The 72089-nt window shown below is 39.6% G+C and overlaps 1 protein-coding gene across 4 annotated transcripts; it reads left to right on the top strand.

Annotated features, from left to right (window-relative positions):
• Positions 1–30595: 30595 nt before the first annotated feature.
• Galk (N-acetylgalactosamine kinase) lies at positions 30596–67498 on the top strand. Of its 4 annotated transcripts, XR_012992423.1 has the most exons (12): positions 30596–30693; positions 35114–35276; positions 36045–36209; positions 42440–42647; positions 56140–56248; positions 56925–57082; positions 57837–57977; positions 58379–58493; positions 60302–60478; positions 61199–61246; positions 61327–61398; positions 61620–61685. XR_012992423.1 is itself a non-coding variant. In XM_076314140.1 (10 exons), exons 2-10 carry the CDS (start codon positions 35116–35118, stop codon positions 65253–65255), a joined length of 1428 nt encoding a protein of 475 aa, XP_076170255.1. In that variant the 5' UTR covers positions 30596–30693; positions 35114–35115; the 3' UTR covers positions 65256–67498. The 4 variants fall into 4 exon arrangements, 2 of the variants coding, with proteins under 2 accessions (XP_076170255.1, XP_076170256.1); XR_012992424.1 differs by lacking the exon at positions 60302–60478; XM_076314140.1 differs by lacking the exons at positions 60302–60478; positions 61199–61246; positions 61327–61398 and adding an exon at positions 65090–67498 and having other exon boundaries at positions 61620–61824.
• The last annotated feature ends 4591 nt before the right edge of the window (positions 67499–72089 follow it).

Genomic DNA, 72089 nt, shown 5'->3' with positions numbered 1-72089 from the left:
TAGAGGTGATCTGTAGCCAACAAACCAGCTCATATCGCGTACCTTTACGCCGATCTACCCCCTGCCAACCGATTCGAACGTAAACTTACTCTGGTAAACAACGACAAAACACCATCGACTCGTGCCATGTGGGTACAGTTAACACCGTAAACGGACCTGGACTCGTCAGATCGTTAAAACGACGAAACGAACCCTGAAATACCCTCGTTTGCGTGCGACTTGGTGACTACGATCCCTCGAATCGTCGACGAAGTAGCGACGGGACACCGAGGAGGACATCCATTTTGATAACGATTTACGAAGGAGTTTTCTCCTCCCACCCCCCTTCTACACCCCCACACCCCCGTCCAGAGCTCGTGGAACTTTCCGCGCCGGAGATGCTGGAAAATCGAGGCAATTCCAACGGGAGACGTCGGGTAAGCAATTTTCTTATCGGCCCGTCATTTCCGGTCGTTTATCTCATGGCTTGTAGTTAAGAAGGGACATTGATTAAAGGGCCATTTTAACTCCGGCTAAAATAACCCCGTGCTCGGTTCTCGGTCCACATCCCCACCCCTACCACCACTACTTCGCCACTCCGCTCATTTCGCTCCTTTTGATTCAATTTACGAGTAGGATGGCGTCGATAAAGGTACCTCCGACCTCCTGACCCGCTCCCCTCCCCCACTCGACGTCCACAACCACCACCCTCTCCCACCCTACTCTTTCGTTTCTTCGACCGCCGCCTCCTCTTTCGGTTCTGCATCGGAAATGTCCGTCGTCTCCTTTTCCAACCTCGCGAGTACCTGGGATCCACCGTCCCTCCCTCCCTCCCACCCTCCCACGACGAAGGTGATCGTGTTTTACCTTCCTACGTCCCCCGTCCGCCACGGTGCCCCGGTCGTTTCTCTCTCTCTCTCTCTCCTTCTCCTTTCACGGTATACCCGGTGCAGGCGCTCACCTTCGGGGCCTTTTATCGCGCCGAGATCAAATCATTCGATTCCTTTCCACGACTCGAACCGGCCATAATCGCCGAGCTGCTGCCTCCGCGCCCGAAGAAAAAGAGGGTCGCCGTTCCTATCTACGCGATTCCACCCCTCCTACTCCCTCCTCCCTCGCCTATACGCCCCCGGGGGAGGGGACGATGAATCGGATGGCTCTTTTAACTCGCGCCCGTAACGGCCGCTAGGAGATCTCGTGTTAGCCCAGACGATCGGTACCGCTGCCGGGTGAATAATAAGCTTGTACCACGTAAGTCCGTATTTGTCTCGTCGCGAGGAGAACTGGAGGAGGGAACCGGAGGGCTTGGATACCGAACGGGAGGGCTCGGATACGGAACGAGAGAAGCTGGAAACGAGAGACCACCGATCCCTTCGATCTAAGGAGAATTCGTTCTTGTAAAATTTAGATTTGGAGAATTTAGGGGGGAGGGGGAGGGGAGGTCCGGAAGGGAAAATTTCGATTCCGAGAAACGAGTGGACGACAAATATTATCGACAGGGGGAAGGTGGAACTGTGGAGGAGTTTCTTAGTTTCTTAGAATCTTACGGCAAACGAACACGAGATTTTTAGGTTAGGGTAGGAAGAAGCGAAAGAGGGTAACGCGGGTCAGGGTTTGTGATTAGTGTGAATATTTGTAAGATAGTTCTATTTATATTTGCAAGTCTTTCGTCGAAGTACCTTCAAAGTAACTAAATCGTCGCACTGGGTAACTATAGATACGTTATCTCGGATCTGTGAGTCATTATTTACTATTTTTACATTTTTATGAGGTCTAGATTCTCCCCTTTTTGCTCATTTAGCATCTACCTACGGATAGTAAAGATAGCGCAACGCAGGATGACGCATTAAGAAAGGGTGTACTGTGCACGACTGACAAGAAGTCCTGCGGGTCTAATTGGTCAGTGACACGCCTCGATTCGCACGACTGTGGCGCAATCTATGCTAATTGGGTCGAACGACGAAGAAAGTAAACGAAATCGACAGTCAGATATTGCTGTACCGTATTATACCCTTGTACCATTTCACAGGACATTTTCCAAGCCGTGAACAGTACATACAACTAACAAAGTGTCCCTCGTTAAATGTCTCGCAAACTAATACCCACACGAATAATAAAACATGAATATAACATTCTTCTATTGTTCACAAAGTTTCCTTGTCTTCCAAATTGTCTCTGTGTCCTTCGATCTAACCCTTCTCTAGCCTCCCTCGTAATTAACCACCTCCACCAAAATGAACATAACATTCTTCCATCGTCCACAAAGTTTCCTTGTCTTTCAAGTTGTCTCCGTGTCTTTCGACCTGACCCTTCTCTCGAGCCTCCCTTGTAATTAACCTACACTAAAATGAACATAACATTCTTCCATCGTCCACAAAGTTTCCTTGTCTTTCAAGTTGTCTCTGTGTCCTTCGACCTGACCCTCCTCTAGCCTCCCTTATAATTAACCACCTCCGCCAAAATAAACATAACATTCTTTCATCGTCCACAAAGTTTCCTTGTCTTCCAAATTGTCTCCGTGTCCTTCGATCTGACCCTTCTCTAGCCTCCCTTGTAATTAACCACCTCCACCAAAATGAACATAACATTCTTCCATCGTCCACAAAGTTTCCTTGTCTTTCAAGTTGTCTCTGTGTCCTTCGACCTGACCCTTCTCTCGTCTCCCTTGTAATTAACCACTAAATCGTCGCACTAGGTAGGTATAGATAGATTAACATTACATAACATTCTTCCATCGTCCAAAAAGTTCCCTTGTCCTTCAAGTTGTCTCCGTGTCCCTTGTGATCGACCAGCTCTCCTCGACGAAAACCTAAAAATTGCATCACGAAGCGCGAGGACGCCTAGTCCTCGGTTGGAAACGTTCGCCAGGTTGCCCGAAAACAAATATCCCGGTGAGATTTACATTTTAATAACAATCGCCGTGGCGAAGTGTCGTCGAGCCGCGAATGACGCGGAAGACTCGACCCAGGGGGTGGTGGAGACTGGCAACGACAAGACGCGAGCGAAGTTTGATATTTCGCCGAAAAGTCCTCGCATTGTCTAAAAGTTGATGGCGTCACCCCAAGGAGGAAGATAACATCTGGTGCTGCCTCCATCAACAACCCGCCCCTGACGCCGCGCAACCATCCCCCTATCCACGAACCGAAGGAAACTCGTCTTCAATTATTCTTGTACCCCCATCCCCCCGCGTCTTCTCTTCCCTCTTCGTCACTCTTTCGTTCTCTCTAACACGGCTTACCGCGTCGCCACCATCCGGTTCGCCCTTCCCACCGCCCCCCAAACCCCTCACCGACCACCCCAACACCCCCACCGACTCTCACCACTCGCGCCTCTTTCGCCGTCTTTCCGTCTGTCAGGCAGTTCAGACGAACAACGAATTTATGGAATTACGAAAGGCAAGGCGGAATTCATTTGCATGCCTTGAAAAACGCGACTGTATTGGTGTGTGTGTGTATATATATACATATATATGTATATATGTACACAGGGTGGGGCGGTAACTTTGATCGCTCCGGATATCTCCGTTATTTTTAGAGATACAGAGGAACTTTGTTAACGAAGGTTCCACAGAGGGGTACTCGATTTGATGGTAATTTCTTTTTACTGCAGCAAGATTTTCCGAGATTTCAAGGTCGTATACAGTTTCTCGAACAGGATACACTCTTTCAGTGAAATGGCGGGTGGTTTTTGGACGATCGAAACGATCTATCATACAGAATGTTAAACAACGAGACGTTATGGAGGATGATCGAAGCAGTGTCCAGTTTGCATCGATGCAATTTGGGAATCGTTAAATTAATCATACTTGTTACTTCCGAATTAACTCGTGGAGTATTTTGCAATTGATCTTCGTGCGACATCTTGCAGCGTTGTTGGTACCTGCCGGTACAAAATTGTTTAAAATTCTACAAAGAAAATACCGCATCGATGCAAAACGAACTTCGAGCATTCTTTAGAGGTCTCGTGTACCAGAATTACTTTACCAAGAGTGGAAAAGTACAGTGTGCTATATAAAAAAAAAATGTAGGTGACCTTTCGACTGGAAAAAAATTATTACTGTCGTATGACCTAAAGTTTCTCCATATTCAAGCTTCTCTTCAGTGTCGACTACCTCCTCCATATTTGAAATATATGCTCATTCGACCTCAGAATCCTTGACACTGTCTGATACCTAACCTCAACACCGATAACACCATAATTAATTACAGTTTAAACAAAACTGACTTACCAGGACACGAACTGCACAGATGCTCCACACTGTTTATTTCTAACAAGAAAACAGATCAAGAAACAAGAAAATGATATAATAATTTTCGTAACGAGTCAAATTTCGAATCGAAGAGCGTTCGTATCTCCAAGAGAAAGACCTTTCGGATCTGTGTTTACGCGATCTTTCTTTTTCACCTTTAAGGAGAGTAGATTATCATAGCAAAGTTCGGCACCTACTTCTCGGATACCCTGTATATAGTCCTTACTCGGAGTAACTCGGCGCGGATGACACTTTGCGGGGAGATCGCGGTAATTGGACCGTCGTTGGAGAGGGGGGGTTGGAGGAAGTCCTTGGCGAAATGGAGATAATGGGACGTGATTTGGAAGACTGGGGCGCAACGTATCGGTAATGGAACAATGATTTATTAATCGACGTTTGCTACGGATGGACACCGGCGAATCTTCGAATCTACGGTATTATCGAAGATCGAGTATTTTCCATAACATTGGCCGACGAGATGTCGAATCTCGCGAGTGATCGTTCGTTGGTACGTCTCGTAATTGTACGTTCAACATACCGGGACGGACGCCCTGGTTTACGAGGATATTATATCGCACGTCGTGGTTAAAGAAGAAAGATAACATAACGACGGTGTAGCTTTTTCAACGTCTGTGCTCGCGAAGAGAGCGACAAGTCGATGCAAGAGCATTTCTCAGCGAGCGCGATCCTTTCGATAAAAATTCACGCGCTGTGAATTATGGATAACCGTTCCAGCAACGCGTCTCAGATAGAAGTTTCAGATCTTTTCCATCGTTCGAACGTAGCTTATTTGCTTTCAAGTTCCAAGGCTCGTGGCGCCGGATTTATCGCCGGAGATTCGGCTACGGAACCGTGCTCGCTAACTGTTATAGATATTGGTAAAATTATGCGAGAAGAATTATTATTCATTGGGTGTATCAAAAGAGATGTTCCTACGTGTTGGAATAAAATAAAAATGCTAATTAATGATCGTTATCATTTTAACAGAGACTCTGATTTATGGAAGTTAAAGAAGACACTTCCATTTTAAGAATATCAAAATTTTCATTCACCGTTTGTGAGATAATTATTACTATTGTAAAAGAGACTATTTCAATTTGTTGAAGTGAAAGGGATTCCATTTTAAAAATACCAAGATTTCGAGTTCGTTAAATATTTTACGCGACGAAAAAAAAAACAAGTTTACCGAAGTCAAAAAGAAAAAAAACATTTGTATTTTACAAATACCAAAATTTCGATCCACCGTTCGTGAAATACCTTAGGCAATAATTATTAGAATTAAAAAGAAAAAAGACTATTTCAATTTATTAAAATAAAAATAACACCCCCATTTTAAAAGTACCAAGATTTCGATCTACCATTCGTGAGATATCTTACTCAGCAATTATTACTTTTGTAAAAAGGACTATTTCAATTTAGTGAAGTAAAAAAAAAACACCTCCATTTTACAAATACCAAAATTTCGATCCACCGTTCGTGAAATACCTTAGGCAATAATTATTACAATTAAAAAGAAAAAAGACTATTTCAAATGATTGAAATAAAGAGAAGAACACCCCCATTTTAAAAGTACCTTTCTCAACAATTATTATTATTGTAAAAAGGACTATTTCAATTTGTTGAAGTAAAAGGGACACCTCCATTTTAAAAATACAAAGATTTCGAGTTCGTTAAATATTTTACCCGACAAAAAAAAAATCAACAGTTTATCGAAGTTAAGAAGAAAAAAAACACCTCTATTTTAAAAGTATCGAGATTTCGATCCACCATTCGTAAGATACCTTACTCAACAATTATTACTATTGTAAAAAGGACTATTTCAATTTAGTAAAGTAAAAAAAAAAACACCTCCACTTTACAAATACCAAAATTTCGATCCACCGTTCGTGAAAAACCTTAGGTAATAATTATTACAATTAAAAAGAAAAAACACTATTTCAAATGATTGAAATAAAGAGAAGAACACCCCCATTTTAAAAGTACCTTTCTCAACAATTATTACTATTGTAAAAAGGACTATTTCAATGTATCGAAGTAAACAAAAGAACACCCCCATTTTAAAAGTACCTTACTCAACAATTATTACTATTCTAAAAAGGACTATTTCAATGTATCGAAGTACCCAAAAGAACACCTCCATTTAAAAAATACCAAAATTTCGAGTTCGGTAAATATTTCACGCGACGAGTATTGCACGAAAAGCAAAAAAGTAACAACAGCATTTCATCGAAGTCAAAAAGAAAAAATACCAAAGGATTGATAATTCGATTCGATACTGTCCCACGTCCCTTACAAGGGACCACTCTCACGGAAGAACCGTCGTCCCCGTTTCTTTCTCTTCCTTGGAACACAGTTTCCGAAGCGTCCTGCGTTAAGTGGCTGCTAATCCTATCAATCAAAATATATTAAAGCAGGGACCGCCTCTGGGGTGTCCGTTCCGTCCCGTTCCAACCCCGGAGCTTCACCCTTTTAATAAACTCCTGCCGGAGGCAGACGGTGGACGATTTAAAGAGTTTTCGCGGGAAAGAAGCAAGCTGCGAGCAACGGGTCCGACCAACCACCCTTTGAGGGCGGCGTAACTACTTAATTCCAGAGGACACCACGACGCCTTGCTCGCCTCACCGCTCGGATTTCCCTTGCCCCTTTCTCTCTCCTTTCCTTTGCATCACAAAAGAACCGCAGGAAATTCCAATTCTCGTCGAACGACGTCGCAGGATCACCGGGGACATTCGAGCCTTTTCTTATTAGCGAGAATCTTCATAAAAATCTCGGTGATATGCAGCCTCTAGCTTCCGGGTCACGCTTTTTTACGTCCGTTTGATATCTCTTCAATTTTTCATTGTTTGTGTTTCCTCGTTGAGAAATTGTACAATAGAAATGCGAATTAAATGAGATTGCGTGGATAGATAAAGGTTAGGTCCGACGATTATTTTAAAAAGCTGTGGTGCAACGTGTAGCTTTTTGGTTCTGAAATATGTTTCCCGTTCGATATCGTAATTTATGTTCTTCAGTTGTAAATTGTGTAGTAATTATGTGAATTAAATGAAATGAATATATATAACCCTGGATAATAATTTTTTAATATGATACATAGGTTTTCGCTCTTGGTGCATGTTAGATATTGTTCAATTTTTCGTTGTTTTTTTTTTTTTATCAAATTATCTTTTATTAAGAAAATGGCAAGCTACGAATTTTAAATTTCGAAGCTCCTAAGAAAAGATATTCCATGAATTATTATTCAGTACTAAAATTTTTTTAATTCAATTCATTTGTTTGTTAGGAAGTAAACGAAATAGTTACCTAGAAAAGAAAATAGCTACTGAAATAGGTACCTAGGAAAAAAACTAACTACCAAAGTAGCTATCTAGAAAAGAAACTAGTAGCTACCTAGAAAAGAAAATTGCTACTAAAGTAGCAACCTACAAAAGAAGATATCTACCTAGAAAAGAAAATATCTATCTAGAAAAGAAACTAGCTACCAGAAGAGCAATCTAGCAAAGAAAATAGCTACCTAGAAAAGAAACTAGCTACCAAGAGAGTAATCTAGAAAAGAAAATAGCTACCTAGAAAAGAAAGTAGCTACTGAAGTTGCAACCTACAAAAAAAAATATCTACCTAGAAAAGAAAGTACCTACTAAAGTAGCAACTTACAAAAGAAAATAGATACTAAAGTTGCAACCTACAAAAGAAAATATCTACCTAGAAAAGAAAGTATCTACTAAAGTTGCAACCTACAAAAGAGAATATCTACCTAGAAAAGAAAAAAGCTACTAAAATTGCAACCTACAACCTACAATATCTACTTAAACAAGGAAATAACTACTAAAGTTACAACCTACAAAAGAAAATATCTACCTAGAAAAGAAAATAGCTACTAAAGTTGCAACCTACAACCTACAATATCTACTTAAACAAGAAAATAGCCACTGAAGTAACAACCCACAAAAGAAAATACCTACCTAGAAAAGAAAGTATCTACTAAAGTTGCAACCTACAAAAGAAAATATCTACCTAGAAAAAAATAGCTACTAAAGTTGCAACCTACAACCTACAATATCTACTTAAACAAGAAACTAACTACTAAAGTAACAACCCACAAAAGAAAATACCTACCTAGAAAAGAAAAAAGCTACTAAAGTTGCAACCTACAACCTACAATATCTACTTAAACAAGAAACTAACTACTAAAGTAACAACCCACAAAAGAAAATATCTACCTAGAAAAGAAAATGGCAACCGAAGTAGCAACCTATTGAAGAAAATATCTACCCAGAAAACAATCTAACCGCTTCTGAGTAGCTCACCTGGCAGACCGATCGCGAAACCGAACGTCTGGGCTCGTACGCGGTCCGCACGATCCAATTGAGCGATTTCTTTCCCGTGTAAACTTCGGTTAAGTTTATACTTGCGAAATAGAGACTCGCTAGACCGGTTCTCTTAACAGAAGCGTTAACCCACATGGGGAGCTACTCCACATTTAGGAATTCACCCAGTCGACGGTCGCGGCGGAGACGCGCAAATGAAACACAAAGAAGGCAAGAAGCTCGTTTGCAGTCGTTAATTTCACCGCTTATCGGATCGAGGTTCTGGACCGGATCTCGATCACGGAAACGCGATGGACGGTGCACAGAAATGAGACACTCCTGGTCGAGAATCGTTTTCTGTTAATATTCTTTTCCAACGATTTCGATTGTACGAAATCGACGTCGTATGGAAAACGAATAATTTTCCATGGTAATGTCTATGTAACGTTAGTTTACCGATGCAAGTAAAAAATATAAAAATCGTCATGTTACACGTGCAATATGTAATCGATTCGTTTCTTTCGTCGAACGATGGGCAACGAACTACAACGAATAATTTTCCATGGTAATGTCTATGTAACGTTAGTTTACCGATGTAAGTAAAAAATATAAAAATCGTCATGTTACACGTGCAATATGTAATCGATTCGTTTCTTTCGTCGAACGATGGGCAACGAACTACAGTTAACCGTAATTTCGCCGGCCGTCACGGTGGGATGTCGGGGATCGCGATGAAATTGCCTCTTATAAATTTTCATTGCTCGCTGGAAGAGCGCACGAGGTGCGCTCCCGCGGGAGAAGCTATTAATTATCCGACAGATTTAATTATCTCCCAGTTCGACGGAATCGCGTGACTTCGGCCTCTCCGCGCACGGACTTCGAGCTCCTCGCGCGAATTCTCAGCCCACGCTGCACCACGATGAATACGATGAACGCTGGCTGCATCGAGAGATGCACCGGTGCAACGAGTGAGTCCTCGTTATTTGACAACCGAGAGACGCCAGTCGTTCGTTCGAAGCTCGAACTTCTTTTGTTTTCTTCCTTCTCAATTTCTTATTCTTCTTTTTTTGTAATTCTTTTTAGGGTAGACATCACGGTTACTTTGGGTTTGTTTAATTATTTCAGAAGATTACCTAAAAATCGTTCCACATTGGAGTATTGTAGGTTGTGTAAGGTATACTTTGGAAATAATAAATGGATTACCAATCGAGGGAAAATTATTTTTATATAACTGATAAAATTGTCACTCGAATGGAGATGAATGATAAAATTATTGCCTTTGTTGGATAATGACGATTTTCATACTTTTTGCTTACATTGGTTGCAATTTTTTATGCTCGAACGATACATTTACTTCTTAACATTTATTTGTAAGTATTAATAAATGGAAATAATAAATGGATTACCAATCGAGGGAAAAGTATTCCTATGTAAATGAAAAAATTGTCACTCGAATGGAGATGAATAATAAAATTATTGCCTTTGTTGGATAATGACGATTTTCATACTTTTTGCTTACATTGGTTGCAATTTTTTATGCTCAAACGATACATTCACCTCTTAACATTTATTTGTAAGCATTAAGCGTAAAGAAATATACAGTGTACATACATTGTTGAAAAGAAAAATCCAAATGAGAAGAAAAAGACAGAATATTGAAAAGAAAGAACAAGTGTAAATGATAATCGAGCAAGAGAATTAGATTCAAAGGTCTACAAAGCTGGTTAAAGAAGAAAACTCTGGAGAAACTCTAGAGAAACCAAAGTCAACGAGAACAAAATTGAGAATAAACAATCCAATTCCTAAACAGAAGATTGGATGTCCAGAAGAATAAGAAACTCGAGTGAAGGAAGCAATGTAAGATACACCTGAAAGAAGATCTGAAAAAATACCAGTGACAAGACCAAAAGAAAAGGATCTAAAATATTAAATAGAAAATAAACAAAGTTTCCAGGGTATAACACCGTTCAATCTACAATACCTCCAATTAGACACAAATGGGATTTTATGGTGTTCGAAGTATTTTCAAACGAGTTTGAAAACTTCAGCCCTTTTGACGTCGATTCCTCGATTATCATCACGATGTCACGTTTTCGGGATCGAAGAACGCGTTTTCCACATCTGGAAGTCCCTTTCGATATCGCCTAACCGTTGTTACGTTAGTAGCTAAAGCGTGACTCCAGCAGCTGGAATCTGGCCACGCAGCGATCACACATGTAACGATCACCCGGTCGCCCGTAAAGCAAACGCAATTTTCATAATTACACGTCGGACAAAACGCGAAAACGTGCGCCGTGTCGGCCGCTGGACACGCGAGATCGTTATTACGCGCGGTTAAATATCGTTCGGTAATTAGCGCCGCTGTCGGGAGACCGGTAGAGCAACGTGGACCAGCTCCGACTGTCACGGAGTACATAACACTCTGTTAATGGCGCTCCCGACGATATCGTACCCGATTATGTTATTCGAGATTATATTTTAACCTTCGCTCGCTACGGTGACGTTTCGTACCACGTGAGTTTATAACGCGGGGTCTTTGGTGACCCGTTCCAAGGGCGCGGATAGTACTTTTGGAATTGATTAGTTAGAAATTGATTAGTTAGGAATTAATTAATGGTTAGTATTGTTGATAGTATTGTGGATAATATCGTTGCCCTCGAGTGACGATAATAATTGTAGTAAACAATTTTTTCTTCTTCTTTTTCGTTGGGAAAATCATTGAAAGACTCCCCCGGTCTCTTGGGGAGGGTTTTTTGTTTTTAATTTTTGTAGTGAGTGTTAAAAAAGATAGAAAGAATTTTTGAGAGTACTATCGAGCGACAAACCTTAGTGAACAACCTATTGTATTAATTATACGGAAGGATACGAAATGGAGAGTTTAACGTGCTTGATATCGTAGGGTCTTTCGTGACCCGTTGCAAGGATGTGGAGAGTATTTTTGGAATTGATTAGTTAGGAATTAATTAATGGTTAGTATTGTTGATGGTATTGTGGATAATATCGTTGCCCTCGAGTGACGATAATAATTGTAGTAAACAATTTTTTCTTCTTCTTTTTCGTGGGGAAAACCTTTGAAAGACTGCCCCAGTCTCTTGGAGAGGGATTTTTGTTTTTAATTTTTGTAGTGAGCGTTAAAAAAGATAGAAAGAATTTTTGAGAGTACTATCGAGAGATAAACCTTAGTGAACAACCTATTGTATTAATTATACGGAAGAATACGAAATGGAGAGTTTAACGTGCTTGATATCATAGGGTCTTTTGTGACCCATTGCAAGGGTGCGGATAGTACTTTTGGAATTGATTAATGGTTAGGAATTAATGGTTAGTATTGTTGGTACTATTGTGGATAATATTGTTGCGAGTGTTTTTCTTTTTTTTTTTCGTGGAGGAAATCTTCGAAAAACTCTCCTGATCTCTTATGGAGGATCTTTTTGTTTTTCATTTTTATAATGAGCGTTAAAAAAGACACAAAGAATTTTTGAGTGTACATTAATCATACGAAGAATACGAAGACTTAATCAGACTTCTCCGTTTCAATTACACAAAAAAATTGCTCCAGTTCTCGATCCCTGCTCGTTGACTACTGACAAATAAGATAAGTGTTATTCAGGAAGGTAGCTACTAAAATAAGGTAAATACATCAATGAAAAAGAAATGTAGATCATTCGAACTGTCTCGAAAAGTTCATCATCCACCATCTGAACCACCTACTGACAAATAAATGAAGTGTGAAATTATTCGATAAGGTAGCTACTAAAATAGGATACTATAAACACATCGTTTAGAATTTTTCCAAAAAATTCACCATCCAAACCGACAATTACTCTCGATTCGATAGAACGTCCAAGAGACGAAGAAGATTAATAGAAAGTAAACTTAATAGAAAGTAAAAAAGTTGTAAAAGTAAAAATAAAAATTCGTCTAATTCGATCGGGGTACGTTGGCCGGGAAAATCGAAACGTGACCGCTTTGGGAAACGAAAATGTGAAAGTGAGACACCAGTGGATGACAAGAAGAGACACGAGAAACTACTTCCACGACAACTGTTCTTACGGGCGGCCGAGAAATTCCCATCTTCCAGCATCAGCAGCCGGTTCGTGCGAGCGTTTTCCTCGGAAACGCAAGACGACGTGCCGACGGTGATGCGCTTCCGCGAATCCGTGGATCAATTAAAAGGAACGCGCATCCTGGCCGCTCGTTGACAGATTGACGGTTTTGCCCGTGGAACGAGCACCTACCTGGCACGCAGATCAATCGCACGTGCAGAACTTTTTTCGACCGGCACCGAGGGACGAGTTGTAAAGACCGAGGAATTAATATGGCGTGGTTCTTGTTGCCTGTCGCTCGTATTAACAGTACCGCGAACCACTGCCGGAGTAATTCTCCTTTTTGCGATATCGTGTCGTGCTAGCAACTACCACGGAACTTTGGAGTCTCGATATTAGGTGTACCTGTTACGCGAGACGTCTTTCGACGTGGTGTTTCCTTCTCGAAAGATTTTTTTGGGGAAAGTAGAGGAAGATTGGTAAAAATAATTGAAAGTTATTGGACGTGTTATAATTGGTTAGTGAAACTTTGAATACTTGAAGTTAGAGGTGAGATATCTTTGGATATGGTGTTTCGTTCTTGAAAGATTTTTTGGGGAAAGTAGAGGAAGATTGGTAAAAGTAATTGTGAAAAAATAATTGAAATTTATTGGACGTGTTATAATTGGTTAGTGAAACTTTGAATACTTGAAGTTAGAGGTGAGATATCTTTGGATATGGTGTTTCGTTCTCGAGAGATTTTTAGGGGGAAAGTAGAGGAAGATTGGTAAAAGTAATTATGAAAAAATAATCGAAAGTTATTGGAAGAGTTACGATTGGTTACTCGAAGATTAGTAAACAATTGTTAAAGATTGCTGAAAGGTAATAAAATTTCTTCGTTCTAAAAATTGCCCGGAAAAACACCTAATTTCTCCCAATGCTTTTTCGCGCCATGTCACCCTTTCGTTCCACCAAACCCGGAAGAATCGTTCCACCGCCTCCCTAACGAAGCTTCTAAAAATCCAACCCTCGAGTCACATTTAATAACGGAGAATACATTTCAGAGTGAGTCCTTTTGTAACTCTTTTAAGAGAGTAATAAATTTGTTACTCGGAACGTGACGATAATAGTGCCCTTCGACGATTCCTTCGAAAGAATACATTTCGCACTGAGTCGCTTCGTGAGTCTTTTAAAGCGAAACAGCGTACGAAAGAACGACGATTATAATACTTATAAGTCTTTTTTCAATAAGTCACTTTTTCGATAATTCTCTCAAAAGAGAAATAAAGACACAAAAGGTGTTTTTTAGCGCCATGTCAGCCTTTCGTTCCACCAGATACGGAAGAGTCGTCCCCATCACCGCCTTAACGAAGCTTCTAAAAATCCTAACCCCCGACGCGTGACCGTTGCCGAGGTAAAAAAAAGAAGGAACAAATCATTCTCTCTGTCCGTCCGTCGCGAAACAGGTCGAACCTGGAAAACACGTCCCCGCAACACGAGAGAGCGTCGATCCCAAAAAGTAGCACAAGCCACGAAGCTCCCAGGAAGGACAAAGCGTAAGATCGCGCGGAGCGGGCTGGATGCCCGGAGGGCGCTTCTGATGGAACGCCTCGGCCCTCCGACCCCCTCCAAACCGCCAACCGCCTCCCCGCTCACCCCCTCGCGGAGGATGCGCTGCGAAAGCTGGTAAGGTGCAAGGTACAATGCTTGGTGGGCACAGTGTGTCCGACGTTTCTCCGGGGAGCGATCAATGATAGGCCGGGGGTACGAGTCACGTGACCTCGCCGCGGGGAGTTCGCGCAATGCATCACCAACCAACCACCCAGACCACCCTCTTCCACCTTCTTCCCGGCCACCCTCTCTTTTCGTCCCTCCCATCCAGTGCCTCCTGCGCCCCTCCGCTTCGACCGTCCCCTCGACACCCCGCAACACCACCGTAACCAGCCGTCCCGCATCCTGCCACCCCACTCTTCACCTTTCGAACCACCCTGCTTCGCCCTGTCTCGCTCGCACGCTCGCTATTCCTACCACTTACTCTCTCACTCTTACCCTCTCGCTCGGTCTCTTTACTTTCCCATTCTCTCGCTCTCTTACTCTCTTATTCTCTCACTCTCTCACTATCTCACTCTTACTCTATCACTCACTTATTCTTTCACTCTCTTATTCTCGCACTCTATCACTCTCTCACTATCTCACTCTTACTCTATCACTCACTTATTCTCTCACTCTCTTATTCTCTCACTCTATCACTATCTCACTATCTCACTCTTACTCTATCACTCTCTCACTATCTCACTCTTACTCTATCACTCTCTCACTATGTCACTCTTACTCTATCACTCTCTCACTATCTCACTCTTACTCTATCACTCTCTCACTATCTCACTCTTACTCTATCACTCTCTCACTATCTCACTCTTACTCTATCACTCTCTCACTATCTCACTCTTACTCTATCACTCTCTCACTATCGCACTCCTACTCTCTTACTCTATTTCTTTACTTTCCCATTCACTCGCTCGCTCACACATTCCCTCACTCTCTTACTCTCTTATTCTCTCACTCTCTCACTATCTCACTCTTACTCTATCACTCTCCTATTCTCTCACTCTATCTCAGTCTATCTCAGTCTTACTCTATCACTCTCCTATTCTCTCACTCTATCTCAGTCTATCTCAGTCTTACTCTATCACTCTCCTATTCTCTCACTCTATCTCAGTCCATCTCAGTCTTACTCTCTTACTCAATCTCTTTTCCATTTTTTCACTCACTCACTCATTCTCTTACTCTCTCACTCTCTTACTCACTCACTCGTTCGTTCTTATCCTCTTACTCTCTCACTCTCTGACTCTCTTACTCACTCACTCGTTCGTTCTTATCCTCTTACTCTCTCACTCTCTGACTCTCTTACTCACTCACTCGTTCGTTCTTATCCTCTTACTCTCTCACTCTCTGACTCTCTTACTCACTCACTCGTTCGTTCCTATCCTCTTACTCTCTCACTCTCTGACTCTCTTACTCACTCACTCGTTCTCCTTCCCTTACTCTCTCACTCTCTTACTCACGCACTCGTTCGTTCTTATCCTCTTACTCTCTCACTCTGTGACTCTCTTACTCACTCACTCGTTCGTTCTTATCCTCCTACTCTCTCACTCTCTAACTCTCTTACTCACTCGTTCGTTCTCCTTCCCTTACTCTCTTACTCTCTCACTCTCTTACTCGCTCACTCGTTCGTCCTCCTTCCCTTACTCTCTTACTCACTCGCTCGTTCTCTTATTCTCCCACTCTCTCCCTCGGTGGATCTCGTCCACCGCCGTCAGATCCCTATTCCTACCACCCACCGACAGCATCGTCGTCGTCGTCGTCGTCGTCGTCGTCGTCGTCGTCGTTACCATCTCGACGTCTCTGGTGCTCTCCACAGCGCAGACACGCCGAGAGTACTAAACGGGGTTGTTGCTACGTTGCTCTTGGCGACCAGCAAGTGTTCCATCGTCGTCGACGTTGTCGTTGTCGTCGTCGTCGTTGTCCTCGTGACGACGAAGACGACACTCCCCTGCGCTGGTCCACGTCCGAAGACGCGCGCGCACCTCTGCGCTAGACACAGCCTTTTATTTATCGAGGTTTCTGATCGACTCTACCTAGCCTCCGTCTCGGTGATCGGTTCTCGCACACGAGGGGTGAGAGTAGGTTTTTGTACAACGTGGTGTTGGCCCGAAAGTTTCGCGCAATACTTCGAACCGCGTGCATCGAAACGAACAAACAAGTTTTAATTAACACGAGCCTGAAAATCATTTGTTTCGAATTTTCGACACGATTTTCGTTACGTGGCTGGGGTTTGCGCTCGATGGCCCGCGGCGAATATACGCTTTCCTCTCGTTTCGACGCGCGTTCGAATCACGTTTCTTCGCGGAATAAACGTCGGGGATTTTTTTTTTTTCAGCGACGTTTCGAATTTATTTGGGATAAAAAAAACTTTACGAACGGGACATTTGCAATTACGACCACGTAATTTATCACGGAATTACGTTTGTTCGAATTTTGTTCATCTGGAGCGAAATTTTCGTCGATTTGTCAAATTTTGACCCGATTTAAGTTAACTATCGAGGATTGATCCAATCGTTGGAATATTTGTTGCGAACGAATACAAAAACGAACGGTATTCGCGATTCGTTGTCGAAATCAATCTTTCGATTAAATTTACCAACGATTGTATTTAATTATACTCCGGTGGAAGCGCAGACGTTTACCTTCGGCATTTGTTTGTTCGTTATGTCGTTAAATAATGCAACAGTTGCGAAGAACGACAAGTCGTTAGACTCCAGATAGAATGCTAATGCGTCACCGGTCTCTGAATATATTTACACCGCTGAAAAAGAACGATCCTCCGATTTGTGTTTATTAACCTTTTCAGAAACGAATTATTTTATACGATACGAAGAAAAATCTCACACCTATATCGACCCGTTGCTACATCTGTCAATCGTGCCGTACGAAATTCTATTATATTATTGGAGAATTAAATCACCGATATTTATTCGAGATTCCAGTAAATCGTTTCAATGTATCGAAAATAAAATGCCCGCGTACGCGATTCACGAATTAAAATTGCTTTTACGGCATTAATAAATAATACGCGGCCGTGATGTTTGCATCAACTTTTTCAACGACCCTTTCGAGACGGGGTTTCTTTCGGCGAGTTTGATTCGCTCGGTTGGATTAATTTTTCGATTCGTTGCGGAGATCGACAGTTAGACGCGGTGGTTTTTTTTTTTTCCAGACCCAGCTTTCAGGAAAATGAAATTTCAACGTTCGAGTAAACTGTCCGGTCCCCTCTGCTGCTTTTTGCGATTCTTTTTCCAACTCTACCAACGTATCGCAATTTGTACACTTTATTCGCGCGACTTGCGTTTGCTGTACAGTTTGCACACCCTCGACTCGTATTACCTACGAGTTGTTTCAAATTTTCGATGGTTGAATTTCTGAAATGTATTAAAGCATCGAAAAATTTCCGTAAACATAGTCGTGAGCACACGTTTCCAAAATATTGTTACAAATCAAACGATGGTACACTATGATTGAACCAAATTTATTCACCAAAATTCCCTGTCTGCTTTCAAAATCCACGACGACTCATTTTCTTTAGATTTTTAATTTATCTACACCCACAAAATCTACATTCACCTGTTTTTTAAAAATCTACGCTACTATCCACTCACCTCTTTTGGATTTCTAATCAATCTACACTTACAGTTACAAATAACCTCCTCTCACAGTATCTTGAAACCGACGTAACTCCTAACTTACTATTTTTTATATACTAGAATTTTCTCTGTACTTTAAAAATCTACACCCACCTGTTCTTTAAATGGCTAAGCTACTATCCACTCACTTTGTTTCAATTTCTAATCAATCTATACTTACATTTACAAATAAGCTTCTCTCACAGTATCTTCAAACCGACGTAACTCCATCTTGCTATTTTTTATATACTAGAATTTTCTCTGTACTTTACAAATCTGCACTCATCTATTCTTTAAAAATCTATGCTACTATCCACTCACCTTTTTTCTATTTCTAATCGATCTACACTTACAGTTACAAATAACCTCTTCTCACAGTATCTTCAAACCGATGTAACTCCTAATTTACTATTTTTTATATACTAGAATTTTCTCTGTATTTTAAAAATCTACCCTCACCTGTTCTCTAAAAATCTACGCTACTATCCACTCACATTTTTTCAATTTTTAATCAATCTACACCCACAATTACAATTAACCTTCTCTCACAGTATCTTCAAACCGACATAACTCCATCTTGCTACCTTTCATATACTAGAATTTTTCTGTACTTTAAAAATCTACACTCACCTATTCTCTAAAAATCTACGCTAGTATCCACTCACCTTCTTTCAATTTCTAATCAATCTACACCCACAATTACAATTAACCTTCTCTCACAGTATCTCGAAACCGAATTCTATCTTACTCTCGAGCGAACTTTATCGTTTACGAGCGAGTACACCCACACGCTTCTAAAAATCCCAAATACAAATTTGTACGAAAATTCTCGTAAAATCGCCCCGAAATGTTCCCGTTGTTTCCGTCCACGAGTGCAAAAAAGTATTCATAATGGCGTTTAAATTCCGTGGTCAGCTTCCTAGTTACATCGTTATATGACAGGAGGGTAGGCGTCCGCCACGCATTCGTATGAAAATATACGATAACCCCGTGACCCTTGGGAAATCATGGCATCCGTTACTCGCGTCGAGGCGACTCGAAAGGACCCGAGAAAAATTCTATGCATCTGTCAGCGGTAACACGCGCGTTTCCCGCGACGTTTCGCTCCGATAACGCGACGATAATGGCGACGGAAAAAATCTGCGTCCACGCGATTAATTCCTTCCTTCTCTCCGTCTTCGTCTTTCATCCAAATCTAAACTCTCTGTGGAGTGAAACAAATTCACCTGGTACTAATTAGGACCTTTTGTTACTCGTAATAAAGTGAAGGACAGATGCTTTGTAATATTCGAAATTGTTAATTGAATTAACTTACAGAGGGCGTAAGTTACCGGTCGATTTACTCTTTTTCCCGAATCGTTAGCGACAAAGACGATGTTTCTTCGTAATTCAATTGAATAATTTGCACGTGTTCTTTCACCGTGTACTTTTCCACGATTACTTTCCCATCTATCTAGACGACTTATGTCAAGTTTCAGGTTAATCGGTTTAACATTTTAAAAATAGCGCGAAATTCAAATCGACCGGTGACGACTGGGACACTCTGTAGTAAGGGACAGATGCTTTGTAACATTTCAAATTGTTATTTGATTTGACCTATAGTAAGGGACAGGTACTTTGTAACATTTTAAATTGTTATTCGTACCAAATCGATGAAATTATCTATACAGAGAAAAGAATAAATAAATTACCCTGATAGATTTTCACCGAAACAAATTTTGTAATACAGGACTTGCAATTTTTAATAAGTATAACCGAAAAATAAGGTTAATTTACATTTTATTACTTAGAAATTTAGTACGATATCACCCTTTCTCTCACATTTTTACATTACACATTTACACTCGTGTAAAAAATAAAAGGTACACTTCGATTAAAGGTAAATTTCGAATTAAAAATAAAAATTCTCTACTTTCCCTAACATCGATCTACATCGATAACCAACATTCCATTATAAAAGACGAATCATTTTCGATAAATTTTACACAGAACCTTTCGAAACGCTCTACAATAAACATAACCTATAAAATTATCCATAGTCGTAGTAATCGAATCCCACCCTCTCTGTAATATAAAAAAAATTTGAACGAGAAAAATATTCTGAACCCGAAGAGATTTACACGGTGCTGTACGTATTCGGAAAAACAATACATAATTTTCTCGCGATCACGTAGTCGTTGAAACGAGACGTAGGATGGGAAATAGTGTCGACGAATTGAAATTGCGGGCGTCGTAACTAACGCGATTTTATTTAAACGGCCGCGTGTAAAAGGCTCGCCGTGCCACCCATTCCACGACTACGTCCTCCTCCGCGACTTTCAACCCTTAACGTCGCTGTTATATTGCCCGGAGAACCGTCTGTTTGCATACTAAAAAGGTTTAAAACTCCCGGGACAGAAATAATATTCGCCCGGTTACGAGCGACGCCTATGGCATCCTCGATCGTTCCGGGCTGACGTATCAAGTATGGCTGCGCACAGTTTCGAACCACGCTTCGTACTAATACGCCGTCACAATGGCAACGTTGCTGAAAATTGAAATTATTTTCCAGCCGTGAACACCGTTCGCGTTTCGGTGTCCCGATTGCCGACAATTCCACGGCTACTAACTGTTCAACCCTTTCTTTATCGAATAAGCGTGGCGCGATTCTAACAGCGAGGTGTGTATTGCATTTTGACGTATGGAATGGAACAATGGATAGAGGTGGTTAAGCTTGGATTTTTTAAACGTTAATTTTATTTTAAAAGGATATTTGTTATATTTTTCGAAATGTGTTTGTAGTTGAAATTTTTCATTTCTGAATTTTTTACTCAGAGGGAAATTTTTATTTCGCTAGTTTGTAGTCGAAGTTTTATTCATTTCGAAACCTTTCGACTTTACTGTAGTAAAGTATCATACTTTAGTAGTACTGTGCTAACGATTTGTAGAACTCTGCTTCTGCCTAGATACTTCCAAGTGTATCGTTCTCTTTATTTATCTTTAGATTGTAACACTCGTTTCAGTAGCAGAGATTTTAACCATTTGACTCTTTCTCTCTCATGTCTTTCCACTTCTTTCGATTTACTTTGTTTTAAAATTTAATTGACGATTATTTATATTTTTTGTTACTGTGTACGAAAGTTTAGAACGTAATAATTATCATCGAACTTCTTTCCCCTCCTTCTTTGAAAAGCACTCTACATTCGTACATAACCTAAAATTTCTGTGAACGTTTCTCGAAGTAAGATCAAACGATGATTTCTCAAGTGCCATACTATCTGGTATGAATCACTTCTAACAAATTTCTTTTATATAATTTATTTGTTGCTACTACATACCAAAGTGTATCAGATAATAATTATCATCGAACACTCGAACCTTCTCCCCTTTCCTTCTTTGTAGTTAATTTCCCATCTATTTAGACGACATATGTCAAGTTTCAGGTTAATCGGTTTAACCTTATAAAAATAGCGCGAAATTCAAACGACCCCCTACATACGTCCATAACCTAAAAATTCCCGTAACAAATTTCTTTCATTCAATTTATTTGTTGCTACTATATACCAAAGTGTATAAGACAATAATTATCATCGAACACTCTACCCTGAAAAACCATCCTTCTCTCCCTTCTTTCATTGAAAATTTCTTACATACGTCCATAACCTAAAAATTCCCGTAACAATTCTTCCATTCAATTTATCTGTTGCTACTATATACCAAAGTGTACAAGACAATAATTGTCATCGAAATCTCGACCCTTCTCTCTCTTCTCTCATTGAAAACCCCCTACATACGTCCATAACCTAAAAATTCCCGTAACAATTCTTCCATTCAATTTATCTGTTGCTACTATATACCAAAGTGTACAAGACAATAATTGTCATCGAACTCTCGACCCTTTTCTCCCTTCCTTCATTGAAAACCCCCAACACGCGTCCATAACCTAAAAATTCTCGCGACACCGTTCGGTACCGTTTCTTAATTTGCACCTGTTGATGGCCGATCTCGGCGTCGCGAAATTAAAAAACGTCGCCGTCAAGTCCGAGGAGGCCCGTATATCCGGACGCGATCGCGTCGGTGTTATCACGGTGGACACAACGTCGGTGTAAACAAGCCTTAGTGGCCATAACAACGCGGCAGAATGCCGTCCCTTCGACCGGTAACCTGCATTCTACGCGGTGTGCTCGTTACGACCCTGTTGGCCGCGCGATAACTTTCAGGTTACTGCCACCACTTACACTCCGCCATGAACGACACCGTTCGGGCCACTGGCTACTGCCGCTGATTGCGAATGAAACACGGAACACGCTCGGCCGTGCCCGACGATAAAAGGGGGAAGGAAACGCTGAGTAAAATTACTCTCCAACTCCGGCGAGCGATCCTCCGAGGCGATACCGCGTCGCATTATTTACGTAGACCGCGCTTTATTAATTATCTAAACACGATGTAATGAATCGCGATATCCCCGGGTCTCCACCGGTTCGGGAGAGGAGGTGGGAGGGGAGGGGGGAGTGCTTGAAAATATACAGCGCCGGTGCGTGCTCCGAAGTTGTCCGAGCGTGTACACCGAGAAGAAAGAAAGAAAAAAGCTAATCTCGAGCACTCGAACCTCGAACGCGAGGGTTTAAAAATCTCTTCCCCGTTGGAAGAAAAAAAAAAAGGAAACGTTCGAGAGTGCCTCGAGGAAAGCATTCTGCGATACTCGGGTAATTTATTTGCTCGTGTTACAACGTGTATAGGTCCCCCGCGACTTGTACGCGGGCCGAGTCCGGACGAAACAGGTCCGAGTGTTTGGATTCTTAAGGGGACCGAAACGAGACTTTTAACGGGGAGCGGACGCGTGAAGATTATACGGCAGATCTCGATCGGATTGTTCGAACGTACGTTTCATTCGATGGGACATGGACTATGTTTCCGGGACAAAGGGTTCTGGGGAGTTCAGTGTGGAAAGAATTTTTTCTGAGGATCATTCTTTCACGATATGTAGGAAGTGGATCTGGCGAGTACTGGGCGAGAAAAGTTACCAAACTTTGTGTATCTTTCGATAGAAGCTACTGAGACGAGTAGAAAGAGTACAGTTCAAGGTCACCAATATTGTGAGCCTGATTGTATTCTTCTATATTTGTTGAGTACTGAGCAAGGAAAATTACTAAACTTTGTGTATTTTTTGATAGAAGCTACTGTGACGAGTAGAAAGAGTACAGTTCAAGGTCACCAATATTGTGAGCCTGATTGTATTCTTCTATATTTGTTGAGTACTGGGCAAGGAAAATTACTAAACTTTGTGTATTTTTTGATAGAAGCTACTGTGACGAGTAGAAAGAGTACAGTTCAAGGTCACCAATATTGTGAGCCTGATTGTATTCTTCTATATTTGTTGAGTACTGAGCAAGGAAAATTACTAAACTTTGTGTATTTTTTGATAGAAGCTACTGTGACGAGTAGAAAGAGTACAGTTCAAGGTCACCAATATTGTGAGCCTGATTGTATTCTTCTATATTTGTTGAGTACTGGGCAAGGAAAATTACTAAACTTTGTGTATTTTTTGATAGAAGCTACTGTGACGAGTAGAAAGAGTACAGTTCAAGGTCACCAATATTGTGAGCCTGATTGTATTCTTCTATATTTGTTGAGTACTGGGCAAGGAAAATTACTAAACTTTGTGTATTTTTTGATAGAAGCTACTGTGACGAGTAGAAAGAGTACAGTTCAAGGTCACCAATATTGTGAGCCTGATTGTATTCTTCTATATTTGTTGAGTACTGGGCAAGGAAAGTTACTAAACTTTGTGTATCTTTCGGTAGAAGCTACTGAGACGAGTAGAAATAGTACAGTTCAAGGTCACCAATATTGTGAGCCTCATTGTATTCTTCCCTTGTAACTAAGGTTTCAGGGACCGGAGGATTTAGATGAAGCTTCAAGGAGATCGTCGAACCCTGTTTCTATCCTTTTACATGTTGTAAAGTCACCCGACATTTTGTAGGGTGTACTGTATAACGACCTCTGCTATGAATTAACGTAATAGGGTCAAGTGCTTTAGGTTCACTCGCAAGGAATACTTGATACCGTGATACTAGGATTTATTGGAAGGATATACCGAATAAAATTTCGTCGATGTCTATAGTAAGCCACTTCGAAGGTATCCCTCGAAAGAATGAGTGTATCGGTTCGAAGGCTAACTTTTCAATTTCGTGCACTGAACAAGTCTTCGAGAGGTATGAAAACTTTCTCGACAATTGTCGAGACATCTATTGTTAGGACACAAAACTCGTCTGTCGAATAATTACATCGCAGAATATTTGAACGCATCGTTACTTCCAACTCTTAGAGTTCGGGAAAGGGTATTGCTAATTTGCCATTCTCGTGGTGTCGCACACATAGGCGTCGCATCTCGGATTTCAATGTCGAAACCAGACACGGTTACACTTTCCCACGTTGCATTTCAGATACGAGGAACCGGACCGATTGCAGCGGTGGCCCGTGTGATGGATGAACGGCAGCAATATCTAACAAAGTCAGCGTGCAAACTAAGTTGGAGGTATAGTAGCAGGGACACGCGGGCGGATTATGGACGGTTGCGGACCGTGGTCCGCGTGCGGTCTCCACGAGCGAGGTTTAGGCGCGTGCGAGCCGGATTTATGGCCCCCATTATGACGTTGACGTATCGCCTTCGTGAGGGTCCTAAACCAAACCCAAGGCGGATCTAAGCTCCGTGTATCTAAGCCGAGAGCTAGCCACAGGTTACCGCAAACCGGACGAGAATATTCGAGCCTGATCCACCAGTGGACCACCGTGTCCGATAAATGTCCGAGCCGAGACGCGGATTTTCCTCCGCGCGGCGATTTTCCGCCTCGTTCTTACCTACCTACGGGTCGTGTTTCGGGAAAAGAAATTCCACCGGTCCGTGAACTGGGATTTTTCTGGATGAAACGTGACCCAGTGTCCTATCTGGACATCGTCGTACTCTTTCCGTATCGATTTAACCCCGTTGGGGTCTTTTGTGACCCATCTCCTCGTAATCTATCATTTCTTCTACAAGTTATTGCAATAGACGCGACTGGGTGTTGATACATTTTCTTACGTCCTTTTTTTGCATTGGAAAACGAAAGACGCGAGTTTCGATATGTACGGGTCATTTTTGACCCGGCTCCTCGTAATCTATCGTTTTTCTATAATGGAAGCTACTATAATATATACTCCCGCTCTAATTTACGGTGTATCAGCGCAAGTTATAAAATAAATGGGGATGAGAATAAATTTTAGAGCGAGTTCTTTCGTGACTCTTTTAAGATATGAATTAAATTGTTATTTAAGACATGATTCAATAGTAGTACCTTTCGACGATTTCTTCGAAGTAATACAATTTCGCACTGAGTTGTTTCGTGACTCTTTTAAAGAGAAATAGCGTACGAAAGAACGACGATTATAATACTTGTAACTCGACATTTTTTAAAAAAGAAATAAAGTTACAAAAAGACGATAATTAAGAAGCAAAATTAACTCGAAAGAATCACTCCTGACTCGTAACCGAATATTTTGTACATTTCAACGATTCCTTCGAGAAAAGTTCAAATCAAATTCTTCCGGACCTCTCGAACAAAAAAAGAAACAAAAAAACAAAGAAACATAGTAAACTCAAAAAAGAGCGACACATACTCATGACTCAAGCCAATACTTCCACCGTTTCGACGATTGCTTCGGGAGCGTGCTCGAGTCAGCCCCCGATCTTTCGCCGCCAGTGGATCCCGGTTGTCCATTAACTCGACGCCCTTTAATGCATCGGGCAGCAAACCTCTACGGTGTTTTGACACTCGTCGATGCGTGACCGTTGCCTGCTATACGTCGCCCGATCCATTTTGCACCGCGATTTATTCTCGTCGCCCCGATAACAGTGGCCGCGAGTAATCGTCGCGGTGGCCACCTCTCGTATTTCATCGAAGACAGAGACGACGTACCGTCGAGGGGTTGAAAACAGACAGAGAGGGTGAGAGAGGGAGGGATGTCGTCGTCCAACGGTTCCGGAAGCGGACGAAGTGCTGCAATCCCGCGAAAGATGTGTGGCTCGGGCCGGAAGCGGACCGGCGGCGGATATAAATTGAATCGGGGCCGCGCATCCGACGCGTAAAAGCGACTTTCCACGCCCTTTAAATTCCCGACGCGCGACTCTGTCCCCGTCCTACGCGAACGGACAGCCATTACGGAGCGGAAAACGCCAATAACTCTAGCCCTCGATGTTGATTTCACCTTCGATCGACCCCCTCCGATGACATCCGCGTGTTTCTAATTCAACAATTTCGATTCTCGAGGTCCGCGACGCGTGTCCAGCACTTAGACGCGTTTGGTGTACTGTGCATCGCTGGAAAGATGACCAGCGAGACAGTACAGAGGCGTGGCGGACACCTGACTCCGCCCACCGCCTTTCACTTTTCAGTAGCCCCCACTCCCACGCCGCTCGCCTCGCGCTACTTCGTTCGGTGTACTGTGCGTTAGTGGAAAGATGACCAGCGAGACGGCACAGAGACGTGAGGGACAGTTAACTCCGCCCACCGCCTTTCACTTTTCCGTAGCCCCCACTCTCGAACCGCTCACCTCACGTTATTTCGTTCGGTGTACTGTGCGTTACTAAAAAGATGACCAGCGTCTTTTGAAAATATGTTATAGAATTCAAAGTAAATTTCTTTGAACAAGCAGTTCAAACCAATCATTTTGACTGGTTGGTAAATCTAGGGTTAAGAACAGGTGTAGTCCAATAGAATCAATCGTAACAACATTCCTTCCGCTCGTAACTTTCCAGTTAATGCACAGTACTTTGGAGAGAAATTGCATACTACTCTTAAATAGTATTGCTACTTTACAACTTTCAACCCTTCACCGAATTGTAAGATATTGAGAGGAATAATCTCTTAGAAGCATACTCTAAAATATGACTAGCTGGTTGATACTTCTACGAATAGAACAGAATAAAAATAGGTGATGTAATTTTTAACCAGTTAAAATGGCAATTTTAAACATTTTTATTTCGTTTAAATTGTCTGGAATTTCTGGAATCTTATCGAATTGAAAATTAAAGAAACCCAGTTACAGAGAATGCTTTTAAAAAATGGTAACATTTGTTGCTCACCGTTGTCTAATTCTTAAAAAATTATATCCCTCGTCTCGTCCCCTTGACTCTTGAACTTTTCACTTTTGTAAATAAATGGTTTCCCACTCGTAGCGAAACGAACCCAAAGGACTCGTTCGTTCGTGGACTTTCGACGATATTGAAAAATCGAAAAATGTATCTATTATATCCGACTGGGTCGGAACACGCAGAAACTGGATACGACGTATGCTAGTTCGAGATCCCGGCAAACTCTCCCGAGGGGAAAGCCGAGGATATTGAATATCAGATCGCGTGTCCCCGGCGTGTTTATTCGCGCGACGCCGAACCCGCGCGGGAAACAAAATCCTGTGCCCGAAGGGTAGTACACGATCGCGCGGAGGAAAGTCTTTTATCGTGGCTGAACCGTGATTGAAAGTAGGTGTATAAAGATCGCTGCCCGTTTCAGCACCCTCCACAACCCAGGGGACGATACTGCGTTATTGGGTCCCGCTGTCTTTCCACAACAGGAATATTCCACTTCGAACGGAGCCATAACGAGTTTCAGATTCGTTATCGCGAGTACCACGAACGAACAACAGCGTCGAGTAGAACGATCGAGAGAAAAATATCGAGAGAGGTTCGAGATACTTTGTATTTTCAATTCGACGCCAATCCATGTGTAAATTAATCACGAATATTGTAACTCGAGGTTCAACTTGCGTGTTTATTATTTTTTTAGAGAAATTAAATAATTCGTTAAGAGTGTTTCCCGAATCTCGTGTAAAAAGTACGATCAGTTAACTCTCTACTGTCCGTCCGCGAGAAGAAGACCAACGAGCGATTCCATCCCCACTCCAGCGCTCCTAGTAACACGCCCAGAGTCGCTACTGGCCGTTCTCGCTCTCCGTCACCTCCCCTGGAAGCTGGAGTGGGGATGGACTCACGCCCCTAGTAACACGCGCAGCGTCGCTACTGGCCGCTGTCGCGCTCCGTCACCGCCCTTGACTCCGCCCAGTCAGGGGAGGCGGATACTCGTTGGCCTTCTTCTCGCGAACGGACTGTACCTCGGACACCTATATTCTTCGGTAATGAACCTTCTACGACTTCAATAAGTTTCTAACCATAAGTTCCTCAATTTCGAACAACAAAAAGTTACTTCGAGAAACGAAATATTTCCAATAGTACCGATACCGTGCACTCTCGTGCAAATAGAAGACAAAGAGAGATAATCCCTGGAAAGTTAATGTCTCTACTACAGAAATGATCATTCGACGATCCGACGTCGCTACAGAAGTCATCCTTTCGCAATCTGATGACGTGAAATGTCATCGAAGATACCTCGAAAGATCGGATAAACACCATGGTCGGATTCCTATTCGTGACAACGTTCTGGAGGTGGTCGGTAGGAGGAATCCGCGAGTACCTCTCGCGGAATATCCCTTCTCCAGGAGTCAACGAGAATCCAGGTCTTTGGTGTACGGTCAGGAGATCGGTAAGGTAGCTTTACATCGCCGCGCGTAGCTCCGGGTACATGCCGCCACCGAGAGACAAATGGCGACAGTTATCTCGGGAGGACCTACGAGGACGGGTGGGGAGGTAGAGAAAGATAAAGAGAAATACGGGAGAGGACTGAAATCACTCGGTGAACGAACGGGGGGGTTGGGTCGAACGGTGGGGTGCAGGGTTTGGAACACAGACGGAGTCGAGCAAGGAAGATGGGATGAAAACATCGATTGCAGGGGCTTGTAACACCGCGGTACGAACAGAGGGATCAGGCCGAGCGATAAACCAAGCGGCCTGGAAAATGCCGGATCAACGGCGCGATGTTTCAGCAAAAACTGTCTGGAATCGGTACATCCTCGGCTCAAGGAGATGGAGGGAAAGGAGCGGACTGTAACGGGCCAAAGGAAAAAACGTAGAGGTTATACTCTCGTTTCTGACTAAGGATTCCTACCACCATGGACCGTAGCTAGCCGTGTATATGTGTACATACCTATCGCGTTATACGCGACATTATAGCTTGCTACTGCGGACTTCATCTTGCACCCCACTCTGGGCCAACCCCAGCCACGAATCCCGACGGATTTATGAGGAAAGTAATACGAATTAAACTGACGTCTGTCCCTGTTCCCTGAGTGCGGGGTATGTGTATGCGAGAACGTTGGAGAGCAGCGAGCTGGATCGAGAAACAAACGACGTACCCTCGAGAGAACGAAGATACGGTTCAACGAGGAAAATTTTGTGCCATCGTCAACGATTCAATGTATATTCTAAAGGTATTAACGAAACGGATAAAATTGGGGTATTAGATACAGGTGGATGGAATTGGGAGGAACATAGAGACAAGAATATAATCGCGAACTGATAGTTTCGAAAGTGGATTGTGCGTGTACGTGGAAAGAGAACTGTAATCTGTGGTGGAAGAGTGGTGTGGATTGGAAGTAGAACACTTTTCGAAAATACGGAGCGACATCTGCGAAGGGGTTGTGGAAACCTTGCGAGAAAACTGCAATTCGACTAGTAACCACTCTAATCTCCGATCGGTAACACGTTACCGACATATGGTATATTCAACGATACTAGAACTGTTTAGTTGTGAATTTAATGGTAAAGAAATGGAATATCGATGGAGGATTCGTCGATACGGTAACCACTCGATAGAAAATCACTTTACCATTAACATTCTTGAGTCGTTTTCAACGTTATCGGTATAGAAGCGAATAAAGTTTCACCGCTGGTAGGTGTGGAAATTAAAACTAACCATGACGAAAATAAATTATTTTGGTTGGAGTTAAAATCATATATAAGATATAATGTAGACATTGAAAATAGAAATACCGACATGTAAGATGTTAGTGGTTTTGGAGCGACCTTTTCTTTTACGAACGACGAGTCTAGGAACTATAATCAATTCGAGAGGTCGGTAAAAATAGTAAAGGTAGAAAATCTCCTCAAATAAATCTATGGATCTATAAAAAATCTACAATCTTGTAAAATTTTTTGACAATGCGTTACTAAAATAGTTCAGGTTGCATCTATGAGATTGAATAGAACGTACTATCAAAAAATTTTTCTAGACTGGAAGTTTTGATAGATCTAAAGATACATTTGGGGAAATTTCCTACCTTTACCACCTTTACCGACTTCTCCAATTGAATATGGTTCTTAGATTCGTCTTTTGTAAACGAAGAGGTCGCTCCAAAACCACTGATACCTTACATATCGGTATTTCTATTTTCAATGCCTAGGTTTCAATGTTTATGGTTAGTTTTAATATAATAATACTTACCAACGGTAACATTTTATTCGATTGTAAATCGATAATGTAGGAAATGACATGGAAATGGTAAGAGTGCTCGCGTAACCGCAGTTCATATAACAAGCAATTGCCTACAATCTTTAGTTTATATCTCATTGGGGTTTATTGTTCTATTTGAAGGTATGAATATTATATACCTCGTTTGTGATAGAATCTGATCATTTTATTCTTCTATCTAATCGAAACGCGAGGAACTCGATACTATTTATTATCGTTATATCTTCGAGATTAGCACCGTTATTCTACTACATGATATTTCTACAATTATTTTAGCGTTCTTAATTTCGTTTTGTAAGTACTATACTTTCCTGATCGTGAATTAATTCAAATCACGCGCCAATGTATTTCGTAATTGCCACATGATAGTAGCAACTAGCGACTCTCGCGGCAGTACACCGTACGAACAGCTCGTTCTGATCAATAAGCCGCATATTTCAGGTGTCGGTAAGGTTATTCCGGCATGATAACGTGACGGATTGCCATTCTGCTGATCAAAACCGCTCAGTGTGATAACAGGTATGTGTGTTTGTTACTACGATTCACGCCGTTGTTTTTATTTTAAATAATATCGCGAGAAACCACATTGTATCCAAGAGATACATTGCACAGTGTTCGGTTGTATATAGGAAATACGACAGGAGTAGATTCGGGACATTGAAATAAGAATAAAAAGACTCCGTGTAAACATACCTAGGTCCTATTCGATCTTATTTACGTGTTACAGCGTATATTGTGTCGCAGTAATTTCATTCGCAGTGATCCAACTTCTCTTGATCGCCGGCTTTAAGATTTGTCACTTGAACGTTGACGTGTCGTGTCATTATCGATAAAATTCTTCTGTGTTCAAACAAATTCGAACACTCGCGAATCGTAACTGAAACTCTTCCGGGACGGTTGACGCCTAGCGCCACTCGTGTCCACGCAAAGAAATACTAAAAGGACCCGAAGTTCGGCGGGATAATTTGGATAATTTGATTTCTGCTTTTTCCATAAAAGAAAATTCTCAGTTTAAAATAACCTTATCACCCGGTTAAGGTCCGTCTATTATCGACATTATTACTCCTCGTTTGTAACAGTAATATTAGATTGTTCGGAAAGTCATTTCCTTTTTTTTTTTTGGTGAAAATGAAACACGATTTTTTCAAAGTGTACAAACATTTTATTAAATTATATATTCTCCATTTTGGAAAACGAAATGACTTTCCGAACAACTCGATATATGTTTCTATACTTTTATATAACGTGCTGTAGGGAATCATTTTCAAACTTTTTTTTCTCGAATACAGGAATCGTGATAAAAATAACGAATTTATTCTTAATTTATACGAATTCGATCTGTATGTTATTTTTTATTTTCGTCGATATTTTGTCACACACACAACACTACCCGAGACTCTTATCTCTCGGTAAAGAAATGTTATCTAATATTGATTTATCCACCGATTTAATTCGCGCTGACGGAATCGATTGAACAAATCGGTACACATTCCTTTATTAAAAGGCAATAATAACGTTCGAAACGCGATAAAAATACACGGTAAAAACTGAAATGCAAAAAACGTGATCTGTACACGTCCGCAGTTTCTCGTTCGAGATGAACGATTCAGGAAAAACGTTTTAATCGTTGTTACGTAATTGAGTACACCGATAGCTGAAAGTGTTTATGCAGTTTATTGCACCGTTAAAAATAATTGCGTACACGATGATTCATCAGAATCCGATCCAGTCGCGCGTGATATTTCTTTTCGCTTACTCGGATCATTTTCGTATATTAACGCTACGAAGAGGAAATTATGCATCGATCGATTTATAAACATTGACAAAAACTCGCGTAAAAAAAATTAATATCGCAAAAATTGTACAGAAAGAAGAGAAAAATTGTTTCTTTACTCTCTGTACAGTGAACTTCAAAGAGACTTGTCTCAAAACAATTTATAAAATTATAGTAATAACTATAGAAGCACTTTTAATAAAAATTGAAAAATATTAGCCCTCGTATATCCGTAAAAAAATTTAATATCGTAACAATTGTACAGAAAGAAGAGAAAAATTTTTTCTTTACTCTCTGTACAGTGAACTCCAAAGAGACTTGTCTCAAAACAATTTATAAAATTGTAACAACAATCATAGAAACACTTTTAATAAAAATTGAAAAATACAAGTCCTCGTGTAACTGTAAAAAAATTTAATATCACAACAATTGTACAGAAAGAAGGGAAAAATTTTTTCTTTACTCTCTGTACAGTGAACTTCAAAGAGACTGATCTCAAAACAATTTATAAAATTGTAACAACAATCATAGAAACACTTTTAATAAAAATTGAAAAATACTAGTCCTTGTGTTACTGTAAAAAAATTTAATATCGTAACAATTGTACAGAAAGAAGGGAAAAATTTTTTCTTTATTCTCTGTATAGTGAACTTCAAAGAGACTGATCTCAAAACAATTTATAAAATTGTAACATCAATTGTAGAAGCACCTTTAATAAAAATTGAAAAATTCTAGCCCCCGTGTAATCGCAAAAAAAAATTAATACCGCAACGACTTCAAAGAAAATAAAATAAAAATTTGTTCTTTAAAAAAAAACCATAGCTTACATATACATACACGGTGATGCAATTGGAAGAGTGCACCTGTGATCCTCGTTGCATTCGAGGATACAGGTATTGTGTTGCACAGTTCAATACGAGTACATACACGTTAATAAAGAACTCTGTTTGCACGAACCTCGTACACTATGGTGTTCTATTTGGCAATTGATACGACGTCGAAGCCTTGAAATTAACGACGCTTGCATATTTTACAACGCGTCTGGGTCTAATGAAAGACACGCATAACGTGGAATTGACGATCGCGCGCGATAACAGTGTCTTTGTGTTTTCTATATCGCGTATATATCCAACGCGAAACAATTGGCCACCCCTTGTGTGGGGAAACGTTACTCAGCGAATACTGAAATGGGAATTCTCATCGACTCGTTGCGCGATAAATTACGGTAACAAATGGAAAAATTACAATAGGTCGGAACGATTTTATTTTATCTCCGGGTAACGTTCGCTCCATTTTTCCGAACAACAAATTTTTATCTCCAGTTGTAAACCCTTTATGTAGAAAACATTATTCAGCAGATCCTGGAATGAAAGTCGAACGATTCAATGGGCGATAAATTACGGTAGCGAATGGAAAAAATTACAACGACAGGGACAACAATTTTATTTTATTCTCGTTTGCTCGGGTTGCATTTGTTGGAACGTTTGGAGACAAAGTTCATCTCGAAGGGTGGAGCTTTTGTGTAGAAAATATTACACGGTAAAATTCTTGAACGAAAGTCAAACGATTCGATCTGCGACAAATTACACGAAAAGAAATTGAAAAATTATAACACGAACGATTCGATTTTATTCTAGTGGGTTCTCGTCCCGTTTCTCGAAAGATTTCTGATAAATTTTATCTCGAGCATAAACCAGTATGGCGTAAAATTTATCTGAGATTAGGTAACAAATAATCGTTTGAAATAATTGGGTTATTTTCGATATTTTATTATTTTTAAAGTGAATAATTTTTATATGTAGTTAGAAAAAAAAAATCGTCTTTTTATTCGTACGATATTGATTAAAAATAATTCATCATATCTATGCACAAGCTTGATAAAAAATTAGACAAAGATGTTCTTTTAATTTCTATATTATTGTAAATATTACGGAAATCTTTTCGGAAATTAAAAAAGTATCATTTATAATTACTTTCTTAGCACATGACTATAGTATTTTTATCGAGGACCAAGTGACTAACTTACTTTCTTTCGTTTCTTTCCTTTCAATTCGAGTTACTCAATTGATTCGAGCTACTCGTTTTAATCTTAGTTACTCAGTCCATTCGAACTACTCGTTTCAATTCGAATTACTCGATTTATTCAAGCTACTCGTTTCAATTTGAATCACTCGATTCATTCAAGCTACCCATTTCAATTTGACTTACTCGATTTATTTGAACTACTCGTTTTACTTCGAATTACTCAATTCATTCAAGGTACTCGTTTCAATTTGAATTACACAGTTCATTCGAACTACTCATTTCACTTCGAATTATTCGATTCATTTGATCTACTCGTTTCAATTCGAGTTACTCAGTTCATTCAAGCTACTCGTTTCAATTCTAGTTACTTGATTCATTCGAGCTACTCGTTTCAATTCGAGTTATTCGATTCATTCGATCTACTCGTTTCAATTCGAATTACTTAGTTTATTCAAGCTACTTGTTTCAATTCTAGTTACTCGGTTCATTCGAGCTATCGTTTCAATTCGAATTATTCGATTCATTTTAACTACTCATTTCAATTCGAATTATTCAGTTCATTCGACTTACTCGTTTCAATTCAAATTACTCGATTCATTCGATCTACTCGTTTCACTTCGAATTACTCGATTCATCTCAAACTACTCGTTTCACTTCGATCCACCTGAATCTCTCAAGCTACTCGATTCTTCAAGTTCTCGGATGGGATCGAAAATCCAAAGTCGATTCGAATTTCGAGTTACTCGAGTATTCGACTGTTCTAAGCCCTCCATTCGAACCAGATCGAGCGACGCAAGCAGTTAGCGATCCACCGCAACACCGTGGTCTGGGTTAATAGCGTTGACCTCGTTCGCAATTTTCATCGGCGGTGATCGTCATACGCCGCGGAATCCGTCGTGACGGTGATACCATTCTCGTGACGAATTTCGAATTCGACAGACTCGCCTGTCGTGGAAATTGAATTCCACGACACGAATTCCGTCACCGGACCGTTCCAACTTGATCGACAGACCGTCAACCCCCATCGTGAAAATCGAAGTTCCAATTTCGACACAAAATCGACACGCGAAACAACCGCCACGGAATCGATTATTGCGAACGAGAATTACTTTTCGAAGTTTTCGCGCGGATTCGTTCCAGATATGTCGCACAGCAAGAACGCGAACTGCGTCGGGGAACCGGAAGATGGCGTGCCTGTTCTACGAGCCAACGACAAGATACGAGGGAGGCTGAAGACCTTGAGCGACCACTTCGCGAGGAAGTACAACATCGAGCCTTCGTTCTTCGTCAGAGTTCCGGGAAGGTATCTGGAATCTTTTTAGCGTTTAATGGAGATGTAATTTTTATTTATTAACTCGAGAAGGAAAATATTTTTGTAAAGTTTCGAATCAAATTTGTAGCTTTGAAAAATGTTTCGAAGATACTGATTACGAACGAAATTGATTCGGTTGAGTCGAGTGCCTTGTAAATACTTTCTTCTCGAAGAATTTTAGAAATTTGTCAACTGGAGGAGCGAAATATTCGTAATGATTTAAATTGAGTTGTTAAATTTAGAAAATGTTTTAAAGACACTAGTCATGAATAAAATTGAGTCGGTTGAGTCGAGTGCCTTGTAAATAATTTCTTCTCGTAGAATTTCAGAAATTTATCAACTCGAAGAGCGAAATATTCGTAATAATTTCAATAATTTTCGTAGCTTCACAAAGTGTTCTTAAAACAAGAAGTAAATTCTACTCGCAATCAGTGAAACGATAAGGAACTGTATATCTCGATGCACTTCCTCTCACGAAGCTATAAATACGTTTCGGTGCAATACGTACACGAATGACTATAGAATTGTTTATGTTCAAGATACATCTTTTCATCGTTACAACAAGTGCAATATATATATTTCTAAACTTTCACTGGTTAACTTTCTCCCGATTTTAACGTCTACGTTATTTACGACGAATCGAAGATCTTTTCGTTACAAGCTCGTTTATTTGTAGCATTTGTAGCATTGTACGACTATCGACGATTCCATTTCTCCGAAGAGTAATTGCGTTTGTTCTGTTCGTTCGTTCGTTCGCAGAGTTAATTTAATTGGCGAGCACATCGATTATTGCGGGTATGCTGTTTGTCCGATGGCCATCGAACAGGATATCCTCGTTGCAGTGGCCCTCTCAAAAGGCGACATCCGTCTTACCAATCTGGATTCGAAATACGAAGATTTCCAGTGCAACATAAACGATGTCAGGTCAGTGAGTTTAATTCGATCCGAGACAATTCGAGTGAACAAATTTTTGACAATTCTTTACCCGTAGATTCTACAGAGAGAATTTTACGTATTGTTCGTAACAATTTATCGTACTCGCGTGGAAGAAAATTATTGAAAATTTCATCTTGCGGAACGAGTTTCCGCGAGTTTTGGAGCACCGTGCGAACTGGTTTGAGGAGGTTTGTCAAATATCTAGCAGTTTGAGATTTTCCGCGTGAATGAACTTCACGAACGAACGCGCTGCAAAGTCAACACCGAAGTGCAATTTGTTTACTCCGACTGATATGTCGTGAAATTCAATTACCAAGGACAAACTTAATTACGTCTGAAGCTTTCGAGGGTTACAAGTAATTGGAGCGTCGTGCTAGGCTACTTCCGGAAATACGATCTAGGGTCGGGTTACAAATTTACCGCACTTTATCCTGAGACTCTTACTTGGATACTGTGAAAGAACCTTAATAGTACTGTCAAGGGAAAAATACATCGCGTTTTACACGGTCATTTTCAAGTTGAACCACTGAACTACGCTAATACGTTCTACGATTAGAAATACCAAAAAAGATTTGTAAAAATAAGAATTACTCGTAGGTATATATCTCTGTAACGGTCTATTTTTATTTCTGTTTCTAGAACATGGTGATATAGTTTGATAATTCGTAGGACTCTAGTTAGATACTAGGAGGACTCTAGTGGGACTCTAGTGGGGCTCTAGTAGGACTCTAGTGGAACTCTAATGGGACTCTAATGGAACTCTAGCGAGACTCAAGTGGAATATTGATAGGACTCTAGTAAGATACTCTTAAGACTCTAGTAGTACTCTAGTTGTACTCTGGTAGAACTCTAGTAAGACTCTAGTAGAACTCTAGGAGAACTATAATAGGATTCTAGCGAGATTCTAGTGGAACACTAATAGTACTGTAGTAAAATTCTATTAAGACTGTAGTAGGACTCTAGTAGAACTCTATAGATTCTCTAGTGGGACTCTAATGGAACTCTAGCGAGACACAAGTGGAACATTGATAGTAAGATTCTATTAAGACTCTAGTAGAACTCTATAGGTACTCTAGTGGGACTCTAGTAGGGCTCTAGTAGGACTCTAGTGGAACTCTAGCGAGACTCAAGTGGAACATTAATATGACTCTAGTAAGATACTATTAAAACTCTAGTAGTACTCTAGTTGTACTCTGGTAGAACTCTAGTAGGACTCTAGGAGAATTGTAATAGGACTCTAGTAGGGCTCTAAGAGAACTATAATAGGACCCTAGTAGAACTCTAGTGAGACTCTAATAAGAACCTAGTAGAGCTCTAGTAAAATTCTAGAACCAATATTGTTAAAATCCCTACTTGGATCGCCCAGATGTCGTTCACCCTCGTTGAGCCACGAGTGGATCGAGAATTCTCACTTAAACCCACAAAGAGTTAACGGCTGCCCAGTGTAAACGTATCGATGTCCCGATAGAACTTTCCTTCGTTCTTTTCTCAAACATTTCGCGCCCGCGTTTGCGGATCGATCGAGATACGAAATAAGTCCGAAGCTGATGCAAAATCCCCGTACATAACATCGGAATGCAATTTCACCGCGAGAATTTTCTGACCGGTGCATTTCCCGCGTAGGGGACAAAAATAAATGGCATTCGGCCCCGACGTGAAACTAATTTCCCGGAAAACCGCCGCGGTGGATGCTCCTGGTGGACGCTTCGCGTCGAGATTAAAGAAAGGCCGCAATAAAATGAAAGGTGGAACGATAAAGCCGACGGCCGCGTAATTACATTAGTCGACTCGGTGTTTAGCGGCCCGTCACTTGGAAATGCCCGCCGGCCAGGAGCAGTTCGCGTGGATGCGCGATCGCGAAATTTATTCGAGGAAATTATTCGACGACGCCATTGTGAAAATCGGCCAGATTACACGTTCAAACGAGGAAACTTCGCGGTAATGTCGGAACAAAATCACGTTCGTTTCCCCACGACGGAGATCGATGATAAAAATCGTTAAGATCGACCGATTGATGAAACGTTCGCGCGCCATTTTGTCTAGCGTTAACCCTCGCGTGGGTCCTCTCCGACCCAGAGAGAATTTCTCCTCGATCACACCTCTGTTGCAATCGTCTTTAGAAATTAATAACGTTACGATGAAATAATAGAATTTTTTATACAGAATATTTATTCAGACGTGGTCGAATTAAGGGTCCATTTGGACCCACGCGTGGTGATAAATCGCTGATCTTGCGAGGGGTAAATAATAATAATTCACGATTATACCATTCCAAGGGAACAATTGTTCGATTAGATCTCGTTTCGGTTCATTTTTGAATCTTTCTCAACGAAAATGCAAATTTGTTCGATTTTTAAACGACTTCGATCGTTTCGTGTCTTGCGTTATTTTTGAACGCGGTGTTCGCGCGTGAAAGAGAAACTCTTGATTTTGAAAATGAATATTAAAATATTTTAATTAACGCGTGTCTCGGTGCATTAAATTTATAAAGATCCACGGTTATTGATTTCCAAGTAACTTTAATTTGCAAATGGCGCCGAATCCGTGTACATTCGTAAACATTGCCAGAAACATATTTAAGAAAAATAAGAAACCACTCTGAAAGGTTGGAAGTGACCAGAACACCGGCTGGTCGGTCTGTCGCTTATTACGTAACGTCGCGAGTTACTTGCAGCTGGTTTTCTTTATTGAGCGTGAAAGTGCGGTTGTTGGAAAAATCGAGACGCTTGTAAGTCATCGGGTGACTCCATATTTTTCAAACGTACCCTTGGACATGATCAAGTGACTCTTGGAGGATCACTTCGAGACTTTTCTTGCATTTTCTGGTACGATTGTCGACGACGACTTCGAATCGAGTAATTGGAATCGTTGAACTCTCTTGCAATACCTATTATTGTATTTTTACAATTGAGCTGGTTAGCATGGTATTATCGAAACTTTTATCGTTAGGTTGTTCGGAAAGTCATTTCCTTTTCCAAAATGGGGAATGTATAATTTGATAAAAGGTTTGTACACTCTTAAAAAATCGTGCTTCATTTTCACCAAAAAAAATGAATTTCATTTATTTTGTCAAATATAATTTCTATTTTTATTAAAATTAAAGAATACACATTGCAAGAAGTTTAGAGATGCATTTTTCGGTACGAAAACTCAAGGTTCGAAAATTGATTTTGAATTATCGTTAAAAATCGATACTCTTTGTGAAATTGTGTCGATAAAGGAACAATTGTGTTATTGGCGGGAATACATTCGATCGTGGGTAATCAATCGCTAGCAAACAATCAAACACGGTCAATCATCAATGGTCAATGGAACACTTTCACTGAATACACACCGGAGACTCTCGTCAATAGTCGATCACTCATTATATATACACATCGACAGTTTCTGGCACTCTCCACCTACACTAGTTGATAAAATTAATCGCACAATGCGTACCGGTTGACTTTCACGATTCGAACAAAATTTATTTTATAGTTTAGGTTGGTCGAAATTTCGATAACGGGTTTGTAAAAAATTAACGAAAGTCAATAAACATAATACAATCAACATACAAGTAACATAAAATTCTAACAAACGTTTCGAGACGTTTTCAGATCTTGCATCGTCGATTCGTTGCAATTGTACGACAATGTTTGAAATTTAAAAAAATACGTCACGTGCACAGTTGGATAATTTCGATAATTCGATAAACAACTTCGATAACTCGAAGAAAATTGATTCGAGAGTTCACGATCCCCGAAATTTCTACAATCAAGCAAACACGAACTATTATATTATAAATATCTCCCGACATCTCCGGTATCGTCTCTCGGTTTGAATCGCGTATTAAAAAGTTTGAACGATCATTCCACCGACGAAAATTAACATCGTGGTTCACGTAGTTCTGAAATTAATCTTCAGCCTCGAGTCCGTGCCGTTTCAGCGGCAATAAAGTTGAATTCGAATTTAATAAAGCTAAGGAAACAGAAGCTGCCTAACTGGTCGCGGTATTTCTAATTAATCTTTCTCTCGTCGAGCACCGGGGGGAAGAATAACATCTGCATGCAATAACTACGGTCTCTTAGGTGGAAGAGAAAAATGAAGTTTGTCGCGATGTAAATGGAAAGTGCATAATGCGAGGAGGCAGCGCGATACGCTGTCCTAGCGCTGTGCGTTTCATCGTTCTTTATAACTTCTCTTGGGTTTTACGCGGCAAATGTATTCACGGGTATCCCCGAGGCTTGAAAGCTCCGATCGTAAAAAGAACGAATCCTTACGATAAGAAAGAAAGAAACCGTACAGTATAATTACCATCGGTAACACGTGAAACAAAATATTTCAATATTCGAAGAAATCTACAGAGTACTCTGTAACCACTGGTCGAGTAAAATTTCTTCACCATGTTTCAATCGTTCGTCTTCCTTTCAATATGGAAATGTAATAGATTGCTCGAACGAGTTTCGTCGTTCTATAAGTAATGGAGCTATTGAGTTCGTCGTTTTATTTTTTTTTAAAGATGATACCACTGTTCGATGAACATGTATGAAAATTCGTGTAGATCGTGTATATATTTACTGTTGTTCAAGGTTGAAGTAATATTTCCTTTACAATGGAAAAATCGAGAAAATTTATTAAACAACCCAGTGAATTTCGAATTTCGGTAAAAATTAACGATAACTATTCATTCGTGTAACGAATATAGTATACACGTGTGTGTTCGCTCGATGCAAATTCTCCCGAACGGTAATTAACGCAAAATTTTAACTTGTATTCTATCGATGTTAAATATTTTGCTCGCGATTTAAATATTATTCTTACGATCACGAGCGCAAAAATGTATCGGGAATTTTATTCGTGTATAAGGTGTTTTACAATCGTTCGTGAAACGTTCACTGTCGAATCAAAATATTCACTTTTATCGTGTATTTCGCACGTTAGATAACAGAGAAATTTTTATTAATCTACTCACCCCCCTACTCTTGAACGAAGAAAAATTTTCAAAGCCAATTGTAATCTACATCGAACGATAATTCTTTTTCAAAGAATACAATATTCCAACTTTTCTCAATTATTCTCTTATCATTATCTTGTATATTACCAAAGAAATAATTATTATTATCCTTCTTTCTCTCAATTATCCTCTTATTATCATTGTCTTGTACATTACCAAAAGAATAATAATTATCATCATCTTTCTCTCAATAATCTCCTTATCCTCTTCATTGTCTTGTACATTACCAAAAGAATAATAATTATCATCATCTTTCTCTCAATAATCTCCTTATCCTCCTCATTGTCATGTACATTACCAAAGAAATAATAATCATTATTGTTCTTTTTCTCAATTATCCTCTTATCGTCCTCATTGTCTTGTACATTACCAAAGAAATAATAATTATTATCCTTCTTTTTCTCAATTATCCTCTTATATTATAATCTTGTACATTACCAAAGAAATAATAATTATTATCCTTCTTTTTCTCAATTATCCTCTTATATTATAATCTTGTACATTACCAAAGAAATAATAATCATTATTGTTCTTTTTCTCAATTATCCTCTTATATTATAATCTTGTACATTACCAAAGGAATAATAATTATCAAATTTTTTTTTCTCAATTATCTTCTTATCGTTTACATCATCTTACACATTACCAAAGAAATAATAACTATCATCTTTCTTTCTCTCAATCATCCCCTTATTATCATCGTCTTGTACATTACGAAAGAAATAACAATTATCGAATTTTTTTTCTCAATTATCTTCTTATCGTTCACATCATCTTGCACATTACCAAAGAAATAATAACGATCATCTTTCTTTCTCTCAATCATCCCCTTATTATCATCGTCTTGTACATTACGAAAGAAATAACAATTATCGAATTTTTTTTTCTCAATTATCTTCTTATCGTTCACATCATCTTGCACATTACCAAAGAAATAATAACTATCATCTTTCTTTCTCTCAATCATCCCCTTATTATCATCGTCTTGTACATTACGAAAGAAATAACAATTATCGAATTTTTTTTTCTCAATTATCTTCTTATCGTTCACATCGTCTTGTACATTACCGAAGAAATAATAATTACTACCCCTCTTTCTCTCAATTATTGCCTTCTTATTATCGACACCGTCCTCTCGTCGAAAGTAACGAATGCACGCTTGTGATTTCCATTCGAAGATGTTCGAGGGAGATCCAAAGAGAAATAAATTTCTCGTTTCTTCCAGTGTTCGTGTCACGGATGCCGACAGTGGTCCGAACTGGTACAAATATTTCCTCTGCGGTGTGAAAGGGGCCCTCGAAGTGATCCCAGCGAAGAGCGTACCTCCGGGGATCCTTGTTGCAGTTTGGGGAAACATTCCTCCTAACTCAGGGCTCTCGAGCTCGAGTGCCCTCGTTTCCGCCGCTGTTCTTTTGACTGTGCACGCCAGTCAGGTGAGCGTTTCGTGTCTCTGTCTTTCCGTGAACCCTGATCTCGAAATTACAATCTTTTCGATCGAGCAATCTACCGTACCTCGTTACCGAGAATTTGCATCGAAGAATGCAATTCTCGATGCAAGTTTCGAGGTAGAGCACAACAAGCGAGAAAGAAACTGAACGGTAGACTTTATCGGGCATGGTTGTCCTTTATGTTTACCTGAGTGGACAAACTGTTTACTTATGTTTCTCCCCAATGGACAACGAGAAAAGTTTTCAACAACGTTCAGAACCACCGAGAGACTTGAGTTCTCGATTTTATCGAGTGTCGTCATTTTTGGGAGAGTCGAGACGCAAATACGGGGCGAATGTTTCGTTGTTCGAACCATGGTATCTATTTATCGTTGCGCATCGAGAGATCAACGAAAGTTTCGGTATCTTGCGATCAATTTTTCGATTTTATTCCCGGGATGAAAAGTCCAGCGGGTACGGTGCGTGTGTACCGTGAGAGTTAAACTCGAACGGACAGTTATGAGAGAACAGACGTTCATTTATAAATTTATGTCTTGCAAAGATCGCGGATACAGAGTATCGGAGTATGAGTGCACCGGCTGCGAGCTGAAACTTCAATACCCTTGTGGCGTCATCTCCTGCACTCACCAGAGGAGTTTCCAGCAATCTCTGTTCCTGTAAGTTTCGCACCAAACCATCGATTCCTTCACACGAATCCTCCGTCTCAATACCCTTCGACAGAAAGCTGTTTCTAACGCTTAGATTTATGAAATAAGTAAGTAAACGATATTCCCAAAGAGGTACGATTGCCGCGGAGTGTCTAACCGTGTTACGCGAGTTATATTCACAGATACAGTTTCGTTAAGTAGTCGACGACTTCGTTAAACTCGAGCCAGACGATATTGACTGCTCGAGGTCACAGAGCAGCTATCCCCACCACACGACCACCCCGCAGCGCCATCTGGCGGTTCTTATACTTACTAACGCGCAATCCCTGCCTCCCCTAATAGAGAAGCAAACTCGCGTAGCGCTGAATCGAAAATGCGTGTATCTACCACGATTCGAAATAGGGAAAGGGAAAACTGAAGGTGGCTGATACTTTTTGCTATTTTTTGCCTTTGTTAACACACCGTTTTTTTTATTCTATCGGAGACTTCTATTCGTCGAAATGTATTTTAAGATAATAGAAGGTACAGTCTGTTTAAAAGTCGCGTCGAGGACAATTGATTGTTACAGCATGTGAATTATCATAGTTGTGAAGTTTGAAAATTGTTGAACATTCGTGTTTCGAAAGATAGTAATTAGATATAATATTATTTTTCTCTCCAAGTCTTCGATCGAAGTTTGGGAATATTTTCTCGGCTATCTCGAATTTTCAATTTTTATCCTTTGAAGTGTATGTAAAAGTTGGTAGAATACGCGAGTAAAAAGTAACGTTTGCTAATTATAGCACGCATCGTAACTATAATTCCTAACTACTGCCTCAAATGGTCCGACATTCTGGCTAATTGCGTAATAACGGTAGCTAATGAAAGCCACTATCGCAATTTTTATCGCCTACCTTGGTATCCCCCTTCGGCTAATCGTTTATCTCTTTCTTTAGCGCTCAATCCAGACGTTAATATCGGTGTAAAAAATGACTCGGGAATTCCTCACATCCCCGTGGGATTAATTCGATGTTTTTAGAGAGACTGGAGCCGCGATCAACGTTTCCCCGTGGCGGAGAAAGAAATATATTTGACGAAGGGCTTACGAAGGATAGACGATCTGTTTAACTTCGTCTTCTAAAAGAATTACTCTCTCGAAACTTTTATCTGGTTCGAGAGCGACCGAAGGGTGGAAATGATTTATCTGTCGGTAAAAGGACTGCTTTTGCGGGGTAATAATAAAATGCGTGTGTACACCTAACGCGTACAAAGGAGGGGTGGCTTTTAAACGATTACGAAGGATTGTTACTTTGAAAATCGGCGCGATACACATTACGAGGAAAATCAAGATGTAAATTATTCTTCTCGGGTTGGTCGTCTTTAAGGGATGGAACTTTCGCGCGAAATTGACAATAATTATACCCGCCCTGGAATGATGTAATTAATTGGATCTTATCAAACTTCACGAAGAGCATCCCGAGGGAAAAAGGATCTCGGTACTTATTATCGTTCCAAATGTTCTCGTTCCACGGTAGTCCAAGTATTATAGATAGACTCAACGAAAAAGGAATTTCGTAGTGCCACTGATAACTCTGTCCGACAAATTGAAACTTTTCTCCAGGTTTCCAATAACCAGTGGACGATCCTTGTGAAGCCAACCGAAAACAAGAATCCGGAAGCCGAATTACTCTATCAACCCCAATTTACGAAAAATACGACTTTTTGTCAAAACTCGGGATTTTTGACAAAAAGGAGACATTGAATGAAAAGTTAAAACGTTAAAAAGTTCTAATCGATCCTCAACAATAGAGGAGAGTTTCTTGAATATAATGGTGTATAATTTATTAATCGTTTTGGTCTTAAAAGTATTAAATTGGATGTAGTGTCTATGAATTATTTTTCATTTTTATAAAGATTTCTTTATCTAGGACGAATTACTCGCAGTGAATTTATTTCATATATGTTTTATACATTCTTATACATTGCGAAAGTTTTCAATATCGTAATATAATATTTTAATTTCGCAGCCAATTAGCTCGGTACTAGCCGCGACGAAGAATTATTGTTCGTCGCAGGTAATACCGATTACCAGGTCTCACCGCGTGGAGGTTGCTGCGAGCGGAGACCCGGAGAGAGATAGATGGAATCAAAGTTCCATCGATCTCCCTCGACGCGCGATACAAACGAAATTACTAAACCGGGAAGATAGAAGGAATCAAAGTTCCTTCGACCTTCTGATTTAGTTCTGCCAAGCAATCACATTATAGAAAAATGAGGCAAAATTGGGAAAGACGCGACGCGAACCGTGGAGTAGGTCCTACTAGGTCTATCCCGTTTCCCCTCAGTGGGCCCGATTGTCAAGGAACTGCGCGACGCCGTCCACTCCTCTAAAGGAGTGCCCCGTTTCTCCCAACTCTGCAGCCAGGAGCCACGCAAGCGTGGACCTGACTCACGGAGGATGACGAAGAGAGGGTCTTATGATGGATCAAGGGCTTCCGCAGGGACCGGTGCGAACACCAGCCCCTGTGTTCGCAGCATGTTCTCTCTCTAAGCGGACCCACCAGAAGAAACGGCGATAGACCGTTCGGACCACCTACACGGCCGGTCACTTGCTTATGCAACAAGCAGAGGTGACCGGGCTGAGGAACGAGGAAGCGAGCAAAAAGAAGCTAAAAATTGGATAATTGCTTGGCAGATCACAGATATATGTACAGGGTGGCCTTAAAACTAACTTACTCTAACTTAACTGAAGATCCCACGGCGTTCTTCGTTCTTGGTTCTTCGTTTTTCGTTTTTCGTTCTTCTATGTACCTACCTATGAGAAACCTAAAGTCAAGGAATGATAGAAACTAGACATGAAATTGGTTAGTAATTAAATACAGTGACGAAAAAATAAACCTGGAAGAACAAGTACAATTAAAAATATGAGATCAAATAAAATTAATTAAACACAGAGAAAAATTAAAAAAAAAAAAAAAAGGATTAAGAGAGTGGTCGCCAGTTCTGACCACCGCCTATCGGCGGTCAGTACCGGTTACCAAGAGGGGGCCCTCCATCCTTGCAGATACCTAAAATGAAGCCATCCGTCCACCTCGGCGGCTCCCCGTGGAATGAAATTCTGTTAAAGTGGGGGCTCCTTATATTCCCACCACAAGGTCACCTACCGTTACTTGTATTGTCTTTGTTCGATCTAACCGAATATTTCAAGAAATGATAGTTTTCAAGCCATTATTTATACTAGGACATTGTTAATAAATGTCTAAAGTATGGTCCTACGATGGTTGTTAATAATTATGATAAATAAACGTCATAATATTGCGAAATTTGCGAAGGCGAACGGTTTCGGACAATGATTGTTCATTTACGTGATTGTTATTAACATTTACGGGTGCTCCCAATATTAATCGAACAATGTGCATCTTATTTATGCATTACTAATGATTAAGTAACTTATAGAAATTGATTTTGATCGAGATTCGAAGTAAAAATGTATTTCGTAAAGTTTTAAAGCATGGAACGTAACAATTGTTTATTAGATACATTAATTTAACATTCGTTTAATTCTTATAATTTACACAATACACGTAGAAGTAGTATTTTTTACCTAAAAGTGCCAAAATTTAATTAATCGCTTTTGTAGATAGAAAAATCATCGCGATGCATATTTGTAAATCGATAATCGATATGTTTAGCCTTGACAAAGTCGGTTGGAGCTCAATGAAAAATTCCATCGCGAACGAAGAATATTTCAACAAAATGATAGTTTAAGCGATTATTTATACTAGGACATTCTCAATAATTGTCTAAACTATGGTCCTACGATGGTTGTTAATAATTATGATAAACAAACATTAAGATATTGCGAAATTCGTAGAGGCGTACGGTTTCGCTGAATGTTTGTTCCTTTCCGCGATTGTTACTAACATTTACGCATGTTCCCAATATTAATCGAACAATGGGCATCTTACTTATGCATTATAAATGATTAAATAATTTATAGAAATTGATTTTGATCGAGATTCGAATAAGTATGTGTTTCGTAAAGTTTTAACGCATGGAAAGTAACAATTGTTTATTAGATACATTAATTTAACATTCGTTTAATTCTTATAATTTACACAATACGCGTAGAAGTAGTATTTTTTACCTAAAAGTGCCAAAATTTAATTAATCGCTTTTGTAGATAGAAAAATCATCGCGATGCATATTTGTAAATCGATAGTCGATATGTTTAGCCTTGACAATTTCGGTTGGAGCTCAATGAAAAATTCCATCGCGAACGAAGAATATTTCAACAAAATGATAGTTTAAGCGATTATTTATAATAGAACATTGTCAATAATTGTCTAAACTATGGTCCTACGATGGTTGTTAATAATTATGATAAACAAACATTAAGATATTGCGAAATTCGTAGAGGCGTACGGTTTCGGTGAATGTTTGTTCCTTTCCGCGATTGTTACTAACATTTACGCATGTTCCCAATATTAATCGAACAATGGGCATCTTACTTATGCATTATAAATGATTAAATAATTTATAGAAATTGATTTTGATCGAGATTCGAATAAGTATGTGTTTCGTAAAGTTTTAACGCATGGAAAGTAACAATTGTTTATTAGATACATTAATTTAACATTCGTTTAATTCTTATAATTTACACAATACGCGTAGAAGTAGTATTTTTTACCTAAAAGTGCCAAAATTTAATTAATCGCTTTTGTAGATTGAAAAATCATCGCGATGCATATTTGTAAATCGATAATCGATATGTTTAGCCTTGACAATGTCGGTTAGAGTTGAATGAAAAATTCCATCGCGAACGAAGAATATTTCAACAAAATGATATTTTAAGCTATTATTTATAATAGGACATTGTCAATAATTGTCTAGACTATGGTCCTGCGATGGTTGTTAATAATTATGATAAACAAACATCAAGATATTACGAAATTCGTAGAGGCGTACGGTTTCGGTGAATATTTGTTCCTTTCCGCAATTGTTACTAACATTTACGCATGTTCCCAATATTAATCGAACAATGTGCATCTTATTTATGCATTACTAATGATTAAGTAACTTATAGAAATTGATTTTGATCGAGATTCGAAGTAAAAATGTATTTCGTAAAGTTTTACAGCATGGAAAGTAACAATTGTTTATTAGATACATTAATTTAACATTCGTTTAATTCTTGTAATTTACACAATACGCGTAGAAGTAGTATTTTTTACTTAAAAGTGCCAAAATTTAATTAATCGCTTTTGTAGATAGAAAAATCATCGCGATGCATATTTGTAAATCGATAATCGATATGTTTAGCCTTGACAATGTCGGTTAGAGTTGAATGAAAAATTCCATCGCGAACGAAGAATATTTCAACAAAATGATATCTTAAGCTATTATTTATAATAGGACATTGTCAATAATTGTCTAGACTATGGTCCTGCGATGGTTGTTAATAATTATGATAAACAAACATCAAGATATTGCGAAATTCGTAGAGGCGTACGGTTTCGGTGAATGTTTGTTCCTTTCCGCAATTGTTACTAACATTTACGCATGTTCCCAATATTAATCGAACAATGTGCATCTTATTTATGCATTACTAATGATTAAGTAACTTATAGAAATTGATTTTGATCGAGATTCGAAGTAAAAATGTATTTCGTAAAGTTTTACAGCATGGAAAGTAACAATTGTTTATTAGATACATTAATTTAACATTCGTTTAATTCTTATAATTTACACAATACGCGTAGAAGTAGTATTTTTTACCTAAAAGTGCCAAAATTTAATTAATCGCTTTTGTAGATAGAAAAATCATCGCGATGCATATTTGTAAATCGATAATCGATATGTTTAGCCTTGACAATTTCGGTTGGAGCTCAATAACAAATTCAATCGCGAACCAAAAATACTTCGACAAAATGATAATTTAAGGGATTATTTATACTAGGACATTGTTAATAATTGCCTAAATTATGGTTCTACGATGATTGTTAATAATTATGATAAACAAACATCAAGATATTGCGAAATTCGTAGAGGCGTACGGTTTCGGTGAATGTTTGTTCCTTTCCGCGATTGTTACTAACATTTACGCATGTTCCCAATATTGATGGAACAATGGGCATCTTACTTATGCATTATAAATGATTAAATAATTTATAGAAATTGATTTTAATCGAGATTCGAAGTAAGAATGTGTTTCGTAAAGTTTTAATGCATGGAAATTAATAATTGTCTATTTGGTACATTAATTTAACATTCGTTTAATTCTTATAATTTATACAATACGCGTAGAAGTTGTATTTTTTACTTAAAAGTGCCGAAATTCAATTAATCGCTTTTCTAGATAGAAAACTCATCGTGATGCACATTTGTAAATCGATAATCGATATGTTTAGCCTTGACAATGTCGGTTGGAGCTCAATGAAAAATTCCATCGCGAACGAAGAATATTTCAACAAAATGATATTTTAAGCGATTATTTATAATAGGACATTGTCAATAATTGTTTCAACTATGGTTCTACGACGGTTGTTAATAATTATAATAAATAAACGTCAAGAAATTACGAAATCTGCGAAGGCGAACGGTTTCGGTGAATGATTGTTCATTTACGTGATTATTATTAACATTTACGGGTGCTCCCAATATTAATCGAACAATGTGCATCTTATTTATGCATTACTAATGATTAAGTAACTTATAGAAATTGATTTTCATCGAGATTCGAAGAAAAATGTGTTTCGTAAAGTTTTAAAGCATGAAAAGTAACAATTGTTTATTAGATACATTAATTTAACATTCGTTTAATTCTTATAATTTACACAATACGCGTAGAAGTAGTATTTTTTATTTAAAAGTGCCGAGATTCAATTAATCGCTTTTCTAGATATAAAAATCTTCGTGATAAACACTTATAAGTAGATAATCGATATGTGTGGCCTTGACAATATCGGTTGGACCTGGATGAAAAATTGCATCGCAAACGAAGAATATTTCAACGAAATGATATCTTACGCCATTATGTATACTAGAATGTTGTTAATAATTGTTTAAACTATGATCCTACGACGGTTGTTAATAATTATGATAAATAAACATCAAGATATTGCGAAATCTGCGAAGGCGAACGGTCTTTGGGAATGTTTGTTCGTTTCCACGATTGTTATTAACATTTACGCATATTCCGAATATTAATCTTAAAATACGCATCTTATTTATGCATTAGGAACGATTAAATAAACTACGAAAATTAATTTTAATCAAGATTCGAAGTAGTAGGTGGAATTTGACGTATTGTTTAACTAAGTAGAGTTTAAAAACGTGAAAAGCAATAAAATCAGCATAAAACAGATGTTAAATTAATGTGTATAATAAACAATTGTTACTTACTATGGTTTAAAAGCCTACTAATACACTTTGTATAAATAATACGTCAGAAATCACGTTTTACTTCAAGTGTCGATTCAAATTAATTTCTATGAACAAATAAATCATTTATAATGCATAAATAAGATGCACATTGTTCGATTAATATTGGGAAAATGCGTAAATGTTAATAACAATCGCGGTAACAAACAAATATTCCCCAAAACCGTTCACCTTCGCAGATTTCGTAATATCTTGATGTTTATTCATCATAATTATTAACAACAATCGTAGGATCATAGTTTAGACAATTATTAACAATGTCCTAGTATAAATAATCGCTTAAAATATCATTTTGTTGAAGTATTTTTGGTTCGCGATTGAATTTGTTATTGAGGTCCAACCGACATTGTCAAGGCTAAACATATCGATTATCGATTTACAAATATGCATCGCGATGATTTTTCTATCTACAAAAGCGATTAACTAAATTTTGGCACTTTTAGGTAAAAAATACTACTTCTACGCGTATTGTGTAAATTATAAGAATTAAACGAATGTTAAATTAATGTATCTAATAAACAATTGTTACTTTCCATGCGTTAAAACTTTACGAAACACATACTTATTCGAATCTCGATCAAAATCAATTTCTATAAATTATTTAATCATTTATAATGCATAAGTAAGATGCCCATTGTTCGATTAATATTGGGAACATGCGTAAATGTTAGTAACAATCGCGGAAAGGAACAAACATTCACCGAAACCGTACGCCTCTACGAATTTCGCAATATCTTAATATTTGTTTATCATAATTATTAACAACCATCGTAGGACCATAGTTTAGACAATTATTGACAATGTTCTATTATAAATAATCGCTTAAACTATCATTTTGTTGAAATATTCTTCGTTCGCGATGGAATTTTTCATTGAGCTCCAACCGACTTTGTCAAGGCTAAACATATCGATTATCGATTTACAAATATGCATCGCGATGATTTTTCTATCTACAAAAGCGATTAATTAAATTTTGGCACTTTTAGGTAAAAAATACTACTTCTGCGCGTATTGTGTAAATTATAAGAATTAAACGAATGTTAAATTAATGTATCTAATAAACAATTGTTACTTTCTATGCGTTAAAACTTTACGAAACACATACTTATTCGAATCTCGATCAAAATCAATTTCTATAAATTATTTAATCATTTATAATGCATAAGTAAGATGTCCATTGTTCGATTAATATTGGGAACATGCGTAAATGTTAGTAACAATCGCGGAAAGGAACAAACATTCACCGAAACCGTACGCCTCTACGAATTTCGCAATATCTTAATGTTTGTTTATCATAATTATTAACAACCATCGTAGGACCATAGTTTAGACAATTATTGACAATGTTCTATTATAAATAATCGCTTAAACTATCATTTTGTTGAAATATTCTTCGTTCGCGATGGAATTTTTCATTGAGCTCCAACCGACTTTGTCAAGGCTAAACATATCGATTATCGATTTACAAATATGCATCGCGATGATTTTTCTATCTACAAAAGCGATTAATTAAATTTTGGCACTTTTAGGTAAAAAATACTACTTCTACGTGTATTGTGTAAATTATAAGAATTAAACGAATGTTAAATTAATGTATCTAATAAACAATTGTTACGTTCCATGCTTTAAAACTTTACGAAATACATTTTTACTTCGAATCTCGGTCAAAATCAATTTCTATAAGTTACTTAAACATTAGTAATGCATAAATAAGATGCACATTGTTCGATTAATATTTGGAGCACCCGTAAATGTTAATAACAATCACGTAAATGAACAATCATTCATCGAAACCGTTCGCCTTCGCAGATTTCGCAATATTATGACGTTTATTTATCATAATTATTAACAACCGTCGTTGGACCATACTTTGAACATTTATTAACAATGTCCTAGTATAAATCATGGCTTGAAAACTATCATTTCTTGAAATATTCGGTTAGATCGAACAAAGACAATCCAAGTAACGGTAAGTGACCTTGTGGTGGGTATATAAGGACCCCCCACTTTAACAGAATTTCATTCCACGGGGAGCCGCCGAGGTGGAAGGATGTCCTCATTTTAGGTACCTGCAAAGAGGAGGGGGCCCACCTGGTAACCGGTACTGACCGCCGATAGGCGGGGGTCAGTACTGGCGACCATTCTCTTTTTTTCTCATTTTTTTTTTTTGTTTAATTTATTTTATTTGTTCTCTGATTTTAATTTGTACTTGTTTTTCGATGTTTATTTTCTTTGTTACTGCACAACTGTATTTAATCGCAAACCAATTTCATTTCTATTTTCTATCATACCTTGACTTTAGGTTTCTCTTAGATAGGAACATAGAAGAACGAAGAACGAAGAACGAAGAACGAAGAACGAAGAACGAAGAACGAAGAACGAAGAACGAAGAACGAAGAACGAAGAACGAAGAACGAAGAGGACTCTCTCGTCGCATCCGACGTGGGATCTTTAGTTGAGATTAGAATAAGTTAGTTTTAAGGCAACCGTGTACAAATATCTGTGATCTGCCAAAGAATCATCCAATCTTTAGCTTCATTTTGCTCGCTTCCTCGTTCCTCAACCCGGTCACCACTGCTTGTTGCATAAGCAAGTGACCGGCCGTGTAGGTGGTCCGAACGGTCTATCGCCGTCTCTTCCGGTGCGTTCGCTTCCAGAGGGGGCATGTTGCGAGCACAGGTGCAGGCATTTTTGCTGGTCCCTGTGAAAGCCTCCAAACTAAGACCCTCTCGTCGTAAAGATGGAGAAACGGGGCACTCCTCTAGGGGAGTGGATGGCGTCGTTCGTTTTCTCTGGAATCGGACCCACCGAGAGGAAACGGGATAGACCTAGTAGGACAAACTACACGGTTCGCGTCGCGTCTTTCCTAATTTTGCCTCATTTTTCCATTGTGTGATTGCTTGGCAGAACTAAATCAGAAGATCGAAGGAACTTTGATTCCTTCTATCTCCCCGGTTTGGTAATTTCGTTTGTATCGCGCGTCGAGGGAGATCGATGGAACTTTGATTCCATCTATCTCTCTCCGGGTCTCCACTCGCAGCAACCTCCACGCGGTGAGACCTGGTAATCGGTATTATCTGCGACGAACAATAATTCTTCGTCGCAGGTAGTACCGAGCTAATTGGCTGCGAAATTAAAATATTATATTACGATAGTGAAAACTTTCGCAATGTATAAGAATGTATAAAACTTGTACGAAATAAATTCACTGCAAGTAATTCGTCCTAGGTAAAGAAATTTTTATAAAAATGAAAAATAATACATAGAGACTGCATCCAATTTAATACTTTTAAGACCAAAACGATTAATAAATTATACACCATTATATTCGAGAAACTCTCCTCTATTTCTGAAGATCAATTAGAACTTTCTAGCGTTTTAACTTTTCATACAATGTCTCGTTTTTGTCAAAAATCCTGGGTTTTTACAAAAAGTCGTATTTTTCGTAAATTGGGGGTGATAGAATAATTCGGTTTTCGGATTCTTGTTTTGGACGTGTGGCTACAAGAATCACTCATTGTTTATTGGAAGGTGAAAATCGTGTCGGACATTGTAACAGAGAGATTTCACGGAAAAAAGTAAGTAAGATCCTCTCGACACTCCTGGTTCGTGTTCTTGCTATTGAAGTTGCCAAAGTCGTGACGTGTTCAGGCTGAAATTTACCTTCGTATATCTCCTATATATGTACTTTGAAACAACTTTACCATTGTAAAGTCAGCCAAAGAACTCAACTGGTGAAGCACTTTACAATCCAAAAACCCTTACCAAATTATCCCCACTTCCGTTCATGTTCTTCGACTCGAGTTAGTGAAGTCTTCCACACATCGATCGACTGTTTCGTCGAGTTACTATTAACGCGTACTTTCTAGTTTTATAGGTATTTTTTACAAAAATTAATTCCATTCGTGACTAAATCTAGATCTCGTCTGACCCCGACAAGTTAAAAGCAATAAAAGTCCTACTAGGTTTACGGTATTTTGTAAATTGTACGCTGCATTACCTCGTTTATTTGTCGAAGCTTTCCCTCGATAAACTAATCGGAGAATGCTGCATTTTCAACATCTGTGCAATCACCCTATATAACACATATTGATGTGGGTGGTGGGTATAAAATAGTCCTGCACGATACCTCTGTGACATTCGGGAACTCCTCGTTAAAACGTCGCGCTTGCCCCTCGATAAAATCTACCGAATCATCCTCCACCACTGTACACGTTCTTCACCTTGTACGACCCAGTAGTTGTATATTTTAAAAAACTAACCAAATTTCAAAGGGGCGCCGCACGCGTATCGGTGTTGCAATTACTAATGCAAACTAAAATTTTTTTCATTTTTGTAATTGCATTTTCGCAAGAGTATTATCAACGGGTTCCCAATGCTCTCCCGATGAAAACGAGTCCAAACACGAGCCTGTTCCGAGAATTTTCAGTTTCACGTGATTAAAAAATTTTCAAAAACGATCCATAAGAAAAAGTACGACGAACATGGTCGTGTTTGTACTCATTTTAATCGTGAGAATCTCGCCGATCCATTGACAATACGCTCGCGGATATACGATTAGAAATATAAAAGTTTTTAGCTCTCGTTAGCGGTGCTCGCTCTCGGTGTATCTCGTTCGCTCTCCGTTCCAAAAACAGATTCGCATACCATTAATCCTGAAAACGTTTTAACGAGGAGTACCTTATCTCGTTATCACTCTCTGCGCGGAAATGAAGGAACGGTGATGAGCCGATTCACGAGACGTGGTATACGTTCGAGGTGTCTGCTTCGCGGTTCGATTTTTTCCTCGAAACACCGATTCAATAGCGCTCGAAATTGCAATTAATGCGTCACGGTTAATCGTCGAACGCAATCGGAATGTTTCATCGACGTTCACGCGAACGATGTTTAATTTTATTTACGAGAAAATTTATATAATCTTTTCAAACGTCTCGATCACATTTTTCACGTGACCACATTTTTCGCGAATATTATTTTTAATCTTCGCGGACGAAACGATCGTCCACGAAGGAGCAATCTCGAAGTTTCTGGCTCGGCTTGGGAAGACACTTATGTTCGACAAGTCAAAAGTGCCATTAACGCTGAAAGGTGTCCCGTCGATCCGTTTTTCGAACTTTTACGAACACTTTCGAAAATTACTCGCCCGATAACGTTTTTTTCGGCTCCGTGTCTCCCACGTTTTGCTATCGTGTTCCGTTTCCCGTGTCTTCGGTATTCCGCGCAGAGATTAAAGGGAATTTAATTAACGTCCCGACGATACGGAAGTTTCAGTCGCCAAGAATACGGAAAGTTTCTCTTTCCGATCGCAACGTTTGCAACTTCTCCGTGTCGCTTTTTCAATTACCAATTGGACCAAACAAAATTTAAAGCGATGTTAAGATTTCAGCAACAATTTATCCATGTTACAGTATCGATTGTCGAAACGTGAGTTGGCTACTGTCAGTGCCAACGCCGAAAGGTACATCGGCACTCAGGGTGGTGGAATGGACCAGGCGATCGCATTTCTTGGGAAAGCTGGTGATTATTTTTCTACCTTGCAATTTACGATGGAAAGTTTGTTAACGTTGTAACTGTATTTTAAATCGATCGATGCAATTAAACGTATACAGACACGCGATGATTGAATCGACAACCAAGAAGGATTGGATTCTGCCTGCAGAAGTAAATCGAATAGATGAAATGAAATTTTGTGCGCAAAGTTTTGCTCTCGAAGTAATTTATTCGAGAAATTGTAGGAGTAAAATGGATGGTCTGCTCAAGACCACTGTTCTAAGTAACTTTTTCTCCCGAAGAGAAAAGTAAGCTATCGTAGCGTAAAATTAAAAGTCGTGTATTGCCCGTCCGCGAAAAGAAGGCAAACGAGTGTTTAAATCCCCACTCTGTGTAGTTCACGGTCTGTCAGTTCCCCCACCATCGCACGCATTGGCCGAGAGCGGTGAAGGAGATCGACAGCGGCCAATGACGCGGTGGTGGGAGGAGCCAGTGGGCTGTAACGTAGAGTGGGGATGTAGAGTGTCCTTGAGCGACCAATTGATTTTCTCTCGACTGTAGTTGGATTTAATACGATTCCTATAAAAATTTTTTTTTTTCGTTCGACTGCATCGTTCGATTTAAAATACAATTCAGCTCTGTAAATCATAATAAACAAACAAATCAAGATTTTGTTTCACGTTTGCCGTAATGTTTCACGAAGGCTCCGCGATGCTGATTGAATTCAACCCGTTGTGTGGCACTAATGTCACCTTACCCGAAACTGCGGTATTCGTAATAGCACACAGCCAGGCTTGTCACAACAAAGCTTCCACGTCAAATTACAATTTAAGGGTTGCGGAATGTCGACTGGCTGCACAGGTAACGTACCTTTTTATCGTAATTGAACATTCGAAACGAAAAACAGACTTTGGTGGAGCGATAGAAATAGAGAAAAAATAGTGATGAAATTTTTTATCCACAGCAAAAAATAATGTAAAATTTTTCACAAAGATAAAATTATAAATAACACTTTGTTGCAAGTAATGGGGATTATAAATCGGTGGAATGAAAACGAAAGAATATAGTCCCTGTTTCAAAAATGTTAAAGTTTATATCGATAAATATATATATATTTTTGTTTAATTAAATTAATTATCAACAGAGAGTCACAGGAAATACGATTATTAGACGTTGCTGTTTATAATAGAAATTTAATTACCATCGTAAGCGAATATTCTAAGACTCGTTCAGGCAGAAAGTTTCGAAGGGAAACCTGATAAGATTATTTCTCGATTAAGTTTTACCGGGTGTCGCGCAACTGACGTTGATCGATGTGCCACCCTTTGTCAGGAGCAACGCCAAAGTATTGAAACAAAGATTCGAAGAAATGAAATCCAGTTAGCTCGTCGTATCACGGTCGAGAAACTCGAAAGACGTATCCTTTATCGAGTTCGTTTGCAAAACGATCGGTTAAACAAAATCCTTACGTGCGATTATTATAAAACCGATATTTTCTAGGTTCTTTTAACCCTTGTGCAACTCGAGTACTTCGTCAAAAAATCATGTAACCTCAAAGTTGACAACCGAACGGTGCACAAGGGTTAAATCACGAGGTTGTTTCGCTCGATTTCAGGTATTAGCGAAGAAAAGGAACGTGGATTGGAAGAGTGTACAGAAATTATGCGACGTTCAGAAAGCACTTGGCGTCGAAATAGATGAAATGGCGTCTCTGGTGAGGACTCATCTTCGCGAGGAACCGTACACTTTGAGCGAGGTATGCAATATCGATGAATAACAACGATACCGAACAATATTGATAAACAGTAACGTCGAAATTTCGACTTCGGTATCACGTTCCCCCCGTTGATCGAGCGTAAGAAATAGTTACAGCGAAACGAGTCACTCGGATCGATAAAAACAATTTATGGCGACGAATCTCGGCAAAAGGTTCCTTTCCATGGAATCAGTGGCTCGTGTCTTTCTTATATCGCCCCTTTCTGGTAACGGTTATACGTATTTCGCACCTTTCGAGCCACCGAGATCGAGGGATCCAATTCCTTCGATGCTTTTCACATTTAGCGAAGCACCTTTCTCGGCCACCAAACAGCTACGATTTCGGCAATAATGGCGCGGTCGAGAGCGCGTTATTGGCAGACGTGTGCGTTATTCTTCTAGATCAGCGCGGACCTCGCCACGACGAACGAGAAGCTCAGGGAGATATCGTTCCTGAAATCCTTCAACGACTCGCAAACCTTCAAGCTCAAACAACGCGCATTGCACGTCTACCAAGGTAACGAAACGTTTCGCAAAATCGATCCAAGAATCGTTATAAAAATACTATCCCATTTGCTTTTTGCGTTTCGCCAACCGAGAACCAAGCGTTCGCAAATTTCGAGCGAGAAAATTCCCGACCGACGAGTTCTTTACGGAACAAGCAACGATTATTTATACCGCAATTTTTCACGGAAATGTGCCGGTCGATTTCAGCTGCATTTTCAGAGGAATAATTCATGTATGCAAACGCTGATGTTGCTTACTCCCCGGGAAGCAATTTCGCGCGGTCTCTTTGAATAATGGAAGAGTTTGGAACATATTCTTGCAATCTAGAACTCGATCGTTCTTAATTTTTCCATCGAATTGAAAATCGTAAGGAACCGAGTACTGTGCGTCGCTGGAAAAATGATCGAGAGTAGGAAGGGTACTTGACTCCGCCCAACGCCCACTTTTGAGAGTAGGCAGGGTACTTGACTCCGCCGAACGCCCATCTTTCACTCTCTCCATACCCCCCACTCCCGTACCGCTCGCTTCGCAGTATCACGCTTTGCCTCCGCGCGTTCCCCCTCCCTTATCGTGTTTCTCAATGCGATTAGTAGTAACAGTAAGACACGGTTTACTTTCATAACGTTTGGAACCCAGTAGTGAAAGTTTCGCGCGCAGGGTAGTGTATTTTTTGCAGAACAACTCTTTGCTCAACAAAGAAGATCATTATAACAGGATAAATCAAGGTATAGTACGTCGAGCCGCTATGATAAAAAAATAATCGCGCAATATAAAAAATTTTACTCTCCGTAATTTTCTAAAACCCGTACCAATGTATTCTTCGGATTTTTCCGATTAAAACGAGTCCAAACACGACGTATGTAAATCGAACTACTTTTAATTGACTCAATATTTGCAATATTGCACGATGGTTAAAAAATTTTTTCTTTTTTACCGAATCGTGTTTCGTAGAAGCTTAAGGGAGAAGCGTGATTCATAAACTGATTATTGTACATTACTACGGACGAAACCATTTCGACCAATAGCATAACTCGATTAAGAACACGTGAGTAGGCGTGGCCGATCGACCACGACAAATCGTAACCCGGGTACCGCCCACCCGTCGACTTTTCAGCGTCGCGCAGTATCGTAATTTACGACTCGGTTTTTTCAACGAGAAAATCGTCGAATTGTTTCGTGGTGAAATAAAAAATGACATTGCTCGAACAATCGCTTTCTTTCGCGGTGCAATCAATTTTCGCAACGATGGTGTATCGATGATGGATCGCAGTTTGTCATCGACGTTATCGTATCGTCGCGATCCGTGGAATTTATACGCAACGAAAAACTCTCTGTAGCTTCCGTTCAATTTTTTTTTGTCCCGCGTTCCCGCCATTCTCGACGATCTAACGACCAGATCTCATTAGTCGAGTAAATTTCTTCGGAGGGACGACAAATTACGCGACACCGTGAAAACGAATCGCTCCCCTAGAAATTTACATTAAAGTTCAACGACTGACTTGTATTCTTTCATGGTTAAACCCGTTATACGGACCACTCGTAAAGATAATGGCGGCTGACTCTTTACCAAGCTACTCAAAACGATTGAATTTCATGCATTTAACATAAACGCAGAGGCACCACGCGTATCGTTGTGTTCACCTAAATGATCGGTGCACACGCGAGGATAATACAGGGTGGACAATTTAGACGGTGTTCGCAGCTACGGGACGACGCGAACTTTGTTTCGAGAGATTCGAGCCACGTATTAGTTTCTTTTCGAAGATTTTGAGATTGCTTTGCATCGAAGACTATTTTTCTCGACGATTTTTCTTTCAGCGAAAGACTACTCTAGGCGACACTGGCCCGTGATACGTAGTGGTGGGGGTGACCTTGAACGGCCAATTGATTCGTGCGTGACTGTAATATCGAACGCGTGCCTCGTGCTTCGTTTACGATTACGAGTTGAATTAAGAAGACTTGGACGAGTCTGTCGAAACAAGCGTTGTTGGTCGTGTAAGTGCACAACACCCTGTTGAAACTTTTGAAATGTTCTCATAAATGTGTATTCACATGTTGTATTCACACATACTTGTGAACGAAGCAACGGAAGTTTGAACAACTTCCCTCGAAGGAAAGCAAACTTTCAAACTTCTCGAACACTTCGAGAACGCAAGATACAAATTTTATGTACCAACCTTTCTTTCAATAGCGTGGTTAAGTGTAACAAATCTCTATCGGTAAACATTGATCCTATAATTAACAAAATTACCACCATTAGACAGGTGTCCTACAAAATTATCGTTTGTATCGTAGAATAAAGAGACGGGATCAAAATTTATCCAACAGAGGTTAATACAAAATGGTAAATATGGTAATAACAGAACACTAATAAGAGATTTTCGATCACAGTAGAGTACAGTTGTTGAAATTTATACGCATAGACGTGTACATATACATATATGTATACAAAATTTTTTATTCATTTTGATACGCTTTTACGCGTTTACGGTTGCATCTTACGGTACATCGTTGCCACAATATTTGTAAACATTCTACGAAAATAAATTCTTATCGCAACACTCGTCGCGACTCTGTCGCACAGCCGTTAGGTTTTTCGCTCTAATTACTTTCCGCTCCGTTGTATCGAATAAAGAGCCATTACACATCGATCGAGAGCACATTTCGTTTACCTAATCACAATACGAGATCGGTAATTCGAGGAAATTTTCACAGGTGCCATAGGCAGATCCCAACGTGATAAAATGAGGCGCGAAACGACTGGTAAATATTCGTAATGCAATTATTTCCGTTTGCAGTGTATATTGGGACCTGTAAAGTAATCAACGAATTTACGAATTTAGAATAAAACGTACCGGACGGTGTACACCGTGTTTACAAAAGTAACTTTCGGAGGTCGAGCAGACCCGATCAGAGTGAGTACGTTACAAATGTGTTGGACAAATTTGGGATTAACAATCGAAACATTGGGAACTGGACAGACCGTACACCCTATAGAATGCTCGAATAACACAACCACTCGATTATGAATGCACCTCTCGCATCCTCTAACCCCCCACCCCAGCCCCCGGTGTGCACTATTGCCGCGATTATTCAATTTCAATCGATTAAACGCTCGTATGATTGCATATTTTAGAGGCGGGCAGAGTGGTGGCTTTTCAGCGTGTATGCGAGGAGAAAGCCATAATGGAAGAGGCGAAGGTTCGACAGCTGGGTGACCTGATGTCGCGAAGCCACGTCAGCTTGCACGAGCTCTACGAGTGCAGCCATCCCGACGTGGATGCACTCGTCGACAGGGCCATGACTTGCGGTGCACTCGGCGCGAGGTTGACGGGAGCTGGGTAAGTCTAACCTAGATACAAGAGCAGAGGCCCGCGGGGCCGGTGAATCGAATTTAAATACGCACAGAACCGATTGATGGCCCACGCCGAATTCCTGAAAATCGGTATGGACGATCAAAGCGAACAATCGAAAAATCTACACGTGGTTTTATATACGGTCCGTTCCGTGAGAACGTGGACTATCTCTGACAAAGTTGATGTGTTGTAAAAATTTTTACGGATTTAGAATCTCTTCTGTAAGAACGTAAATTAAAAAAATTTGACAAATAAAATATTGTGTAAAAATTTTTGCAGATTTAGAATCTCTTCTGTAAGAACGTGGACTATCTTTAACAAAGTTGATATTTTGTAAAAATTTTTACAAATGTAGAATCTCTTTCATAAGAGAATGAACTATTCCTGTCAAAGTTGATATTTTGTAAAAATTTTTACAGATTTAGAATCTCTTCTGTAAGAACGTAAATTAAAAAAATCTGACAAAGTTAATATTTTGTAAAAATGTTTACAAATTTAGAATCTCTTCTGTAAGAACATAAATTAAAAAAATCTGACAAAGTTAATATTTTGTAAAAATTTTTACAGATTTAGAATCTCTTTCGTAAGAACGTAGATTAACAAAATCTGACAAAATTAAATGCTAAATTTGTACATTATTTTGTAAAAATTTTTACAGATATACAATCTGTTTCGTGAGAGCGTGTATTGTCTCTGAAAATTACAATCACTGTACGAGTGTGTTTTTTTTTTTTTCGTTACGATCGATCGCAAGCTTTTCGAAATCGATTCGAGAACAAACCTACGCGGATTAAAACGGTATCGTTTGAACGAGTTCGAACATTTTGCATTCTTGAATTCGAGCGTGCAAGCGCGGTAAAAAGATAACGAAAATCTCCGAATTCATCGGGTTTAGTATTACGATACCCAATGTTAACCGAGTGCACGCCTGACACGAATTGTTAATCAAACTATCTGAAAGTTTTCTGATATTCCAGGGGAAGCACCGTGTGATTTACCAATAAAAAAATAAAAAGAACTTGTAGTATCGAGATCGTCCATTTCGAGTGTTTGTTTGTTAATCTGGAAACGTAATAAACGTCCCCCTCAGCGCTTCTCGTTTCGAGGGTATCAAAAATTTTTGCGAATCGTGTCACGTGATTGTACGTGTCAACTTTTTTAAAAGTTTCTGCACGTTTTACATTCAATAATTCGTATTTAAGTTTTCGAACGTGTCTCGTTTTACTTTTAATAGATTATCCCACGTTCTGCATTTACCAGAAACAGGTGGGATCAACCATCCGACCGCTTTGATCATTCATTATCGAGAGTGGAATATAAGCAATGTTAAACTCTCGCGCGATGCTTTTAATTAAATTTAAACTCGTACGAACAACAAACCGTCGCAACGTTCGACGTTAATCGTTCCCAACGAACTCTGACCAGATCGAACTCGATAACATCCGTTAACTGCCAAATATACGTCTGTTGACAAGTTCGTGACACACCTCGGAACTACCATCAGTTTGCAAACTTCCTTTACAAGCCGTGGGTTTCATCCACCGATGTACCATCGTTTTGCCAATTGAAACGGGGAACGTAAAAGAGCACGTTCGAATAGAAGTAACCGGGACCGGAAACGAGCTCGAGAGAACGACGTTAATCGTTTTACGATGAGAACGCAATGAATTTTATTTATCTTCGTCGGAGAGCAACGTCTTTTTAAAAATAGATCCCTCTTCGTGATGAAACGGTTCCTTCTTCGATCTATTTAGATAATTGACCAACCTCTCCGGAAAGGTTGGTCACGGTTCGGGGAAATACAGAGTGATACAGAAATACGTATCTAAGACGAGTAAAAAAATATCCTATGAATATATATATGTCCTGTGTGTACTTTAATTTTCGAGTTTTGGATGACAGAAGAAAATGTTCGAAGTGTAAGAAATGTTTATTTCGAGGCTGGTCAATGTATTCAACGAACGTCAACAATGTACTGTTTGGGGTTGAGAAGATGACCTTTGAAAGAAATTGAAAATCGCGGTGAATCGAAGTGTCTAATTCGTTCTCCAACACTTTTGTTTCACGACAAGCTAAAATTTATCGTGTTTTCAACGAACACCAACAATGTACTGTTCGGAGTTGAGAAGATGACCTTTGAAAGAAATTGTAAATCGCGGTGAATCGAAGTATTCAACTCGTTTTCCAACACTTTTTTTTCACAACAAGCTAAAATTTATCGTGTTTTCAACGAACGTCAACAATGTACTGTGCGGAGCTGAGAAGTTGACATCTGAAGAAAATCGAGAATTTTATCGAGTCATATGTTTTGATCGATCTTCAAATTCCTGTGACCAACATTGAGTAAAAATTGCTCGATGCTGTTCACATTTCTTTGTAACACGGTACTACCTTCCCCTTGATCCAGGAACAATCTTTCCAATTCCTACCTATACATCTACGAAGAAGGATACATTTTGAATACTTTCTTCGATCGTCCACAACTCGTAAGCTAAGTTATACAGGACACAAAACATTTTTCACCCATCTTAGATTCACCTCCTATGGAAAAGTATTCCTGAATCGTACTATATTTATAAAATTGTTCGCGACGCACCTCCAGGTAAAATGTATTAAATCGATCCATGGGTGTGTTCCAATTGCTGACGTGGTACGCGAAAGAAATTTTTTATTACGTTTTGACACGCGATTTAACATCACACATTACACTGGAATACAGTTGTTATAATTACGGGTAATGTTATCGATTGCAAAATTCTCTACACAAAATTAATTAAAAATAAACCCTAAGAATTCTTAACAAATTCATACTAGATTTCTATTATTTTATCTTTTATACAAATGTATGGCATTCTAAACAATTTCATAAAAATGTGTACAAACGTAATTGTTAACAATTAACCAAGTTTAATAATAACAATTTTTCAACCTCTGTGCCAATTATTCTTATCAAAAATCGCAGGTCTCAAAGTGATCCAGTAAATAGTGCATTCCACTGTAAAATTTCTAAATATTCGAACGCACCAAAAATACTTCACACATGTTTGTCATAGGACTCAATCATCCTCTGTCGTTCCAAATCCGAAAACACGGTATTTGTTCAGTTCGTTATGATCGCGTTGCACGAACCCAATTTCAAAATAAATCACGCGAGATCGATCGTTTCGAGTAACGAAGACACCTCGTGGTAAATTAACCAAGCAAACGCGAAAGTTCGACGTTGACACGTCAGGAATCTTATTTCTCGCAGGTGGGGCGGTTGCATAGTGGCCATCATAACAAAAGACAAGCTTTTCCAATTTGTGGACGCATTGAAGAAGGAGATCGCCCAAGATGGGATAAAGGATGGATTCAAGCTCGATGATCTGGTCTTCCCAACGGAACCGAACCAGGGTGCTGCAATTTATACGACCTAGTTTCTCTGTCCACCTTCTCCTATTCCGTTCTCACGTTTTATAAATCGTGATGAACATCCGTGGATATCATCGGTATATTACTGGAGACGTTAGTGTCTCGTTGATACAAGACGTACGCATCTCGTCCGATTGCCTTTTATATCGTCTCTCGAACGGTCTTTGGATTAGCTCTACGATAGTGTCAATTTTCAGAAAACACACATAAGTGTATAATTATCTAGTGGATTTATTGTACAATTGTTTAATAAATATCTCCGAGCGAAAAATCCGCGGATCTCGGTCAGCGACCCAATGCAATTATCACGAACGACTTCACTTGGCTGTGACAGTATATCTCAAGTTGCAATCGAACGATTTACTTCAAATTTGAAGAGAATCTTCAGTAGACTATTGCCACAATAATCAAATTAAATTTTAATCCTTCAATAGTTTAATTCTTAGGCCAGACAAGTAGTATTACCCCTCAATGATCAGACAAGTAGTATTACCCCTGTCTATGGTCAGACAAGTAGAATGATCCCGTCTATGGCCAGACAAGTAGAATTACCCCGTCTGTGATCAGACGAGTAGAATTGCCCCGTCTATGATCAGGCAAGTATAATGTCCCTCTCAATGATCAGACAAGTAGTAGTTCCCGTCTGTCGTCAGACAAGTAGTATTTATCCGGTTTATGGTCAGACAAGTAGAATAATCCTGTCTATGGTCAGACAAGTAGTCGAGGTATCGACATACTAGTGTGTTTACGATATCCTGGAGCGTCCTTGGATCCCAAAAGAAGGAAAATCGAGAGGAAAACTCGTGGCGCGACCACGCGCGAAACAAAAACGACCATAAAGTAACAAGTTCGAAAGTAGCAGGCGACGCTGAAATATTGAACTACGACAAATTTTCGCGGGTAGACGCGGAATTATAAAGTCCTCTTATTACGCCCGCCTCTCGTTCCTCGTAAGCCGGCTTATTATGCATCGGTACGATTACCGCGCTCTTTCGAACCGAACCGAGAAACTTTCTTCATAATCTTTTCAGTGTGCCCCCCCCCCCCCCACGCGCGTGGAGCAACGTCGAGCACTGCTGGAATTTCTCTGGAGACAATTTGCACCCGATGAAATTTATTTCGGTCCGATATTGTTTCGAAACGGGTCAACGACGGCGCAAACTTGCCGCGACGGACGACAACACGGTGTCGCGACGCGCGATTTTTAAAATGTTACCTCGGTGAAGATTTTGAAACCGTGGTAAATTTCTGCGAGTGTATTGAAAATGAAGTGTACTTATATACGTAGTGTACTTGTATCTGCAATCACGGAAAAGAAGACTGGACTATTTTAGCGAATGTACGCTTCAGTTGAGTGTTTGTTTGAGTCTGTTTGCTGTGTGCTGCGTTGAACGTTTACCTAAAGTTTGATAAGTACGGAAGAGTAGTCTGTGCTATTAAAATAATTCACCCACCCGCTGAAAAGGTTGTGTGCTTCGGTTGGGTGTTTGTTTGAGTATGTTTGCTGTGGGTATGTTGTGTCGAACGTCGACTTTTCCAAAAGTTTTTACCGAAGAGTAGACTAGACTATTTTAGTGGATGTTTGTTCTGGTTGAGTGTTTCAGTTTGTTTGCTGAGTGTCGCGTTGATGGTCGACTTTTTCTACAGTTTTGATCAGCAATATATAATGTAGTGGAAATGGTAAAATAGCATAGGATTAGTGGTTACAAAATATGCGGGCAACGTTCCGTTTTGTAGCGGAGCTCATGTTTATTTTTTAAAAATTATAACTTCAACTCATATCTCGAGACGTAGAAATTCGAATATTCGTAATAGTTGAGTAACGAATAATTTTCCGGATAATCGAAAGATTATCTTTAAAATCTTTCCACGGTTAAAAAATGCACAAACTAAAGCGAGGGCACTACGATCCATTGCGTCTTATTCTCGGGCGAGAACTTTCGCTCTCTTCAAAGCTTCGAGCCACGAAGCGGACCAACGGAAAGAAAATAATTAAAAAGTTATAACAAAACGGGAGCTCACAACTCGCGGTGAAGCGGAACAATAATTTCTTTGCACTCCCCCTTCGCTCGTACGGTAACTCAATAATACAACAACCGACTGGGAATGCTACGAAACTTTCAACGTTTCTTTCGCGCGATAAAAGAAAGAACGTAGCTATAGTTTCAATTATGCTTTAGTGAAAATATTACGCTCTATCGTATTGCCCGTGTTTTCGACGTGGAAGGAAGAAAAAAAATACCCCGAGAATAATAAACTTACAAAATATAGTACCGACTTTCTAAGTTTCTTTCGAACCACTTCGTTGTATGTTTTACCACCTTTTTCCGCTTCGAATGCTCGTAAACATGCCTACGAACGACGTCCAATTAATCCGCCATGAGTCCACGCCTGCTTTCGAATGATCGAAATTTACCAACTTTTTTTTAACTGACCGTACTCGACGAGAATATTGGGTCATAAATAATTTATTATTGCCAATGGTAACTCACATTAAAATAAAGTGACGTATCAAAGTTACACTCCTTAATGTTCATATTAGTTTATCGTACATTCCCATTGTTGATCGCCATCGACCACCTTTTCCCAATTAACAATTTGTCAATTCTCTGTGTGTAAAATTGAACAAATTTTCACGTAAAAGAGTTTTCAAAAAACTACTTGCACCTGTTCATCGTTTACACATTGTTTCTTATTCGATGCATTTTCTACGTTTCGAAACAAATGGTAAGTATAACTTCCCGCGAACATGACGGATGAGATGCAACTGACCACTCAATTTTCAACATGTCTCGTCACTTGTGTCGTACATGTGCATTTTACCAAAAGTCCAAGCTGTCCCTATCTACGATGAAAATTATTTATAACTCGACTCGATAATTTCGAGTAAACTTCATTCTCAAGTGAAAGAACATTATTATTAAAAATAACGTCGTATACTGATAAGGATTTCGTCCACTTCCACAACGAACAAGAAATGTAAAACTTTCGGTGAAATGAATCATGGATTTGGTAGATTTGATTAATTCTGTTCTAGATTTCTTTAACACAGTTTTACAGCAGTTCATAAATACTCATCTTTCGGCGTATTTTTGCAACTACAGTGGCTCCATTTCTTCCCGCTTGAAACCTGAAGCAGCAATAATTCATACCGCGAGGACGGAAAGGGCACATCTTGCCTTTTTAAACGGATCTCTGAGGAAAGTCCTGCTCGGTGATTTTAAAAGTGGAACCCCAACAATAGACTCGAAACGTTGAAAAATAACACAATTTATAAATATTGCATCGATCTCGTATCCCACGCGACGTAGCTTCGTTATTGCGATTCCATCTCGTATTTCGTCAGGGAGTCTCGAATATATTCAAAGGCGTTCCACGATCTATCGATGCGTAATCTGTACCAACATAAAGATCGAAATATCGCCCTTAGGCACACGTATGATAAGTGGAAAAGCCTTTACGTTCAACGGTATTTTTTTCAAAAGATAAAACGTGAGATCTCGAGCTCCATAATTAAAAAATAATTTCATACGAAATAATTGTAAAAGTCTAGAACTCTAGATAAGAATCTAGCCTCGAGATAACGCAAAGAAGATCGAACGAAAAACTATCTCCATCTTAAATACCTCCGTTATTTATAGCTTTGATAAAAAAATTTGATCTAAATTTTCTACATGTAATGGTAGAACAGACTTTCTTCAAAGAATTCCTTTTATGTAAAATTTATTATACGAGTTTACGATATCACGTAGAACATCGCATAACAGTAAAAAAAAATTATAGTATTCCATTTGGATAAAACTTGGACGATCTTGAAACTCGTACAAAATATTACCATTTTTACCATTACATGTACCCCTCGAAATAGTGTAACTTTGTCCCGACATATTTTTTCACAGTGCCCTAAATAACGGAGACACTGAAAGTGGACAAACTTATCGTCCCACTTTGTATAAAATAATTCGAGTAGTGGTTAAATATATTTATCGCGCCCATGACGGTTGTAAAATTCCCTCCGTTGGCCGAGTTCTGTTTTAGTAAACAAGTACCTCGTTTCTAGGGGAAATTTTTAATAAAATTGAAACACTTCCTCGTTATGAGAAGCACTTTGACGACACTTCTTTTTGGCGCAGACGGGAAAATTACGATTCTGTCGCTAGGAAACCAACTCCGTCGCGCGATATCGTCACAATTTGTATTTCGTTCCGTTCACTGAAACGCTGTTATATTTTATGAACAACGACATATCAATTTCGTTCAAATACACAGAAACAGCACAATTATTCCCAGCTCCATAGAATTCTGTTTCGCGAACATTGTTGCAAAGTTCCATAAATGTACATGTATGTATACTCAAACGCTACGATATTCGGTGGAATATAGTACGATATACTCGCAATTTAAATTGAGTATACATCGTTTCTTTATTATTTGATCTATTATCTGTCAAACGCTCGGATTAATTCAACCCGTTGCGCTTTAAACGATATTTGTCCCCTTGACTCTTTCGGATTTTGCCCCCAGTGGTACGGGATACGGATTGATGCAACTGGTTGCCGTGGGTGTACAATCGTATGGAACTCGAGTAACAAAAATGATCCGACAGTAAACACGTTTGCAAGTGTTTGAGAGCCAAGTCTTTAAGGTCTTCTGTACGTGTCATCGATGATTCGAACCCGATAAGACGACTACATGAATTTTAACCCATTGATAGTCCCACTCGTAACTGTCACGGGCGAGCCTGATGCCCTGATTTTTATATAAAAACTATACGTCCCCATTACCGGTCAGACAAGTAGAATTACCCCGTCTATCGTCAGACAAGTAGTATGGCCCCCGTCTAGGGTCAGACAAGTAGAATTGTCCCGTCTATGGCCAGATCAGTAGTATGGCCCCGTCTGGGGTCAAACAAGTAGAATTGCACTGTCTGTCAGTCAAGTAGAATTGCCCCGTATATGGCCAGATAAGTAGTGTGACCCTCGTCTATGGTCATACAAGTAGTATGACCCTCTTCTATGGCCAGATAAGTAGTATGACCCTCGTCTATGGTTAGACAAGTAGTATTACCCCTAGTCCGTGGTCAGACAAGTAGTGTGACCCCAGTCTATGATCCGACAAGTAGTATAGTCCCCTGTTTATGGTCAAACAAGTAGAATAGCCCTCAGTCTATGGTCAGACAAGTAATATAGTCCTTCGTCTGTGGTCAGAGAAGTAGTATAGTCCTTCGTCTGTGGTCAGAGAAGTAGTATTACCCCCCAGTCCATGGTCAGACATGTAGTATTACCCCCCCCCCCCCCCCGCCTGTTGTCATACAAGTAGTATGACCCTAGTCCATGATCAGACAAGTAGTGTAGCCTCGGTCTATGGTTAGACAAGTAGTATAGCCCCCAGTCTATGGTCAGACAAGTAGTATAGCACCTAGTCTATGATCAGACAGGTAGAATTACGCCATTTATGATCAGACCAGTAGTATAACCCCATCTGTTATTCGACAAATAGAAGTATACTGTCTATGGTCAGACAAGTAGCATGACCCAGTCAATGATCAGACAAGTAGTGTTGTCCCCGTCTGTGGTCAGACAAGTAGTATAACCTCCCGTCTATAACCAGACAAGTAGTATTACTCCCGTCTATGATCAGCCAAGTAGTATGATCCCGGCTGTGGTTAGACAAGTAGTATGATCCTGTATAAGATCAGACAAGTAGTATTACCCTCGTCGTAATCCATGCGGCTGATTACAAAGTAAACGAAGCGCTATCGCGTCGCTTGGGATTCGTCGACGTACAATTAAAGAAGCGCTGTCGCGCTGCTTGGGTCTCTTCGTACTCGTTTAGAGAAAGCGCTGTCGCGCTGTTCAGGATTCTTCGACAATGTTATTTCAATACCCTCTGGGACCCAAACGGTTAAGATACTATGTCCGATTATCAACTCTACCGCACTTGAGGTAGCTAATTATCGACAAATCGATCGGACACGAGATAGTTGAAACCGATCACCGACGCGAGAGTCGAGAATCGTCTCGTTTCCAGTTGTCTCGATACGAGCCAATGGCACGTCGCGGATTAATTACCGATATCGTGCGAAGAAACTTGTCCACGGAATAACGAAAGGTGGTTTCCCACCGCGCGAGCGAACGACCCGCCCTTTTATTTTCGTCGCTCGTACTGGTTGTCGTTCGCTCGTCCCGGCTTCCGTGTCGTCGAAATTTATGGCACCTCGGCGCGTCTCGGGCGACGTTGAACGCTATTGCTTACGTTGCCGGTGTCCTTCCACCGTGGAAAACGAATTTTCCCGCGTTCCCGTTGCCCGCGAGATAAATTCTGCGTAATAGGTTCTGCTGTCTACAGGTGTCCTGATTTATGCGGAACCTTTCTCGGAAAATTCTCGGGTCCATTGTAATCGTCAGATGAAAAGTGAAGGGAGTGGGGGGGTGGGGGGGTGGGGGGGAATCACGAGTGGGTTGTAAACGTTGAAAACGTTCCGGAATATCGTTAACGATTATTAGCAGCTTCGAGGTGAATCGCAGCGTAGATATCAGCGTCGTAATCCGGACCTCGTGCCACGCATACGAAAAATTACGATTTACGTATATAGTAAAACTTTCATGTCGATCGGCCAGTAAAACATTGCGGTTACCGCAGCCCGTGATAAAACGAGAGAAGACCAGGGAAGGGAGAAACGCTGGCACAACGAATTCGTGCAAAAAAATCTATCGATCGTAAAGTGTTCCCAGTTAATTGATCTCGAAGACGATACCAACTGGAAAAAGAAACGTTCAACAAGGTCGATCGACTGTTCGAAAGAAACCTTGTCGTGTGTTTACGTCACGTAAAATTTC

This window comes from Ptiloglossa arizonensis, chromosome 6 (assembly GCF_051014685.1).
Source record: "Ptiloglossa arizonensis isolate GNS036 chromosome 6, iyPtiAriz1_principal, whole genome shotgun sequence".
Lineage (NCBI taxonomy): Eukaryota > Metazoa > Arthropoda > Insecta > Hymenoptera > Colletidae > Ptiloglossa > Ptiloglossa arizonensis.
Note: the sequence above shows the minus strand (reverse complement) of the source record. Positions and strands in the feature narration are given on the sequence as shown.

Coding starts and splice junctions, on each gene's coding strand:
- Galk (XM_076314140.1), top strand. CDS start 35,116: ATGTCGCACAGCAAGAACGCGAACTGCGTCGGGGAACCGGAAGATGGC. Junction 42,648..56,139: donor TGACTGTGCACGCCAGTCAG/GTGAGCGTTTCG, acceptor TCCATGTTACAG/TATCGATTGTCGAAACGTGA. Junction 58,494..61,619: donor CGCATTGCACGTCTACCAAG/GTAACGAAACGT, acceptor TGCATATTTTAG/AGGCGGGCAGAGTGGTGGCT.